The 60,948-nt window shown below is 42.2% G+C and overlaps 1 protein-coding gene across 3 annotated transcripts; it reads left to right on the top strand.

Annotated features, from left to right (window-relative positions):
* The first annotated feature begins 685 nt into the window (after positions 1-685).
* On the top strand, positions 686-22,727 carry LOC122905165 (TRPM8 channel-associated factor 2-like). 3 transcript variants are annotated; one of them, XM_044246783.1, is made up of 8 exons: positions 686-1,222; positions 3,431-4,064; positions 16,176-17,152; positions 17,445-17,542; positions 18,592-18,805; positions 19,121-19,360; positions 20,223-20,560; positions 22,199-22,727. In XM_044246783.1, exons 2-8 carry the CDS (start codon positions 3,442-3,444, stop codon positions 22,445-22,447), a joined length of 2,739 nt encoding a protein of 912 aa, XP_044102718.1. In that variant the 5' UTR covers positions 686-1,222; positions 3,431-3,441; the 3' UTR covers positions 22,448-22,727. The 3 variants fall into 3 exon arrangements, with proteins under 3 accessions (XP_044102718.1, XP_044102719.1, XP_044102717.1); XM_044246784.1 differs by having other exon boundaries at positions 3,428-3,747; positions 16,150-17,152; XM_044246782.1 differs by having other exon boundaries at positions 3,428-4,064.
* The last annotated feature ends 38,221 nt before the right edge of the window (positions 22,728-60,948 follow it).

The raw sequence follows: 60,948 nt of genomic DNA, 5'->3' as shown, positions 1-60,948 counted from the left end.
TTATTTACTAATTCAGCAGACATCTCCTGAACATTCTCCAGATGCTTATTCATTTATCCAACCACATGTTTACATCTTAAGCAACCAGAGCCTACTACATGACAGAAATGAAACTAGCCATGGTGGACACAGCGGGGACAGACGCTACACTCACAGCAAGAGAGCCTATGAGAGAAACCGACGTAATCGGTGCTCCAACAAGTAAATGTGGCGTCGCAACCTGGGGAAGAGTCAGAAACAGGGTATTTGGTGTCGTCGGGTGGAGGATTTGGAATAGTCTGGAGGTTCTGAAATTCTTTTCTAGGCGAGTGATGGCTGAGTCGCTTTCGAGAAGGAAATCTCACGCTGATAGGAAGCAGTGTTGCGTTGAATAAACGTAAAGGAAACCCTGGAGCAAGAATATCCGTGGCACTGATTTCTACTATACTGGCAGACCCAGTTCTCCAGCTTGAGGTCCCGGGACAGCTTCCACTCTCCGCCCACACGGGGAGCACGGGCAGGTGCTGACCACCAGGGGGCAGCCTTGCAACGCAGGAGCCGCGGTTGTCTGCGGCGGCACCCCAAGACCGGACTTGGGAGCGCCTGATTCCCAGCGACGATCGCTGGGCCCCGGGTTACGCTGCGGTTGGGCGTTGTTTTCCCCGAATGCGGTTTACTGGGGACTTGGCATTTGCTTTTCGCGTCAAGCGTGACAGCAACTTTGCAAACCTCCCTCTTGTATCCCGGAACTGTTGGAGGGCCACTTTCGGCCCTGAAACCTGCAGACCGAGAAACCCTGCCTCCTGCGAGGACCAGCCACGCACCCCGAAGGAGCCCCGCAAGCCGCCACACCGCCCCAACTGCATCCGGTCGGGAGGCACCTAGCGGAAGAGACTCCCGCGGGTAGCGCCCGCCTTCTGCTCCCGGCCGGCTCCGCCCGGAACCGCCCCAACCGCGCCGCTCCCCGCCCCGCCGGCCTCAAAACTTCCCGGCGTACTCCGCCACCCCGGACTGCCGCAGCCCCCTGTCTGCCGGGCTCTCCGACCTCTCGCTGCGCCCCGCCAGCTCCACCTCCAGACCCAGCGCTGCTTCCCGCCCTGCCCCGACGCGCCCCCTCCACCTGGAACCAGGACCGCCCCAACTGCGCGCCCCCAGCCCGTCCACCCAGCCTCCAGACCATCCACTGCGCCACTACAAAAGTCGACAGCGCCCGGAGCCAGCGCGGCACAACCGACTACTGACCGTGAGTTTGCCAGTCGCAGAGCTTTGCGGGTGGGGCGGGGACCGAGCACCTGGGCAGGCGGGCGCGCCCGGGGTGTCAGAAGCATGTCCAAGAACATGCCCTCCTTCCGCGTGTTTCTTTCTTCTCTGGTCCAGGGTTTCGTTTCCTTTAGCCAGCCCTGTGCTATTTGCTGTTTGTCTCAAAACACATTTCTTCGCCTCTTTGAACTTGTGAGTCAGGAATCTGATGGGTGTGAGCGTGTCTGCGCGCTCGCCCGCATCTACTTCTAGAGAGTTGCAGTCAGAGTCCGGGGAACTATTATTCATCTTCTGGTTTCGCTTTCAAAAGTAGTTACCATGATCCTGACCTCAAGCGTCCTGACCTCTTTCACTGCTTTTCCCCACGGCTGCACCAGAAAGCGGAGATCACCCACCTGCCCTCTGATGCTCATGTGGGTATTGGTTCTCTTTTGTGAGTTCCCTTTCCTGGGAGCATTACTGAGAAACAAGGGGCTGGATGAGAAAGGAAGTTAGGAAACGGGAAGGAGCTGTCCTTGTACAGGAAATACGGGGGATGCTCAGGGATGCCAAGCCTGCTAGAGGTTTGTGGAGACTGCAGCAGGAAAAACATCTGGAAAACGGCAGAGAGCCCAGCCCCTGGATGCAGAGTGAGGCACTCAGCTTTTACCTTATGGGGAGAGGATGACATTGGAGGGTTATTAAGAAGAGAAGTGGGTAAGGTGGCTTAAGGAAGAGTGTGGATGAGAGTCCATCCTGGCACTAAAGCCAGATCCGCTTAGTATAGATGTGATTACAGGCTGAAGGCACTGATGTCTGAGAGACCCCGGGGACAGACGATGCAAAGTGAGGTGGGCCGCTGGCTGCGTATGGAAACAGGAGAGAGGCAGGAAGGAACCAAAGGTAGAGGAGAGCTTTGGGGTCTCAGTTTAGTTTCTTCCCCCAAAGTGAGGCCTGCTACAGGGACTTGAGTTGGGTGGTGTGTTTGGGAAGTGGGCCCAGAATGCCAGAGTGAGGAGGTGGGGAGGGAGACCCAGGAAGGAGGGAAAGGCAGTGAAGCGTGCATGGCTGAGCCTTTTACCACTGCGGGCAGCTGAATCTCAGCTTCTCCTGTAAGGAACTCCAGAATGCACCTGAGGTCCACCACCATGGCGCGTGTCCCCAGCACCCCCCACTGCCCCCGGGTGTCAGCTCCTCACCACTTCAGAGCTGCCCCTGTGCACCTGCACCAGGGTGGAGGCATCTGAGCGCTCAGGAAATTCCTTCATGGCGACTGCTGAACTTAGAAGTCAGGTGACTGGAAGGGACAGGGGACCCAGGACATGGCCCTTGTCACTTGGGGAAGCTAGAAAGGTCAACATAGGGGCAGACCCATGTGTTTCTTCCACACTCAGTGTGTACTCACAAAACAGAGTGTTTTTCTATGCATTCTCTTAATCTTCACAAACAATCCTCCCAGGGGTGTACGATTCTCTTTTTATAAATGGGGAAACTGAGGCTTAAGTCATTTATCCAAGAGGAGCTGCTTTAAGGGAACAATAAGCTCAATTTTAGGCACACTGAATTTTGAAAGACCTCTGGAATACTACTCACATACAGGTTAGGGCAGACATGATAAACTGAGAGTTGTTTCAACTCCCCAAAATGCAGTTTCTGAAAGGTAGCCTGATCTTTTTGTCCACAGAGATACAGCATAATGTTAAATCAACTTCTGCACACCAGCTGTCACCTCATACCAGGCCCTGCAGAACCCAGCCCCGCCCTGAGCCGCTCACGTTCTGCTCTGCCCTGCCCGGTGCTCTCTGGCCACCCTGCCAGGTGCTTCTTTGGACTCGGTGTGTTCTCCTATAGCACTTCGATCTCGGCTGAAATGTTAGTTCCAGCTTCATAGTCACATCCTCATCTAGGCTTTTCCTGTCACACAATCTAAATTCTCCAGATGCTTGATAACACATCACTGGTTTACTTTCATAATAGTTATTCATTGCTGCATTTATCTGCTTCTCTACCTATTATTGTCCTTTCCCTTCTGAAATATCTGACTCATGACAGTGGGGCCCTCGTCTGCGGTGTTCCTTGCTGCACCCCAGTGGTTGGTGCACAGAAGGGAACCCAGAAAATGGTTTTTGTTTGCATGCATTTAGTTGCTGTGTTTCCACTCAGTCCTTCCTCAGGTCTGACCAAGCTGAGTCTTTGGTTTTCTCTGCAGCAGCTAGTTGAACCATGGCAACAACTCCAGCCTGTGCTTTTGAGGCTCTCATGGACGGAGTGACCAGCTGGAATGTCCCCAAGGGCCCCATTCCATGTGAACTGCTTCTTACTGGGGAGGCTGCCTTCCCAGTGATGGTGAATGACAAGGGCCAGGTCCTCATTGCTGCCTCCTCCTATGGCCAAGGCCGCCTGGTGGTGGTGTCCCATGAGGGCTACCTGCTGGATGCTGGCTTCGCTCCATTTCTTCGTAATGCGGTGGGCTGGCTCTGTCCCTCACCTGCGGCTCCCACTGGAGTGCACCCCTCTCTGCCATCACTAGTAAGTATCCTGCAAGCCTCTGGGGTTCCAGCACAAGTGCAGCCAGAAGTGGGGGCTCCCGTGGGAGTTTACTGCATTAGTGCCTACATTAATACGATGACTGCAGAGCTGATCCAGTTTGTGAAAAGTGGAGGCGGCTTGCTCATCGGGGGCCAAGCCTGGTATTGGGCCAGTCAGCATGGTCCTGACAGAGTACTGTCCCGGTTTCCTGGGAATGAGGTGACAAGTGTGGCCGGAGTATTCTTCACCGACATCTATGGGGACATAGACCGGTTCAAGGTCTCTAAGAAGATACCCAAGATCCCATTCCATGTGAGGTGAGTGTTATTTCCCAACAGGGAGTCCAATACATGTTAACAATAGATCCATCTCACTATTTGATGAGGTTTTTTTTCTTAAAGATTTTATTTATTTGAGAGGGAGCTCAAGCATGAGCCAGGGAGAGGGGAAAGGGAGAGGGAGAAGGATACTCCCCCCAAAGCAGGGAGCCCGACAAAGGGCTCCATCCCAGGACCCCGAGACCATGACCTGAGCTGAATGCAGACACTTGACCAACTCAGCCACCCAGGCACCTCCCTTTTTTTTTTTTTTTTTTTTTTTTTAAGTAGGCTCCATACCTAGCGTGGAGCCCAAGTAGGGCTTGAATTCACAACCCTGAGACCAAGACCTGAGCTGAGATCAAGAGTCAGATGCTCAGGGGCGCCTAAATGGCTCAGTGAGGGGGGTTAACTGGTGGGGTCCTTATGATGATATTAGTGACTTTATAAGAAGAGAGAGATTGGGAGAAAGAAGAGAAAGAGAGAACAGTCAGTTGAGTGTCCAATTCTTGGTTTCAGCTCGGGTTGTGATCACAGGGTTGTGGGATCAAGCCTGGCACTGGGCCCTGCACTCAGTATGGAATCTGCTTGGTTCTCTCAATCGTACACTCAACTAACTGAGCAACCCAGGTGCCCTTCAGGTTCCATCTCAATACACATACTTATCTACTCTGTATTGGAACCACCACAAGCCAAAAAACAGGATTCTTAAAATGCACTGAGGCCCAAAGAGGCTGGGTTCTGACTGCTACTCGGTCCTGCAGCCAAATAGAAAACCTTATCTCATTCACCTCTCTGTCTCCGGTGTCTAGTTCCTGGGTTGGTGAGAGTGCGTATGTGTGTCTCTCAAACAGATGAAAGAACATTGGTTTATCTGTGTGAGCACTACCCTGTGCCAGGCCCCATTCAGCGGGCCAAGTCCTACTATCTGCTCATTTATACTCCAGTGCAGGATTAGGCAATTGAGGAAACCAATAAATAGAAAATCTGGCAGGTGTTGATAAGAGCTACAAGGAAAGCACAGCAGGATAAGTGGACAGAATAACAGAGAAGGGGGTGGAGGGTATTTAGATCATCGGGGAAGGCTTATCGGTCGACCCAGTCAGGACTAGCTAGCTGGTGTTCCAGGGGGACTTAGTACATGGAACTGACTACGGGTGATTCAAGGGCTGAAAACCCTTAGAGAGACAGAAGGGTAACCAAAGGCTTAGCAATAGCGCCACCTGCAGAGGAAGATGGTAGTGTCACTGGAGCCCAGGAGCTGAGTCACCTGGTGGACACTGGTGCCTTGCTAGGACACTCCCTGGGACCTGGGTGGGGTCTCAGAGGAGACATAGTGATTGTCAGAAACACAGCCTGAAGGGCGAGACAGAGACCTGGACTCCTTCTCTCTGCCTGCCTGTCTTCAGGCTTCTACCCATAGGATGGGACACAATGTCTTATTTCTCTCACTGTGGTATTAGCAGTCATTAATCATCATTGTCTAGCCCTAGATCTGTTAATTCATTAGTGGTTATAAAATGGTAGGTTTAAAGTTCTAGCATTTTTTTCATTTAGTATTTAGAATACTTCTATAAAAATGAACTTCCCTGGGATGCCTGGGTGGCTCAGTTGACTAAGCACCTGCCTTTGCTCAGGTCATGATCCCAGAGGCCTGGGATCCAGTCTCACATCAGGCTTCTTGCTCAGCAGGGAGCTTACTTCTCCCTCCGCCTGCCACACCCCTGCTTCTGCTCTTTCTCTCTGACAAATAAATAAAATCTTTAAACAAAAAATGAACTTTCCTTCTTCCATTATTAGCTTGCCCTGTGGTACAGTCTGTGTAGGGAAGGCACAACTAAATCCAGGATTCTCCCTCTTCTCCCCTTTTTTTTTTTTTTTTTAAGATTTTATTTTATTTATTTGAGAGAGAGAGGCAGTGAGAGAGAGCATGAGCGAGGAGAAGGTCAGAGGGAGAAGCAGGCTCCCCATAGAGCTGGGAGCCTGATGTGGGACTCGATCCCGGGACTCCAGGATCACGCCCTGAGCCAGAGGCAGTCGTTTAACCAACTGCGCCACCCAGGCGTCCCTCTTCTCCCCTTTTTAACCAGTGTTTTCAAAACACTGGTTGGAGTGGATCCCTAGAAACTTCCAGAGGTCTCCACTGTGAAAGCATGGATTGAAACACTCACATAATAAATGTGTTTCATTTATTTTTATCAGTGCTAATGATGAAGTAGCTTTGTCAGTCATCTGATGTTTGGCCATTGTGAGCCAAGTCACAAAAAGGCTCCCGAACTTCTGAAATTTTTGACCCAACTGTAAGGGACTTCCTTGATTAGGTCTTGATTACACATTCCTGCCCTAGGCCCAAGACCAGCCATTTCTCCAAGGAGCCTGCCCTTCTTTGAGTGGGAAATGGTGTTTAGGAGCCAAAGTCTGCTGAGGTGCTCACTGCTCCTGGGTTGATCATTGCTTCCAGGGCTTTTGAGTGGGCAGAGCTAAGAAGTATTTTAAAGTAAGTATTTTAAAAACACATCAACAGTTCATACTGTTGCTTCAAATTCAACTTCTGGGCTACAAAGTTTTATTTTATTTCAACAATCATATATCTGTCTCCTATTTTCCCGTGATGAGAAAGCCTAGCTCTGACAGAAAGCACCTTACTAACTCATTGCCTTTATGCCACAACACACATGTAACAGTTGCAAAATAACAGTACTACCAGCACAGTTAAAGATTATTTCCAGTCCCTTTCATCCCTATGATATTTTTTATGAGGTATATAAAGTCAAATTACCATCCTTTAACGACATTTATATTAGCCCTTCTCTTTGTGGTAATACCACTGAGTGGATACACATGTAGATTCACTTGGGTACTTTACTGTTGCTTTCAGGAGTTGCTTTTGTGAATTAATATTATTTTATAATTATGTAACACAGCTGTGTGGATCTAAAGTAAAACCTTAAGAAGTCAATTTCTGTCCCTATTCCCTTTATATAATTTTCTTCTCTCCCTTTCTAAAAAAAATTATTTTTACTTCACTGTTGGTTTATATATGTACACACACACACACACACACACACACACTTGAAAAAGATAATAGTATGCTACACATACTTTCTACGTCTTACTTTTTTTACTTAACTTTACTTTCTGGGGATGCCTGGGTGGCTCAGTCAGTTGAGCATCCACCTTTGGCTCAGGCCATGATCCCAGGATTCTGGGATCCAGCCCCTTGTTGGGCTCCCTGCTCAGCGAGGAGTCTGCTTCTCCCTCTCCTTCTGCCCCTCCCCCAGCTCGTGCTCACTCTCTCTCTCACTCTGCTCTCTCCCCCTTTTAAAAAAAAAAAATCTTTAAAAAACAGATTATATTATGGTTTCATAATAGCTGACAGATATACACTACATATTTTATTACACTGAAATGTACAGGTGCAGCACAGTTTATCCAGTTACTTTTTTACTGACAGACATTCAAGTTTCTAATATCATTTATAATTTATATTATATAAATATATAATATTATATATTTATTATTTGTTATTATATAATATTATATATTATAATATCTAATAATATTAGAAATAATATTTCTAATAATATTTTTCCCAGTATTCTTACTATTACATCTATACTACAATAAATGCCTATGTGCATATGTCTTTGTATTTTTGCCATATCACTGGAAATGAAATTGGCAAGTCAAAGCAGAACTGTAAATGTAATTTCAGCTAAACATTACCAAATTCCCCAGAACTGGGCCCAGGAACCCAAGTCAAAGACCAATACAATGTGCAGGAAGTTTACAGGAAGGGACTCTCCAAATCAATGTCTCTGGGGGAAGGGAAGATGGAAGGGTCGGACAGAAGTTGGGCCATGAGGTGTATATTTAGTAGCAAATATTTTTAGTGATATTTTCACCGTTAAGTAAAACACTGGGAAAACTCTTAAGTGTCTAGTAAATGGAACATTGCTTAAATTACTATGGCATATCTTACTCTTCAGCTCCTTAAAGACTTATTACAATAAGGAATAAGAAAATACTCATCATAGACAAAATTAAGATACAAAACTATACTCAGCTGGTGCCAAATATAATAAAACATGTGTACATACATAAGTAGAAAAAAACACTAGAAGAAAATACAATAAAATATTAATAGTGATAGGTGATTATTTTATCTTTAAACATTTCTGTATTCTTCAAATTATCTATAATTATAACCCAAAGAAGACTTTTTTACATTACTTTTAGGCCTTTTTATAAAATCTTAAATTTTAAGATTTAAGAAATTTCCTCAAATTATACTGTCTTTCTTTGAACACACATCTTGTATTGTTTTATTAAATTGGCAACAAAATAGATAAAGAAGCAAATTCCCCTAACATATCAATTTTCCTTCCCTCTTTCTAGTACCTGTCCATTCTTTCATTCACCTAAAATGTATTCTGGGGCTCTGGGTGGCTCCAATTCTTGATTTCAACTCGGGTCATGAGATCAAACCCCATGACAGACTCTTTCGGGACAAGAAGCCTGCTTAAGATTCTCTCTCCTCCTCTCCTCTGTCTCTCCTTCCATGCACACACACTGTCTCTCTCTGTCTCTCAAAATACATAAAAATTGATAGGTAGGTAGGTAGATAGATAGAACGTACTATGTGCCTGTTAAATTCTAGACACTATTTTGGGCACAGGGCTTACGGTAGTGTTAACTATAGTTTCCACAGTTCATTATGGTAGTGTTTGGTCTCTACTTGAATGACCAACAGAACTGCTGGGAACATTCAGGTAATGGATGAAAATAACTCTTCCACATTATCGGAGTTCCTTATTTGCAAAACTATTACTGAAATAACAATATGACATTAAAGCACTTGAATATGTTTCTCATTATCTCCCCAACACAATCTTGACCTTTCTGTAACTTCCATCATCATACATCAATTTTGCTACTTGTGATTGTGTGCTGCTATTCTCTATTTGTTTAAAACCATTTCTCTATTTTTTTTTTAAGATTTATTTATTTATTTATTTGACAGAGATCACAAGTAGGCAGAGAGGCAGGCAGAGAGAGAGGAGGAAGCAGGCTCCCTGCTGAGCAGAGAGCCTGATTCGGGGCTCGATCCCAGGACCCTGAGACCTTGACCTGAGCCGAAGGCAGAGGCTTTAACCCACTGAGCCACCCAGGCGCCCCAACCATTTCTCTGTTTTTAACAATAATCCTTTTAATGGGAGTTTCTAGTCATAGTATATGTGCCATCGTTTGTTTAACTGTGTCCTTTTGTTGAGTACTTAGGTACTTTCTAATTTGGGTACTTCAAGGAGGAGCTGTAGCTGATACATCAGCCACACACATTCAAAAATTTAAAGATCATAAGTGTAACATTAGGTTTCTTCTGTTACATACTTTCAGGAGATTTGCAAATCCAGTTATTCAAAAAATAACATTGGCAATTTGATGGCAAAGTTATTTTTATTTTTTTTTAAGATTTTATTTATTTATTTGTCAGAGAGAGAGAGCACAAGCAGGCAGAAGCAGAGAGAGAGGCAGGCTCCCCACTGAGCAAGGAGCCCAATGTGGGACTCGATCCCAGGACCCTGGGATCATGACCTGAGCTGAAGGCAGCGGCTTAAACGACTGAGCCACCTGGGTGTCCCAGCAAAGTTATTTTTAAACCCTGGTTTTCATATTTCTCTTCCTACTCTGAGTCTTCCCTCAGCTCTCAAAAGCCAGTTTATTCTCCTTATTCAGTTTCAGCTCAAACCCCCTCCTCAAGAGGAGCCTTTCCCATGACCCTATTGAATCTAGGACTGACCTTCCAGTGTCACTCTTCCCCATTTATGGCCTAAACGTCAGTGATCACAATCCATACATCATATCCCACCTGTGCCCTTGTGAGTGCCTGCCCAGCAGCCAGAACATAAAGCTGCATGTATGCCTTGATCTTGCCTGTCCTGTTTGCTGCTTTATTCTCAGTGCCTGCTGTGTGAAACATAGTAGAGAGCAAGAGATTATTTGTATGCTATATAAATTAATGAATACGTAAGTGAGTACACATCCAAAACCATAAAAAAGGAAGGGTGGCCTAGTATACAGTGTTAACCCCACACTTAACTTCTTGTTAAGGAATGTTTTGCCGGGGGAGCTCAGCCAAAAAATGAGCTGAATCTGGTCAACCAGGTCAGCTCTGAAGTCTAAGAAGGCCTGATTACTTTAAGCCTAGTCCCTTGGCTCAGATTTGTTCCTCCATCACCTGGCAACCCCTTAGAGGTTTTTAAGGAACTTTCCTGCCAGCAAATCTTGTCAAATGCTCCTGGACTGACCCAGCAGGTTTGCTAACTTCAAATTCCTGCTGGAGACAGGAAATATTCTGTCGGCTAAGGGGAGGGGCATTCTCTAAAAGCCAACAGAAGATACTCTCCCTGTCCTGTCCCCAAGGGCAAGAGCTGACTGCACACCTATGCTTATAAAGCTGAGGAGGACACTGCACTTGCTTTGATATGCAAAGTCAGATCCAAAGGCACTCAGACGCAGAATACCAAGACACAGAAGAGTCTGGCAAAAACATCATTCCTAAAAAAACAAACAAACAAACAAAAAATCATTCCTAGAACAACACCTCAATATATTTACATGTGGCGTAACCTAAAAGGTGGAGAATATATTAGGAACTGCTTACAAAGAAGTAAGCATCTGCTGGCAGCTTATGCATCTCTTGAAGAGTTCGTGTTCATGTTCAGTCAAGTGATCCTCACCACAGTCCCAAAGAGTTTCCACGTTGTGTGAGGTAAGGCTGGACCCTGGAGTTGCCATCTCCGCCAATATGACCAATGAATGAAAAATGCTAAGCAAAGAGCCGAAGGTGGCAGTTGTGAAGCTGACAGGTACAGGGCAGGTATGCAGCATCGCCTGACCCCATCCCCACCCCCACCCCAGCGGCGAAAAAGAAGTGGAAACCACAAATCCTAGAACTATCAATGTCTTCTCATGTTCTAGAAGAATGAACACATTGGGTGAGATTACACAAAAGCAGCAAAGCTACTTCAGGGATTTGGTGGAAGCGAAAACGATGCTGGAGCTGCCATCGTCCCTCACGGTGGTGGCTGGAACTCTTGCGGTGTGCTCCACTCCTGGTGGGTGGAGTAGGTCTACCTCGGGTCCCCAAACAGTGGAGGGACTAGCCCCCAGCGAGCACAGCAGTGGGCCCAGGTGACCTTTGTCCTTCAGTTCGTGCTACAACCCTCAGGCCACAAGGAAGTGGAAAGCAGAAACATACCAACCTCCATGTTATCTGGGAAGATGGATGGATGTGGGGTGTGCGTACAAACACACGGGTCCTGGGTAAGTTAGAAAGCATAGGAAGTATCTGCTGATGCTAATCAGGGAAAAAAAAAATCCATACACCGACTCTATAAATAAACACTGCAATAAATTTAAAAGGGAAGCAGAAGAGAGACAGAAATTTAGTATGGAAAGACAACAGAATCAGTCATGTCTGAAGAAACATGTGACCCAGTGAACAGACGCAGATTCCTTGAATGTTCTGTTTAGACCTTTCTAAAAATAAATGTTAAGTAAGTGACAGAATGAGATGAAAAGGGAGGATTTCAGAGCAAAGAAAACGAATTAAGAACCAAACACCTCAAGAAAAATAAGCCAATTAGGCATCACGAAGAATAGAACAGATGAGGCCAAGGTATGGTGAAAGGGACAGTGACTCACTTTCCACTGAGCCTTCTTGTCCTTGCTGTCAGGACTGGGAGGGCTCTTTGAGCTGCGTTCACAAAGCCACTCCCTCTATTGCCTGCTTGTTCAGATGTGATCTATAATGAGGGAGCCAAAGGCAAGCTGAGGCCAAATCACAAGTTCATACCCACAAACCCCCTCCCCACTTCCAGGCGTGATCCATGTGACATTCTTCAGGCGCTCCTGCCCGCCCTAACACTAAGGAAAGGGGAAAACCAATGGTTAACTAGTAGGGATCTCAGTCCAACAGGACTGAGTCTCCCTCAGTTTACAAATGTCTTAGTGATTTTCAAGAAAAAAAGCATTCTTACCAATAACCCTACTTCCAGAAGGAAACTCCCAGTTGCCTTAATGTTAATGCTTCACTAGAGGAAAAAATAACCTTAACTTGACAATGGCAAGGCCTCCAGTATCTTGTAGGTCCTCTTGAGCTTATGAGATTTCTTTTGAAAACCTCCCTTTTCCCTTACCTTCTGCAACTCCAAGTATATTATCAATTGCTTCTCACAACCCCAGTGCAGCTTTGTACCCAAAGGTCCTGTCCCCATGCTTTAATAAAACCATCTTTTTGCTCCAAAGACATCTCAAGAATTCTTGAAAAGCCGTCAGCTTCTAACCCTAACGTCTTTCCTGCATCAATCTGTTGTCTTTCCTGAGCACCAGCACGTCTCACTTCCTTTCTTCCTCAATGCCACCTATGCTGTCAGCTCTGAGGAAACAGTTTCCTTTTTCATAAATGCTGTATTGTTTGCACCTTCACATCTGTATGTCTGTTCATTCATTCGTTTGTGTATTTATTTATTTATAGGTTTTATTTATTTATGTGAGAGAGAGGAAGGGGGTGGGCAGAAGGAAAGAACGCCAAGCAGACTCCCTGCTCAGCCTGGAGCCCAATGTGGGACTTGATCCTAGGACCCTGAGATAAAATCAATAGCCAGACACTCAACCTACTGAGCCACCCAGGCACCCCAACTTTCACATCTATTTAAAACCTCCTTTGTACAACCTATATGTGTTGCCTGACATATACCCAGTTGTGGGCTTAATCCAAAAACTAATTTGGATTAAAGGAGAGTGTCTGCTGTGTGGACAACAACGGCTTTAGAGGCAAACCACCCTGGATTTGCTTCCTGTTCCCACCAGGTATTAGCTAAGAACCATGGAGCAAGCTGCCCAACTTTTCTAAGCTTCATTTGTAATGCAAGAATAATATATTTCAGGTTTATCATGATTAAAAGAGATAATCCATATGTGTAAAAGCCTAGCATATATTAAGCCTCATAAAGTAATAGCTACTTTATTTTTCAGACTTCAGTATTGTAAATAGATCATATACAAGATTTTAAATTTTGGTAGATAGATACCTAAGATCATTAATATTGCCCTTATAACATTGTCAATCTGCTAAGAATTACCTGGTGTCTCATCTACTATGTTCTTACTATGCTTGCCCTTCCTTCCTTCATTTTTCTTTTGGGAAACACCCCATCTTTGCACAAAAATATTTCTAAAGGAATGCAAGCTTTCAGAGAAAACATACAGACCACAGATAAATATATAGAGAAGAATGGCAGGTTGTCTTCCCTCCTACACTGCTGTCCCCATTCTCACACCTCAGGACTGAGGGAGCTACCACTCTGAGAAGCTTGATAAAGATCATCTAATCTGCTCTTCGGTGCGTGTGTGTGAGCTGAAAACTGGTATTTTACTTAACGTATCCTGTTTGAGAAAGTCTGCTTTTTCTGTGCATTTATGCCACAAATTAGTGAAATATGGCATTTAGGCTTTCTCTTGTCCTCAGAGTCCAGGAGAATATTACCCATTATCCTTTGTTCTAATCAAGTGTGTTTTTCATTCTGCTCAATTCATCTCTATCCTCTTTTTTTTTTTTTTTAATGTAACTGACCCACTGGAAACTAGAGACCCATTACCTTCCCAAACACAATTATGAGTTCATCAAATTTTAATTTGCTTTTTAATGGTTTTTGCTTTCAGCACTTTGTTTTTAGGACCCTAAAAACTGATGAAAGTTTTATCTTTCCTCCTCTAATTCAGTTGCATCTCATATTAATACTGGTACTTCTGCTTTCTTTATGCTGTGTTTTTCAGATACAGTTTTGTTGATATGTAATTACCTCATTTTCAGTCCTTCTGTGTCAGTTTCAAGTCTGTCTTTATAAGCAGCCTATACCTAGATGATCTTAGCCTAATCCAGGTGCCTCTGCCTTTTTATATAGAAATTTAATCCATTCACATATAGTGATAAGTACAGTGTATCTCTTACTCTTGCCTTCTTTTTATTTTTATGTTCTCTTTGTTTCCTTCTTGACTAAGTTTTCTCTATTCCTTAAATTCCCCAACACATTTGAGATTATATATTTCATTTCTATTTTTCTAGCAGTTACCTTAACACTTTAAACTTAGTTTTTAATTCTTAATTACCTGAGAAATTACATTTGTACATTCTCCTTATTTGAAAAAAGAAAAAATGCCAGTGAGGCTAAAGTTCTTTTGACCATCACTTTCAATAACAGCTCTCTCTATCCCATAACCCCAAAGTTTACTGTGGTTTTACCCTGAGTTTTTTTTTTTTTAAAGATTTTATTTATTTATTTGACAGAGAGAGATTACAAGTGGGCAGAGAGGCAGGCAGAGAGAGAGAGGAGGAAGCAGGCTCCCTGCTGAGCAGAGAGCCCGATGCGGGACTCGATCCCAGGACCCTGAGATCATGACCTGAGCGGAAGGCAGCGGCTTAACCCACTGAGCCACCCAGGCGCCCTGAGTTTTTTGACATTTACACTAACATATATTAATTTTATTTTTGTCTTATATAAACCACATTGCCATTTCTGCTATTTTAAGATTTTTTTGCTCAGCAGAATGTTCTGAACACCTGTCCACATTAATTTATATGCATCTACCTGTTGTTTTTCACTGATAAACAGCAAGCCATGATATAATTGATGCCAATTTTTTATTTGCTCCTGTTTTATGCTGAAGGGAAATTAAGGAGAAACTGTACAAGAGGTACTTTTTTCAATAATGTTTTGCTACTTAAATAAACTATTTTTTAACAACATTTGATTTTTATTATGAGACAATAAAAAGTTTACAAAAGTTTACAAAAAAAAGTTTACAAAAAAATTTACAAAGCTAATTAAAATTGGGTATAATCCCACTAGACAAGATGGCCACTGAAGACATTTTGATAAATATTCTTTAGATTCTGCTCCTGTGTCTGGTTTTGTGTTTTCTGTTTGTTTTAGGTTTTGTTTTTGATGGTTCATTTCACAAAATTTGGCTTATTTAGGGCACAGTATCTTGGAATCTGATTTTTGAATTTTTCCATTAAGCATTTTCCAATATCATCTAATAGTTCATTAATTTACCATATAGTATGCCACTTATAGTTAACCTGTAACTTATTTAACCAGTCTCCCATTGTTTGACAGTTAAGGTATCTACAAATTGGTTTTTAAAAAAATCTTGATGGGTGTCTGGGTAGCTTAGTTGGTTAAGCATCTGCCTTTGGCCCAGGACATGATCCCAGGTCCTTGAATCAAGTTCCTCATCAGGCTCCCTGATCTGCATGGAGTCCACTTTTCCTTTCCTTCTACCCCTCCCCCCTGCTCTCTCTCTCATAATGAACATCTTTTTAGAAAATCCCGAAATACAACTTTTTCTGAATTACACTTAGGCCATTTCTCAATAAAAGTGGTAAATATTCTCATCAGATATAAGTGAGAATTTTAAAAGAGTGTGTGTTTCCATAAATCTTTAAGTGCAGTATTAAACAATCTACTTGTGTTTCTAGCTCAGAGCTAGCACTTTGATGTTTTCACAGCTTTTTTTTTGGGCAAAAAATTAGCTCTGAGAAATGTAAAAGTAGAACTCCTTTCTCTAGGAATGGACTATTTTTTCCTAACTTGTTTATATGTGTAATTACTTAAAAAGACATAAAAGTCAAGCCAGAATATCCACCACCCACTAGCATGGGAAGAATTCCTGGAAGGGTTGACTTGGAGAACATGGATTTTAAGATTTGCCTGTAAGGCCACTACCACACTCCTCAGTACCCCATCAAGTCTGTGACCACATCAGTTATAAGAAGCACCATTATGTTATGTGTCACAAAGTAATAACAAACACTGTCAATTAGACAAGGGTATGCCATCAGTTAGTTGTTAAAAGATTCAATAAAGTAGACTCAATAAAGTAAATGGCATCATATACTCCAACCCTGGCAGTTATTAGTGAGACGAGGAGATGGGTGTGAACAAGGTCATCTTTGCACCCCCACACAGATTTCCCCAACCAGTGAGCTTATTTCTGTGCTTCTCCGACTTGACTGTAGCCCCTCTGTCCCCTGTCACTTTGCAGATGTGGGGAGGATCTCAGGCAGGATCAGCAGCAGCTCCTGGAAGGGATCTCAGAATTGGACATCAAGACGGGGGGAGTTCCCTCCCAGCTGCTGGTTCACGGGGCTCTCGCCTTCCCGCTGGGGTTAGATGCCTCACTCGGCTGCTTCCTGGCAGCTGCCCGCTATGGCCAGGGCCGGGTGGTCCTGGCTGCCCATGAGGCCATCCTCTGTTATCCCAAGCTGGGGCCCTTTCTGCTCAATGCTGTGCGCTGGCTGGGCAGAGGCCAGACAGGTAAATTTGGGGTAAACACAAGTCTAAAAAACCTGTGTACCCTCCTGTCAAAATATGGCCTGGAGTGCAGTCTGCAGCCCCATGTGACGCAGGACTTGCGTGTCTACTGCTGCACGGCTTACAGTGACAAGGAGGCTAAGCAGCTGCAGGAGTTTGTGGCCGAGGGTGGGGGCTTGCTGATCGGGGGCCAGGCCTGGTGGTGGGCCAGCCAGAATCCAGGCCGCTCTGCTTTGGCTCATTTCCCCGGTAACATCATCCTCAACTGCTTTGGCCTCAGTATCCTAGCTCAGACTCTCCACGCAGGCTGTTTTCCTGTCCCTACCCCCAAGATGCAGAGCTACCATTTCCGCAAGGCACTGTCTGAATTCCAGGCTGCACTGAGCCATGGGGCTAGGAATTTGGAAAAGCAATGGCTGGCAAAGCTGGGAGCAGATGGTGCAGCCTTCCTACAGATCCCAGCACAGGGAGTCCCTGCTTACATATCCTTGCACCGATTCATAAAGAAGATGCTGCATCTGTCAGGCCTCCCAGCTGTAAGCCGGGAGCACCCTGTGGCTGGCGACTCCTTTGAGGCTGCAGTGCTCTGCCTGGCCACGGAGCTGGCCCGATCTGGGACTGACTGCTCCCAGCTGGTACAGGAACTTGGAACCTGCAGCTGCAGCTCAGGACACCCCATCACGGTGGAGATCGATGGGAACAACCCAGGTACAGAGTGGCCAGTGCATACAGAGCGTCAGAACCTGGGGGAAGGTGGGGTTCCGGGCTCACAGGACATTGCAGGTACTGAAGTACCGGTGGGCAGCTTCACTTCCTGTGGTGTACTTTGGGGAAGACAGCGTTGAGGTTCTGCTGAGGGTTTTGGAGGGACGCCTGCCCAAAGCATGGATGAGCAGAGGTCGGCAGGGCAGGGGCTGTGCCTCCTGGAGGGGCTCTGAGGCTCCAGGAGCAGCAGAGGCAGGTGAGTAAAGAACTCAGCCTTTCCTATGGCTTTTGTCAGGCCACTGTGATGCCTGGGTGAGCACGGGGCTCTACCTCCCACGTGGAGAGAGTGCAGAAGTCTCGCTGTCTGAAGCTGCAGCCTCTGCCGGCCTGAAGGTAAGGCCAGAACCCCCGCTGCAGAAACCCCAAGCCACACAGCGACTTCCTTTTCCTCAGCCCTTAGCAGTGCTAAGGCTGAGAAGGGAATATTCTGCCCATTTCAGATTTCATAGACAAAGCAGCACAATTTCAGTGAACCTAAAGGAGGGACTGAATGCCAGAGCTAATTTCAGGTACTCAAACCAAACCCGGATTTCCATGAGTCATGATGATACCTCCCCATGGTGATGTGAGGGGGGCAGGAGTACCTGTCACAACCTCAGGACAATCACTGGCTTGGCCAACAGCACATGACCTTTCTACCTTGTACGTCACTACCTTCACCCCTGAGGGGTGTGCTTCATTTGGTCACAAAGATAGGCTCTGGAGGCAAAATTAAAATTGTCCTCTCTTAGCTCTGAGGGTCACTTCCTATTACAGGGTACCTCCCGTGTCAGCCGCCTTTCTGGAGCTCACTTACATTAAACCTAAGAAAAGCAACCTCAGGAAACAGCCCTCAACCCATCTGACCAGAAAGGGGAATCTTCAGCAAAGGCAGAAGCAGTAATCAGTCTTCCCCACTCAGGCCAGATCCTGCCGCCTCTGGATGGGTGGTCTCTTATTGGTGCACAAGCAGTGACCAGGATCCCCTCTGGCTCATCCTGCCTTTGGAATCAGCACACTGGCATCGGCCGTGCCACAAGAGCCTGGATTCCACCCAGCACAGGGGCTTTGTGGGGCCCTAGTCAGAATCAGCCTCAGGGTTATCCTCCCTCATCTGTCTGGTGACAATCCATTGTGGAGCCATTTAAATCCCTGGAAGAATGGCTCCATACAACTTTTAGTCCTGATGACTATCAGAGTACTAAAATTTAATAGGTTTCCATGCATAGCTCATCGAAGAAGGTATTCTTCTAGTACCTGCCATTAACCCAGCACAACACAGCCACCAACCCTACGCACACAGCCCGCCCCCCTCACACAGCAGCCCACACACGAACCCCTGCCCCCACCCATACACCATAGGCACCGAGTTCCTCCTACACATGGTGGACTCTCCTCCCCAGGTACAGATTGGCTGCCACACAGATAACTTGACCAAAGCCAGCAAGCTGTCTCGAGCCCCTGTGGTGACTCATCAGTGCTGTTTGGACAGGAGCATACAATCTGTCTCCTGCCTCTGGGGTGGCCTTCTCTATGTCATCGTGCCAAAGAGCAGCAAACTGGGCCCTGTATCTGTCACCATCAAAAGGGTTGTGCCTGCCCCTTACTACAAGCTGGGTGAGTGAACTGAATGCTGAGGGAAGAGGATGCACTGGGGATGCCACCATAGTTACGGGCCGGTTGCGAAGGAAGGGTGGGGTAGGGACTGGCAGGCAGAAGGGGAAGAGCTGTTCAAGATGGAAGCAGAGGCAGGAACTGTGGAATACCATGTCCATGGAGACTTCGGGCAGAACTGAGGGGAGATCTGGAGGCCTGTCCTTCACCTCATAGCATGTAGATCCACATGTTAATAGTCATTATTTCAGTATCCTTCTCCTGGAGTTCAAAGTAAGTTGGGGAAAAGTGAGATAAGCCCATGATATTTATTCCCAGGTAAGACATCTCTGGAGGAGTGGAAAAAATGTATCCAGGAGAGGCAGGCTCCCTGGGGAGAGCTGGCAACAGACAATATCATCTTGACGGTGCCGACGGCAAACCTGCGAGACCTGGAGGACCCCGAGCCTGTACTCCACCTCTGGGATGAGATGATGCATGCTATAGCCCAGCTAGCAGCCCGGCCCTTCCCCTTCTGCCGCCCCGAGAGGATTGTTGCTGATGTGCAGATCTCAGCTGGTGGGTGCTCCTAGTCAGTGGACACCATTTATTCATTCTTTTCTCTTTTTTAATGCCCCATGCATGAAAGGCATAATCTTACCAGTAAAGGAAAAAGACGTAACAGACATAGACCTTGATGGGGGTGAAAAAGATGTTCCCATATGAAAAGGTGAATCATTTATATCTACAAGGTAAGATTTCACAGGATGGTAGAATGATATTTAAATAGTGCTACTAGGAGTTCATAGATAGCAATGAGCCATCTCTTCCTTGTTTCAAGGAGAAACAAATATTCCTTCAAATGGAAGTCAGAGTTGGCAATGGAAGGAAAGAGTAAGGAAAAAAGTTTTTGTTAAGTATTGACTGGTTTACATGAGAGAAAAATAAGGAAATGTGGTTCTAACACAGAGAATGTTCCTTTAGACTTCAGTTTTCTTCTCCTTAAAAGAAGATTATCTGTGCTAAAGAGCATAAATCTGTACAACAGTGGCTTACATGACAGAAGAAGAACTGACATTGCTCTAGCCTAAGGGATCTCAAATTCAGACACAGGACATAGTGTCACAGACTCACATGAGAGGAAACACACACAAAATGAAGCCCTGAATGTACTGACCATGGCTATGTAATGTGTATTCATCGTCTTCAGGGCCAGAGCAGGGAGGGCATAACCCTGACATGAAAGGCTAGGAAGTGGGCTGGGACCACTGAGTTTCTGACCAAGCAGAGCAAGCCAGCTACATTCCAGCCAGCAGGGAGACTCTGGCATGAATGGGGGCAGGATGCTGAGGAAAAGTTATTCAGCAGAGAGGCATGAAGGGAGATAGTTTGGGTGCTCCCCACTTTCACCATGCCTCATCTCTTCCTTCTGCATTTTCAGGCTGGATGCACTCAGGTTACCCCATCATGTGCCACCTGGAGTCAGTGCAAGAGCTCATCAATGAGGCCAGCATTAGGAGCACAGGTCTGTGGGGACCCATCCACGAGCTGGGTCACAACCAGCAGCAACAGGTGTGGGAGTTCCCACCACACACCACTGAGGCCACCTGCAACCTCTGGTCTGTCTATGTGCATGAAACGGTCCTGGACATCCCCAGGTCTAAGGCCCACCCCGCTCTGAGCCCTCCAGAACGAGAGAAGAGAATCAAAACACACCTGGGAAAGGGAGCCCCCCTGAATGACTGGAATGTGTGGACAGCTCTGGAAACATACCTACAGGTATGGAGCAGAAAGGCAGGGAGGTGGGGTACCTGGGTGGTTCAGTGGGTTAAGCCTCTGCCTTCGGCTCAGGACATGATCCCAGCGTCCTGGGATGGAGCCCCACATTGGGCTCTCTGCTCAGTGGCAAGCCTGCTTCCCCCCTCTCACTCTGCCTGCCTCTCTGCCTACTTGTGATCTCTATCAAATAAATAAATAAAGTCTGAAAAAAAAAAAAAAAAAAGGAAGGCAGGGAGGTGAGGGTTAGCAGAGATCTCCATTGTGTAGCATCCTGGACCCCCTTTGCTACCCCCTCCAGCCTGGGCACAGAAGACCTGGATAGTGGGACTTCTCTAAGTTTGAGGAAATAACAGCTGTCCTACTGGCCTCCTGTACTTTGTGATATTAACTAAGAGGAAATGAAAATTATCTAGAAAACAAGTGGGGAAAATACAGCCTACTAGTCTATGAGTCATGAACAGAAGTTCTGAGTTAGTCATTCCTTAGGCTGGAGCACAGTGCTTCCACTCATCAGTCTTGACCATGGTCGCCTAATAGTGTTTCAGAAGTGGGTGTTGTTTTGTTGGGCTGTTTCTCTTCACCTCAGTTCTGTGGATCAAGTGAATGTTGCATCCATCCCTTCATGAGAACAGTGGTATGTCTCTTGGGACAACTGCAATATAGGAGGCTTTTTAGGAGATGACTGTTGTCAAGGTTTTCTAGTTCAGTTACCCCATTTGAACTTGAAAATGTTTTTAGAATGAATACTTGAATAACCAACCTATCCAACCAAAGAACACTGAAGTCCAGAAGCAGCTGGGCTTCCTGTGAAATAGGCACAAAGCCCTGTTCCTCCAACAAACTGCTCTGAACGTTAACATAACTGATTTGTCAAACCTGTTCCCCAGATGTCATCTGTTCTTAGGATTTACACCCCAGAGTCAGAATTCTCCTCCACAAAAAAGCAAGTGGTCTGACACCCAGAATCTCTGCTCATTCTGTACCTCTATTATCATAGCTGACAAGGGCCTCCTGCTTGTGGCTTTCTGGTGGGCTATCCCTCCATGAACATGAGACTCTCCTTCTGAGCCCTTTGTAGTGTGCCTGCTTCTTCCTGGTTTTGCCCTAAGGGGAGTGCTTCACAGAGCAAAACAGTAGCCTTGAAAATCGTTGCATTTCTGAGGTGGCTATATAAAAACAGTGATTTTATTCTGTTTGAAATGTGCTGGATGTTCCCAGCCTTTAGGGTGCCAAAGACCAAACATGTGAGATATCAGGGTTTCCCATCTCAATCAGGCTCAGAACTATCTGATGCCTAGAAAAACACTTGGGACCTGGGAATATAATTTTTTAAGTTAGAGGTAATTATAATAACTTTCATTTGCTGAGAATTTATGTCTATTCAGATATTTGCTTCCCTGTGAAGTCCCCTAAAAAATTCAAGGCATGCAGGTTCTGTGGTCAAGAGATGGATGGAATGAGCCAATGGGATTATCTTGATGTGCAGGGGTAGAGTGGAGACACGGGGGCAAATCATGAAAGGGAAGCTCATGAATGATGAAGGGGAAAGACTCACTATGACTGAAATACACTGGAAGTGCGTGTTGAAGGTACTTCCACAAACTGGTTCCTCATCCTGTCCCTTCTTTCTCTTCTCAGCTCCAGGAGGCCTTTGGGTGGGAGCCATTCACCCAGCTCTTTGCGGAGTACCAGACGCTCTCCGGCATCCCCAAAGACAACACTGGCAAGATGAATCTGTGGGTGCAGAAGTTCTCGGAAAAGGTGCAGAAGAACCTGGCTCCATTCTTTGAGGCATGGGGGTGGCCTGTCCAGAAGGAAGTGGCAACCAGCCTGGCCCATCTGCCCAAGTGGCAGGAAAACCCCATGCTGGCATATATGCATCGTTAGGAGGAAGAGATGTGCAGCAAGGTGGTGGGGGGAGAGGCAGCTAAGTCATAAGACAAAATGACACCAACATTCTCCGGAAAATCCCTTGTTACTGTTCCCTGGTTTATACTTTTGCTCTCACTGACCTGTTTCAATATCCTAATCCTCCAGCAGAGGATCTTATATCTGTGCGTCTTAAGGTCCCGTGGGCTCTCGGCTCCTACTTTTGACCAACAGTGTTGTTGTTGTTTAAGATTTTATTTATTTAAGAGAGAGAGAGAGAGAGCACAGGAGAGCAAGCATGAACAGGGGGAAGGGCAGAGGGAGAGAGAGAAGCTGACACCCCAAGAGCAGGGAGTCAGATCATGACCTAAGCCAAATGTAGATGCTTAACTGACCAAGCCACCCAGGCGCCCCCTGACCAACAGTTCTAAAGACTATGGCTTTACATAATACTGTGATCTCACCCCTGCCAGCCCTAAATATGGCTGTTAATTGCTTATGCTTTGAGAACTTTTCTAATAGCAAGAGAGACAGGCTGGAATAGAGAGCCCTGAACTTGGCTTTGGTTCTATGGAAAATCTCTTAAAGTCTCTGTGGTTCTGTTCTCATCCATGACATGAGAAGGGGATAAAAGTCTGCTGCTGGATAACGGTAAATGTGTTCGTCCACTGCAATATGCATGCATACACACGCAAGGGTATTCTTTAGCTTTTGCCAGGGCCCGTGGTGGCCTGTCTGTGTGGACAGCCTGCAAACTGGATCCCATTTCAGAATTGGCCCCCTGGAGGTGGGCATGCACTCTCTGTGTAAGAGTTTTAATACATTATCAGTGTTCTTCCAAGCATGACCATTACTGAGATCCTAGCCTGTCTTATATCCCTTCTCCCACTCTGGAAGGATTCTTAGGTGAGACCTAACCCAAATAATTGTGTAAACTCAAGAGATGGTAAGAAGAATACCTGGGTGGCTCAGTTGGGTACGGGTCTAACTCTTGATTTCGGCTTAGGTTGTGATCTCAGGCTTCGGCTTAGGTTGTGATCAAGCCCCGCATCGGGCTCCACACTCAGCACAGAGCCTGCTTCTCTCCCTCACTCTGCTCCTCCCCCTGCTCACTCGCCCTTTCTCTCTCTCTCTCAAATAAATAAAATCTTAAAAAAGAGAGAGACGCTATAAACTCAGACTGATGTCACAAAGCCTCTTCATCTTCTCGGTTACTTCCATCTTCTAATACTTTTGTTTCAACCAAAAGTAGACGTCACAGTAGCAAAGCCTATCAAGTCCACCAGCCTGTTTGTTCTTTGCACAGAAGAGGTGACTGACCCCTCTGATCACCACAGAATCAAGGCAGTGTCTGGTGTTAACAGCAGCCGAGATGAGACTGCACGACAGGCCTCACTCGGGACCAGGATTATTCTGGGCACAGCAGACCAAATTAACTCACCATGCAGCCTCGCTGAGCATTCACATTATCCATTCCAACCCATCCCAACTCTTTGCCTAGATGGAGTTCTCATTAGGGCTCTGTCTCTGGGATTAACCATGGGGTGTGACCATTTTTCTCTAGCTTGCTTTTAAACCATATTTTTGTTCTGTTGACTATCATTCCATGAGCTGCATTCAGAGCAGAATAGCTCCTCAGAAGAAGTGACTTATGGAATGTCTTTCTGAATCCCTTCCTCCTCCTCCTGATTCTAGGATAATTTCCTTTTATTCCACTATTATCCTTTGCTGAGGGCTTTTCACATGAAAGGTGCTCAATAAACGTGTGAATGGAAAGAACAGTGATGACACGGAGCACACAATGACAGTCAGTCGGTCCCAGGCATTGTGTGGAGTGTTTTCTATGCATTATCCCATGGAATCCTCACAACAGACCTTGGCAGTAAGTACTATTATTATCCCACATCACAGTTGAGGAGACAGATGTTAAGGGAAAGTAAATAACTTCGGAAGTAACAAAGCAAGTAAGAGGAAGAGTCAGGGCTCGAGTGAAAACCCCAGCAATTAGAAAAATCCTCCATGAAGACTTAGAATTTAAACAAAAATTCACCTAGAAAATGGAAGCTCACCAAACTTCTGATTTATCTCATGTTAACTACGGAATTTTTATTAAATATCAAGTTCGACCTCCAAAGATACTGGTACCTGATTTTCTGGTTGTCTCAGCATATGATTAGCCTCCCTATAGGCAGAGGAAGGATTGGAGCCCAGGAAATTCAACTTCAGAACTGAGTTCTTCACCAGGATGTTAAGGAGGAGCGCATGGATGGCTAATACTGGGTTTAAGAGTTTGCCTTAGAGATAAGCCAAAAACCTGACTCCTCCCCACACTCTCTGTAATGGAAACTGGAGCCTTCACCTTCTTACAAGTGGTTCTGCTGCCTGTTTCTAAGTTCACAGTTACTTGTCACTGTGACAATCTCAGGCATTCAGAGTATATTTGCTCACAAGGATGTGAATGTAGCCACAGTAAATGCTGTTTGCCAAAAATTAATTAATTAATTAAAAAAATAAATGCTATTTACCAGGAACTGTTTTAAGTGTTTTTATTTACTTATTTATGCTCACAACAGTCCTACAGAATAAGTACTATTACTGTCTCCCCTCTGCAGAGAAGGAAGCACAGATACAGAGCTAAGTGGTGAAGCCAACCCTGTTCTCTGGGACTCCAGAGCCCATACTTTCTGCCAACCCGCTACACAGGCTTACCGAATCTGCTGCAACCTGAGCTCTACTTGCATGAATCTTACGTGTATATGGCTACTGACCACAAATGGCCAACCAGATTCAAACTGCTAAAAACCCAACATGGTATTTCACATCTCAGAATGAGGGGCAAGGAACCACAAATGCTCTTATAGGCTATTCGATCCAATACCCGAAATACCCACGTTCCTAGAAAACTGGATAAATTCCAAAGGAAAGACATCACCCTGGAGTAATTTAGGAAAGTAGTAATGGCTGCCTAGCAGGTTTTTTTTTTTTTAAGATTTTATTTATTTATTTGACAGACAGGGATCACAAGTAGTGGAGAGGCAAGCAGAGAGAGGGGGGAAAGCAGGCTCCCTGCCGAGCAGAGAATCCGATGCGGGGCTTGATCCCAGGACCCCAGGATCACAAGCTGAGCCAAAGGCAGAGGCCTTAACCCACTCAGCCACCCAGGCGTCTCCAGCCTAACAGTTTTAAAGGCAATAAGAAGGACTCTGTTATATCTCCCCTCAGCACTACAGAACCACGGCCTTATTAGAAGAATGGGCAATTAATTTCAAAACCACTGAAGCTTTAGTGGTTGGTCACACTGAATGCTCCATAAAGACTCTTACTTCCAGCAAATATTGTTAAAATGAAATAACAAGCCCCGCTAAAGAGAATTAAAGTAATTTCTATCTTGAACGGACCTTAGGCAGTGTAGTGTCTGTGGTCACCTATATCGCTCTTTGTCTCCTCCTTGTGGCTACACAGGAGCATTACAACTACTATCCTTGTACTGTTCCCATAGTGGCAAACTCTGTCCCTGCCCTACCTAGTTCTGGTTTTAAAGAGCTATCCAGGCTCCTCTTCCCATAAAGCAACTGACAGTCAATATGTTCTTCACCTTATAAAAAATATTCTATGAATTTTTTATAGCCAAGAAATAAAACTTTTAGAAGAGGACAAATACACCAATTTCCTGAAGGTGTAATTGGAACCTACTATCCAAATCTTTCTTTAAGGCCTTTAAGAGTTTATCTTTATTACCAAGGCAAATGTCTCACCAAAAGACCTCATGGCTCTTGATCTTTGAATAGAGATACACAAAGGGAGTCATGTTTTGCTTGTCCTATCCATGAAAAATCTCCCAAATCAACTCACTCCTACTCAAATAGAAACAAATTCTCTCTACTGTTTAACTCGGAATATTGTTAGAATGAATTTAGATTCCTGGCATACAACAGAGTCACTGCCTTTATCAATTACACATATGAAATTTTAATTAGTACCTCTTATCAAATCTATGACTTTCATAAAATAGATGATCATTAGAACAAGCCCAAGAACCTTCCCAAAAGATACCATTTTGGCCATAGAGGCATCTAGACCACAGAGAAATATCCTTCCAGAATGAACATTACCTTTGTCTCACTTAATCCCCCCCTTCTAAGAAAGAGGTTTAGAGATGAGTAGCCTTTTCAACTGATGGAGTTAACCCATTCGACATAGGGCAGGCTTCTTTAGCCTAATCATTTAGGACACATATGAAATAGCGACCACCCACTGGAGAAAAGAAATAATAAGATACTCGTCAGATCCCAGTATAGTCTGCCTTCCCACTTGGCTCAAACCATACAGAGAAGGAAACTTGGCCACTTAGTGTAAAAAAAAAAAAACGCACAAAAGAATATCAAGTGGTACAAACTACTTATCAAAAAATGAATAATGATACAATAGTCAGTCACAAGATAGTTAAGACTAACAAAAGTCTGCCCCAGAACAAAACAAAAAAAAACCTTTTTAAAAGGCATACTAGGAAATAAAACTCAATTTACCAGAGATTTCACCCATATCTGGGTCAAAATCACGTCACCAAACGGGGCCGCAATCAGGGAATTCTGACTCTACCCTGAAAACCAGAGTCTCAGGCCTCATGAATCTTTATTTCTTTTGAATCTCTGTTCTCAAGCATCCTGTCAAGGATTCTGACCCTGCTGTAGGACTAAATGAGGGCTCTTAAAGGCAGCAACTATGTTAGGCCTGAAGCTCTTGAAAGGCTCCAGGATAAAATACTTAGTGCACAGAGAACTCCTGAACCACTTCCAGTAACTTGGCTGGGGTAAAGCTCTGGGCCATGGGAAATGGTATACTGGATCCAAAGTAATACAGAGCAAATCAATCTGAAAACAACTGGCCAAATAACCAGATGAAGTAAAATTTTAGTATCATATACTGATGACAACTGTGTGTGTGTGTACAAGAGGGTTTTAAAGACTCTAAGCAGAATTGCGCAGTGGATACCTTAATTAGAGTTGGTGTCCCACGGGGAGCTCCAGCTACTCCTGTAACGGCAGGAAATTGGTTTATGAATGTGGACAGGTAGTTGCCCTTAAAGGACTAGAGCCAATGTGTCCCTCTAATTACATCTAAATCCTACATTCAGAAGGGAAAAAAAAAAAGAAAGAAAGAAAAGAAAAGAAAAACAGTGTCTGGGGAGATTCTACCCTATTTTTCTCTGAAAATACTTGAAGCAAGATTCCTTGGTACAGGCACTAACAAGTTGCAAGTAATAAGTGATTTAATTTAACGTGACTAGGATATTATGATTTTTCTGTCAAAAAGATTCCATCCTCCTGGACCCTTCCAGAGATAACGAGTCTGGGGTTGGAGTTGGGACACTGTCTTAAGGCTTTTAAAGATCAAGTTAAAAGGAAACATGGACATTGTCTGAATCCCTGCTAAACCAGACAGTTTGACAGAAGAAGCAACACGTTACAACTCAGAAACACGCAGAACTTTGAACTTTACTTGCCATAATCCATTTGTTATAATACAGACTTTAAAACTGAAAAAAAAAGTAGTTTTAGGAACACCATCATGTTATAATCTACATAGTTATAATGTGCGCTAATAACTGAAGTTGGGTCTTTTAGAGTCAGAAGATGCAACCCCACAACATTCTTGCTATTTTGGAATACGTCATGTTCACCAAAAAAAGTGCGTAAGAGATATGTACAATTACATATGTAATGACTGCCAAGTGAAGCTTCAGGCTTAGCACCAGGCTAAGAGAGTATCACCAGGAATTAAAGCCCCTCCCGTGTCCTTCTAAGAACAAAACACCTTCCTTGCCTCAAGGTGGAACACTAACCTGACATCTGTGATCCTCCCATGCTTTCCTTTATAGTTTTCCTCCCCTTTATGCACAACCTTCAAAAATATAGTTTATTGGCACCTGGGTGGCTCTGTTAGTAAGTGTCTAACTCTTGCTTTGGGCTCAGGTCATGAACTCATGGTCATGAGATCAAGCCTGCCTCGAGTCAGTGCTCAGCGTGGAGACTGCTTAAGATTCTCTCACTCAGGTACGTGGGTGGGTTATTCTGTTAAATATCTGCCTTCAGCTCAGGTCAGGATCCCAGGGTCCTGGGATAGAGCCCCTCATTGGGCTCCTTGCTCAATAGGAAACCTGCTTCTCCCTCTCTCATTCCCCCTGCTTGTGTTCCCCCTCACTGTCTTTCACTGTCAAATAAATAAAATCTTTAAAAAAAAAAAAAAGATTCTCTCTCCGTGTTCCCCCACCCTACTCCTCCAACCACCCCCATACACAAATGAGTGCACTCAAAAATATATATATATATATACTATACTTTAAACTGATTTTTGAACTTTATGTAAACATAAGATTATATTTTATGTAACTTTTATGGCTTCCCTCTTTTATTCCATATTATATTTGTGAAATCCATTTGCACTGATACCTATAGCTATAGTTTATTTTTATTTCTGCCTAATACTCTACTGTACAAATATAGTACACAAAACACAATCTGTTTTGCTCTTGATAGATATTTAATTGGTTTTATTTGTGTCTATATACTACTGTGACTATGTAGTGTAGACACTACTGTGTCTATGGGTCTCTACATATCTGAAAGGGTCTTTCTGGTATTCCGTAAGAATGGAACTGCCATGCCATAGGATATGCACAGGTTCAACTGTACTAGATGAAAACAAGTTACAAACAATGGCAAGTTCAAATTGTACTACTCTGAATATACGAGGAGTTTCCATTGCCCTAGATCCTGAGGACACTTATTAGCATTGCTCCCCCCCACTTTTTGCCAAAATGAGAGTACATAATAGCATATTAGAGTGGCTTTAATTTATGTTGTGCTGGTTATGCAGCTTCAAAAGATTAATTTGATATTTAGATTTTGTTTCTTCCTCTTGTGCATTTTTGTGTTGGATTTTCTACATGTCATGATATTCTGTTTATATAACTGGTCAGTTACGTATGTACCAATAGCTTCTCTCACTCTAGCTTGCCCTTTCTTCTTCTGATATCATCTGATAAACATTTACTTTTTCTGATAAACATTACAAGTCAAAGTTATTAATCACTTCCTTATGTTTAATGCTACTTTTATCTTCATTAAAAATTATTTTGTTTATCCAAACTCCATGAAGATACTTTTCTATATTAATTTACAGGAGTTTGGCAATTTTCAAGTTCAAATGTTTTTTCAATCACAAGAAATAGAAACACAACTTCACTGTCTAAAAATATGGATTCCCAGTTATCATAGCACGGTTCATTGAAGTCTACTCTTTTCTTCTCATCTGCACGGCCAAGTTCTGTATACTGTGGGTCTTTTGGAGGCTCTCTGTTTCTTCTATTGATTTATTTTTCTATCTCTGTGTTAATCCTATGACATTATTATATTTTTATATTTATTCATCCTTATTTTTCTTCTAGAACACTATTCATGGTTCTTTGTTGCTTCCCTTTCAACTTTAAAATCAGCTCACTGTGTTCTATCGAAACAAAGAAGCAAACAACTACTACTGCAATAAAACCCTGCTGTGATTTGATTCTAAGCAATTTTTAAAAAAAATATATATAGATCAATTTGTGGGGAATTGACATCTTTTAAGAAAGTAGTTTTTCAGTCTATGATCATGCTTTACCTCAGCATCTCCTTAGGTTTTCTAGATATGTTACTTCATTCTTGAATCCTTCATAATTTCTTTAATGATTTTATTCATTTCTTAGATGGAGAGAGAGGTAGTAAAAGAGGAAACACAACAGGAGGAGTGGGAGAGGGACAGGCCATCTCCCCACTGAGCAGGGAGCCCCACGTGGGGCCATTGGGGGCTCAATCCCCAAACTGGCATCATGACCTGAACCAGAAGGCAGATGCTTAACAACTGAGCCACCCAAGTGTCCCTTGAATCCTACATCATTTTTAATGTAAGTGGATTTTTCCATTATTCCAAATGAATAAAATATTCATCTCACAACTAGAATATTGATTCTATATAGGAATACAGTTAGTGTCCATATATTAACTCCAACAATATCACAAAATATTAATATTTGTGTTAACTCTGGCAATACTGCTAAACTCCATAGCTTTCAAACTGAGAATTTTCCAAATTCATACTCATATTACCTGATATCACCTGTTAGTACTAAACATTTTTAAAATACATTTCCAGTCCTTATAACACTTACTTATCTCTTTCTTTATTGTTTATATATTTTTACCTTAATGGTCTGTACTGGCTAGCACCTTTAATGTTGAATAAAAACGGTACCAGTGCACATCCTTCTCTTACTCTGATCTCAAAGGGAAATATTTGAATATTTCATCACATAATCGATGTCTAACAATAGGTTTTGTACATATCCATGATCAGCTTAGGAAACTTTGTTTTCCTTCCTTATTTTCTAAGAGATTTCTATTGAATGAACTTGGAGTTTAATAAAAAAACATTTGTTCAACTGATGCTACCTTTTCTTTTTTCATCTGTTAACCTATGTGGGTTCATAAATTGAATTTCTAATGTTTAACCAATACGGCATCCTGGTATCAACCTAACTAGTTATGTGCATTATGATAGGCTAAAGTTATTATTTATAAGTTTAATAGTGTTCTTAGGATTCTCACATCTCTAATCACACCTTTGACTGGGCTACAATTCTTTTTTTTAGTGTCCTTGACACATTTTCTTATCAAATTTACATCCACATCATAAAATAAGTTATTGAACTTTCCTACTTTGTTTTCCTTTGATAAGTTTCATAAGACTAAAATTATTTGTTCCTTGAATGTTTGAAAGAACTCACCAGACACTGTGTCTGGAATTTTCTTTCTAAGAAGTTTTCATAAAATTTCCTTGATGGTTACAGAATTATTAACTTCCTTCTCAATTCAGTTTTGAAAGTTATGCTTTCCAACAATTTATGTCTGTAACTTTCCCAATGTGTTGGCTTCAAGGTGTTTAGAACATCCTTGTGTGATTACTTATTCTACACATCCCCTCTCCTTTTCTTGTCCTTTTCATTCCTAGTGTTATTATTTGTCCTTCACTTACCTCTTTTGTCTTTTTTTTTTTAAAGATTTTATTTATTTATTTGACAGAGATCACAAGTAGACAGAGAGGGAGGCAGAGAGGGAGAGGGAAGCAAGCTCCCTGCTGAGCAGAGCCCAATGCGGGACTCCATCCCAGGACACTGAGATCATGACCTGAGCCAAAGGCAGCGGTTTAACCCACTGAGCCACCCAGGCACCCACCTCTTTTGTCTTTGATCAGTCTTACCAAAGACTCATCTTTTCAGACATTCAAGTTTGGTTATTTCCACTTTTTTTCTATTTAAATAATGTCTACTTCTAGTTTCATTATTTCCTTTCTTCTGCTTCTTGGGGGAGGCATATTTTGCTACCACTTTCTAAGTTCTTAACTTGATGTTTTGTTCAATTTATTTTCAGTCTTTCTTCTCTTTTATTAATATTGAAGGATGTGCATTCTTCAATGATCATTTTTCCACTCCATCTTTCCCAAGCAGAGTTCATTCTCTCTGCCCTGTCTCCCTCCATTACAGCAGCAAGACTTTGGCAAAAAGGACAAATGAAAATTCATTCAGATGCTGTCATAAACTAAAATAAAAACTAACCAAACCTTAAATTAGACAGATTTCTTTATAATCCATTTAAACTGATCCCCATCTGATACAAAATGCTGCACACTGTACTAACAGTTACAAGGAACATATAAATTTCCCAAACTCATCACTCAGCACCTGGCTTCCACTGAAACATTAGCTTTCAGCTCTATGGCTCTTCCCAAATCAGCAGCACTAATGAGGCCTCACAGCTGCCTGAGCCCTGCATCAGGACGCACTGCCTTGCCTCTCACCAGAAGCAACTTGCCCAACACAGAATGTCCACTTTGAACTCATATGGTCAGTAGTGGTCTTCCAAGTTCTTAACCCAGGATCAAAGAACAAAGATGAAAACTCAAATCTCCAAGAAGACTCTCTAATGGGGCTTGCCAAGAGCAGTTGCTGACCTCTGCTTTCCCTCATTTTGTTTTCCTCAGCCAGTCACCATTTCCTATCATTGTGGATCATGTTTCTCATTGAAATGACAGAAGTTTTACAGAGACCCTCACAGACCTCCCTGCTCAACAGAGGGAAATACTATCATGCAGAGCATGATGGTGACATGCAGAGAACACTTGAGGACACCGGGAAGGTCTCAGCCTAAATCACTTCAGTCTCACTTACAGACCCAAATCCAACAAGAACCACCTGAGTGTCACTCAAATGTTCAGGGACATTGTCTACCCAAGCACCACTTTCCCAAAAAGGAAGCAGGAAGGATATTCCAAAAGATAATCGCACCTTCTTTCCTATGTATAGCATCTCCAGACCATCCATCACCCTTCTACACAGATGACTCCTCTCCGTCATACTAGACCTCAGCTATAGTCACAAGATGACCAGGTGGACTTCTCTGGCTGTTTCTGAAATGTGAATGTCCCAGGCCTGGAGGAGGGAGGTTCTTGAACTTCCTTCCCTGTGTGTTGGAACTGGGATTGTGTGCCTAGAGCTTATGGTAACACTGAGAGGATGTAGCTATCGGGTGCTTGTACTGATCAAGAACATAATTGTGTGTGTTTGAATTGGAGCCTCCGGTATCTGGAGCGCATCAGAGAAGATTCCTTGCTGCTGATCTGTTTTCTGTTTCTGATTCCTTGTACTCTGATTCTTTTTCTTTGGTGTACTTTTCAGAGTCAAGTGGAGATTAGAGTATCAAACTCTAAGGAACTTGGAAGGAGACCAGTTAGGTTGCAAATAAACTTGGGCAGGGAGATAAAGTCAAATGCATCTCTGATTGATCTGGGATTGTTCAAGATGTTTTAAGTCTCCTGGACTAGGAAGGGACTCTCCTGGACTACAAAGAATATTAGACATCACATCATCTCTTCTTTCCTCTTCTTTCCACAATTCCTCTTGTTTTCTTCACATTGGATGCATTCAGGATATCCCATCATGTGCCAGGAATGGTCGGTGCCCATGTTCCCTGATGAGAGGATCATAATGTCCGAAGGCATTTGGGTTCCCTTTCACATGCTGGACCACAACCAGCAGTGATTGGATGGGATATCTGTTCCCCCACCACTGACGCCATGTGCAACTTCTCCCCAGTCTATATTCATGAGACGGTCCTGGATATCCCCGGCTCAGACTAATTGTACCCTGAGATCTAAGTGGGGAGCCAAGGATGAAAAGCCACATGGACAAGGGAGACCCCTGCATGATGGAACATGTAGATAGCTCTAGAAACATATCTTCAGGTGTTGAGTAAAAATCGGGGCATGGGAACCTTCAAACCACCCCCCCCCAAGGAATATAACATCTCTGTGACCTCAGAAGCCCTACTACTCCTGCGTCACCCACACTAGCCATCAGCACACAACCTCCCTTTGACAAGGGAGTCTGGGATGCATGGTGGTGTCTCTCTGTGGTCCAGGTTTTAAATGTTTTTAATAATATCTGTCCTGCTCCTCTCCTCTACCTACAAACTCTGTGGAAATAAATATAAGTGGGTGGAGTTACTGAAAATATACGATAATATATCACAGCTCTGACCAGACAAATTTCAGGTAGAGTCTCAGCTTTGCCAAATACAAGATCAGTGGTTTCTCCTGAGTTATCTTTATAGCTCAGAAGATGATGACTTCACCTCACTATCACAATGCATTACAAAGGCGAATTTTGGAAAGAGGAACCTTGTAGCAAGTTTCTCAAATGGTATCTTTCCTCAAATCCCAAGTTCTGGTTTCACTATAAAATAAATAATATCGGGGCACCTGGGTGGCTCAGTGGGTTAAGCCGCTGCCTTCGGCTCAGGTCATGATCTCAGGGTCCTGGGATCGAGTCCCGCATCGGGCTCTCTGCTCGGCAGGGAGCCTGCTTCCCTCTCTCTCTCTGCCTGCCTCTCCATCTACTTGTGATTTCTCTCTGTCAAATAAATAAATAAAATCTTTAAAAAAAAATAAAATAAATAATATGTACACAGTGTTTTAGAGCATTCTGAAACTGTCCCTTCCATTTTTCAATGCAATCCTTGCCGGCTGTAGAAAATACAATCCTCATTTTACAGCTGCAGGAACTGAAGGTTAAGAGCATAAGCAGTTTGCCATCAACCTTTTAACTAACCAGAAAGAGACAGTGTTCTGACTCTTGATCCCATGCTTTTTGTCTTACAGGAAACTGTCTCTGGATTTTCACTGCCTTCATAATTCGAAAGAGTCTGGGATTACTTCAGACGGCCATGTAGCTTTGGACTTACACCATTTCCCCTGGCAGTAAGGAATCTGAGCATCAGCAGGAAAGAGTCCCAGTCCCAGCCAGAAGATTGACAGGCAAGTGCAATTCAAAGTCCCTGGGGGCAGACTTCCTTCAGTGCTCTCTGTCTAGACTTCCATCACTCTGGGCTGAGACTCCTGTGCACGGCCAGGTCACCATCAGTCTGACTCCCCACCTTCCACTCCTTCTACCATGGTCAAAATTCAAGTCTCCATGTCCTTCATCTGAACTATTCCAGTAGCCTCATCCCTGGGCTCCTACCTCTAGGCATGATACCAGCTGACATGTCTTCCAAACTGTTGCCAAATAAACCACACACTTCAGTTAAAAGGCCCTCAGGGACTCCCTGTTGCCTTCAGGTAGCATGTCAGATGCTTCATTTTCTGGCTCCCATCTTCCTCCCTCGAGTTCCAGCTCCCACCCTCTCATTCTCCAGCAATTCCAATTTGTTTCTACTCTTCAGAACACATCACCATGGTTCACATTTCTGTATGGTTATAGATATTGCTCCTTCTCCCTGAAATAGTTTTGCCTTCTTTATACACCAGGAAATCTCCCATTCATCTTTCAAGCTGAGCTCATTTGTCACCTTCTCCAAGAAGCTTTCCCTGAATGTGTTCCTTTGAGATATTATTTACTTGCTCCCCATGTTACTTTTGTGTCCTAATGACACCACGTTATCAGTTACTTGTTTAAGCAGGGGTCTCTCTTATGAGGCAGTATAACAGAGACTTCTCCTTTTCCATTCCTGGGTCCCTTCTCCTTTTCCACCTCCATGACGTGGAGTCCTGTAGGTGTTCAATGAAGGCTTGGTTATAATTAGTATGAGATATCTCCTAACGACACAGATTGATCACAGCTGAGCAATAATGAAGAATGACAGTGGTGCCAGTTGAGACACTCCACTTTCACCTGTCATAGGATTTTGATTCTCCAGGGTCCCTAAGGATATTGCTCCAGGGTCTAGGACCAATAGTCCACCTAAACTCACTTACTTTTTTGTTTCCTAAACAAGCAAGTTTGCTTCCTCCTTTTGCTTCCTCCATTTTGAGTTGCATTCATCACCTCCTAAAAGTCCTCCTAAAAGTCCAGCTGAAGTATTTGTTCTTTCCTCCAATTTGCTGATAGAGCAGTGTGACTCTTGTCTTTTCTCACCAACGATTTGCTCTGGTGTCACATCTCTTTCCTCTACTCACAATGGATGTACGCCACCACAACTTCAGTCTATACAGTGAAAACACAAGCCAGATTTTTGCTGATAGTAAAGAGAGACAATGAGGACCACGGGCTCCACCTCTAGAATTCCATGATTCTGAAACGAGACACTCTTGATTTTAAAGGTAGCCTTGGATAGAAAGAATCTTCAAACAGGTAAATATTTTTTTTCCTGCTTTGTAAACACAGGAGTCTGGTCAGTAAGGCTAGCCAATGGTTCTGTCTCCTCTTACAGGCCTTAATTTAAAAACCACTTCTTAGAGCAAAGTCTACACCCAGCTATGTCCTGACTATAGACACTCATACCTACGGTCATACCCCTGATTTCTTTCTTACTTCTCAACACATTCGCAGCAATGTTCATTTGAGTTCTCTCCCCTAACTGGCTTGTACATTTCATGAAGGTGGGGCTGATGTCTGTACTTCTCAGAGCTTTACCCCCAACTCATACCACAGGGCCTTGCACACCGAAAGGTATTTGTTGACTAGATGAAGCTAAATAAGACTGAGTTTCCCAATTCCCAACTCCACTTAATATCCTATACAGGCCTATGATATTTAATGAAATTCAAAGACATTCTTCCATTCTTCTAGAAGGGGAGCTGCAATATGACTTTAGCTTTTCTCCTATTTTTTTTCTACCTCATTCCTTGCTACATAGATGTTGGTCATATTGGCTATCAGATCAGATGAGAAGTTAACTTTCCACTGATTTCCTCCTCCACCCCTTCTATATATTCAAGATTCAGTACCAATAAGAATGATTTCAGCAAAAATTTTGTGGGGGACAATGATGGAAACTTTTTTTTAAAAGATTTTATTTATTCGACATAGAGAGATCACAAGTAGGCAGAGAAGGAGAGAGAGAGAGGCAAGGAGGAGGAAGCAGGCCCCCAGCCTAGCAGAGAGCCCGATGAGGGACTCGATCCCAGGACCCTGAGATCATGACCTGAGCTGAAGGCAGAGGCTTAACCCACTGAGCCACTCAGGCAGCCCCAATGATGGAAACTTTTAAGGGAAATCATCAGCTTTTTTAAAAAAATAATTTGTTTATTTTACAAAGAGAGAGAGTGCACTCCTGCCCAAGAGCAGGGGGAGGGGCAGTGGGAGAGAAAGAATCCCAAACAGACTCTGAGCCCACCCCAGAGACACACGCGAGGCTCAATCTCATAATCCGAAGATCACAACTTGAACAGAAACCAAGTGTCAGATGTTTAACCAACTGAGTCACCCAGGCACCCCAAAATAATCAGCTCTTAATTAAATTCCTTAGATCTTGACGTTTTTATACTGTTTTTCATTCTTCCCAAACCTGTTTCTTCTCACCTGAACTACAACCAACTTTAATTTTGGACAGGCTCATTTTTTTTTTTTTTCTGAATTGTCACTTTCACTGGTCCTGCTGTACGTCTTTACATTGTGGATCAAAGGCACTCCTCTAAATGAGGATGATTCCCAAATCTCTTTAAGGCATAAACCAAAAAGCTCCAGTCCTTCCCTGTCTGTCCTCAAGATGGCACACTAAGCACAGGCTCCAACCTCTCCAAAAAAACGTGGCTCTAAATTACTAGAAAAATAAAAATAAATAAATAAATAAATAAATAAATTACTAGAAAGACAAGATCTTTTCTAAAACTCCAACACATTATTGGAAAGCCAGAGGCTGGATCCCCACTAAAAGACCCAGGAAGATGGTATCACATGGTAAAAAATAACCAAGAACCTGCCTAGAGCAAAGTGCTTTTACAGAGTAGGAGTAGCCATAGGAATTCTCCAAGTCTAGAAGAAATAGATTGGGAGAACCGATAAATCTCAAGAACGCAGAATGATACAATTCTATACAACTAATGTGTTCACTGACTTCAAAGATTATAAGAGAAAAATATCATGACCTTGAGACAATATATCTTGAAAAACTGAAGACCTGCTCAGGATTAAACATTTGCAGCACAGTAGAGTAGTAAGAAACTTTCTATAACAAACAGTGTATCTACTAGAAACCTCTGGCAAAACATTAACAATAGTGAAAAGTCAGAAGAATTCACATTAAATTCAAGAACATGAGAAGAATGTTCACTCTTGGTACTCCCATCAGCATACGCCTGGAGGTCCTTACTAATGTATGAAGATAAGAAAAATACACAAACTGGAAAGGAAGAAACAAAACAGTCATTATTTTCAGAAAATACAACCTTTTATATTTTGGGGGTGAGCCTAAAAGACTTGCCTGAGGACTCAGATGTGGCAGGGACAGGGAAGAGAGATCAAGCATGATACCTAGGCTCCTGGCTTGAGCCCTCAGTGTTTTTCATATCTTTAACTGTTATAGTGGGAAATGGGAGTATGGGATTAAGAGAAGTATCAACTAGGCAGTCTGACAGAACAGAAGAGGTCAGGTCTGAAATAGAAGTTTAGAACTCATCAGACTATGGATGGTATTCAAACACTTAGACCACACTGAACTCCTTAAGAAAAACATTGAGAATGCTACCAGCCAACATTTTGAGACAAGCGAATGAGACTGGCAAGGACTAGCCTGGTAAGATAAGAGAAAGACCCAAACTTCTTCTAGTATCACAGACCTACAAGAAATTTAAAAAAAAATTTTTTTTTAAGCAGAGAAGAGGGAGACATCCACAGTCATGGGGTGTTGACTGCTCATGAAAAAGTTGTGTAAAAGGAGGGTGGAGAGGTGACTTTGGGATCAGTCCTGGTGGAGATGATCTTCTCAAGGGAGGTGGTGGCTGAGTCAGAAACCCAAAAGCGGTAGCTTGAAGGAGTGGGAAGTGAAGAATTTGACCCCCTATATTCAAAATGCTCTTGATAAATTTTTCTTGGTAAGGAAACAAAGAAAGAGGTGACAACTGGAGGGATAAAAGATTAAGCGAAGAATTCTTTTGTTTTGTTTGATTTCTCAGGCTGGGTCACACAGATGATGTTGTACTGGTTTCAGGTGTACACCATAGAGATTCAGCTTCTCTATGCCATATGCGGCGCTCCCACAAGCGCAGGCGCCAGCGGTCACCACACAACACAGTATCACCGACTGCATTGCTTATGCTGTGCTTTATTCCAGCGACTTATGCACTTCATACCTGGGAGCCTGGACCCCCCCATTCCCCTTCACCCATTTCACCCATCACCCCTTTGCGCATCCCCTAACCCCTCTACCTCCAGCAAGCAGCAGTTTGTTCTCTGTATTTGTAGGTTTGAGCCTGATTTTTGTTTTCTTTATTCATTTGTTTGGATTTCTGGATTCTATATGTGCGTAAAAGCATGTGGTATATGGCTTCCCAGTCTCATTTATTTATTTAGCATAAAACCCCCCAGGTCCATCCATGCTGTTGCAAATGGCAAGATCTTATCCTTTTTATGGCCGAGTAATATTTCACTATATATAATAACAATAAACATAGGGCTGCATATATCTATCCAATTTAGTATTTCTGTTTTCTTTGGGTAAATACCCAGTAGTAAAATCACTATATCATATGATATTTCCATTTTTTTAGTTTTAGGAAAGTCCCATTCTGTTTTCTACATGGCTACCCGCAATTTTTGTTTCGTTCCCACCAAGAGCACACAGGTGTTCCCTTTTTTCCACATCCTTGCCAACACTTGTTATTTATCTTTTTTTTAAATTTTAGCCATTGTGACAAGTGCAAGGTGACATCTTGCTGTGCTTTTGACTTGCATTTCCCTGATTATTAGTGATATGGAGCATCTTTTCATGTGTCTAAAGAGTTTTTTTTTTAAGACAATGAAATACTTGAGAATATTTGTATGAAGATATGACTAATCCAGTACGGAGGGAGAAATGCTGTCTTTAAAATTATGTGTTTCAAAGGGGTGGGGAAATAAATGCCTTTGGTTTTATATGAAATTATAAAGTAGTTTTCAAATAAAGGGAAAGAGATTAGACAGAACATGACCCATGGCACAGCCAAACTGATTTTCATCTTGACTGGACTTAAAATTTCTTACATGCTTGCTGCTTGAGAGACCAATGTATAAAAGATATTTTTTCTTTCAAAGACATATAATTAGCTCAGATGATCTTCATGACAATAAAATATCTGGGGACTTCCCCCTAATAGTAACACCTTACTTCTCAATGTATCCTTGGGTATCTAGGATGAAGCCATATTGACAACAGACTTACTAATTACTTCTACAGATGAAGAAGTGGAAGCCTGACCAGATTCATACAGATTGACTATTTATTCTCAACTCATTCAGTGCTGTTTAATTTTAAACAGACATGGGATGTTTAGTTGTTTGGGGGTTTCATTTTGTTCTGATTGATCAGCATTTGGATCCTGGTTCTGTCTGGAGTCCCCCTCAAACTGTCTATGTCAGAGTGGAGGGTAAGGTCCTCTTTCATAGTACACTAGGTAAAAATGCCAAATACATATCTCTCTTCCTCTCCAGCCTGAAACTAGAGCAGTCAGTCACGTCCACTGGGACATTGAATACCAAGTGGATGCACCAGGGGAGGATAAAAGTATGGAATTAATTCTGTTGGTAGCATCTGGTGGCTAGTGGTCACAGCAGCTGCACCTTAACCAAACTTCCTGAGGTAGAAATTGTGCTGCAGTTCTGATCATCTAGCTCCTGGCTCTCCATACGCACCATTAATTATGACAGCTGCCCAGATTACTTCCTCTGAATCCCCTTCCTCCAGGAATCAGCCAAGGTTTCCTTTCCATTACCTTACAACAAAGATCCCTGAGTGCTACACTAGATACACTCCCAACTGTAGCATCCTCTAGACAGCCTGGCAGCCTCTTCCTCCAAGAATTCATCCAGTTCTTGAAATCTCTGCAAGCCCAAATGTACTCACAGTTTCGCCTGTGCATTAGGTCTCATTTGGCTCACAAGGTCCTAAATCTTGGCCGCCTAAGGTTGTCTTGGAGTCACAAGAAAAAGACTAAGTGTGTCAGTGTAAGAATACTTATAATCTGAGCATACATCTCAAGAAAATAGAATTCATTTTTGTTTTACCTTAGTGTGCCATTTTCCTCAATGGATAACCAGTGCAATGCACATTGGTTTTCAGTGAGTAATTGTCAAATAAGTAAATCCAGGAAAAAAATCATAAACAGTACAGAAGCATGAAGAGAAAGCTCGAAAGCTTTCTCTTCCTTTCTCTATAACCTTGAGGTCCTCTCTCTGGCGTCACTTTCCTTATTTGTAAAATGAGGAGACAAAGTAGCTGAGTATCTTTTAGACCAGGAACTCTTTGATTTGGGAATAAATATACTTAAGATTGGGTTCTAGGACTCAAGAGTTCCATTGTGCAAGTTTTTTGTTTTGTTTCTTTTTAATCTTTCTTTAGTGAGAAAAAATGGGGTCTTATTTATTTTTTCTCAGCACTCAGCAGAATAAATGTAAGTTTTATTAATTAGGAAAATGGTAAATGCCAGTGTGTTCATGGTTGCTCACAGAGGTGTGAGTTCCCACAGGAAGGTGCCGAGAACGTGCCGGGAGCTGTACATCTATTGAAATGTTACCTCCCTGGGGACCAGCACATCCATATTCCCACAGCACTTCCTAAGGCTAACCTGTCCTTCTCAGGGTTAAACTCACTGCCACAAATTGCCCAGCTGGGTTTTAATTAAAGCTCTGCTCCCACTTTCCCTAGAGTTTTTCTATCATATATCTTTCTCTCCCCTCCTTCTCCTTAGTTACGTCTTTCCTTTCCCTTAACTCCATCCACATAGGCCCAGGATGAAGACAGCAAACAATAATGAGGCCCCAAGAACTGGTTCAAAGCCTGCTGTAAAACTTTTTAAATTAAACCCTCGAGATTCTAAGAGTCAGAATTAGAATGCACGATTTGAAGTGAACTAACACAAAGCTGGCATAATCCTGTGCTCATGGGTCTGCTGGGCTCTGGGTGCTGAAGCCTGGCAAAGAACTATTTTCCACCACTGGCCATCCTGCCCCGAAAATGGGCAAAGTTTTCCTGGAACCTTTTAGGAAGGGTCCCAAATTCTCCTCTTGTTGAACAGTTAGCATGTGCTTAATTTTCCATTACTGACATCAGTTGCTTTGATGTCTAGAGAAATAAGTCTTAGCATCTGTGAATATGCCTCAAAAGATTCCTAGAATTGGAATTAGAGAGTGGAAGGGCAGAAATACATTAAGGACTCAATATAGAGGCCAAATTCCTTTCTTCTTACTCATTCATAGAAGCAAATATTGATTGAACATTTGTATTTCTCAGGCACTCCTCTGGGTGCTGGAGTACAGCTGTGAACAAGAGAGACAAGTCTCTGGTCTTATGGAGTGTCTGCTCTAGTAGTTAAGGAAGACAATAAAGAAGTAAGAAAAAAACACATGATATAATTATAAATGGTAGCAAGTGCCATAAAAATACAGTAGATGGAATGATGGAATGATGGAGGGTGAGGGTTGGGTTCTTCCCTTCTTTTATACCCTCATACAAGTATCAGAAGATTTGGTCAGTTTTATCTCCTAGACAAACAATTCAAGCTCTCTCACTACCTTCTTGCTACCTCCCTAATGCCAGTCGTCACCACCTTTTGCCTGGACTTTCTCAATACCTTCTTTTGCCTCATTTTACCCCTCTATGTTTTATTCTCCCCACAGCAACCTGATTGAGTCTTTCACAATGTAAGTCAGATCTTATAACTCAGCTGCAAAAGTACTTCAAATAACTTCCCCTTTCTCAGAGTAAAATCCAGTCATTGTCATGGCCTGTAAAGCAAGACCCAGCCTTGCTGGACACTGCTACCTCCACTACTGTTTCCACCACTGCTGTCCTTTCATGTGTTCTTTTTCAGTTCCAGGCATGATCCGGCCCCAGGGCATTTGCAATTGCTCTTTCCACTGTTTGGAATGCTCTGTCCGCAGCTATTTCTTATTTCTTCGGTTATTGGGTCAAATATTTCCTTTAGGAAAAAATAATCATTGGCCATCCCAATCACATGGCTTCCCCATGTCTGTCTTCTTTGTCTTATTTTTATGTTTATGATCACACTTATCATCACTTGACAAACTTATTAGTGTATTTCCTTTATTCACTATTTTTACTCACTAAAATGGCAATTTCATAGGTAAAGGACTTAGTGTTTTATTCACTGCCGCCTCCACAGTGCCTAAGTTGATACCTGGGTTCCATATTTGTTGAATGAATGAACAAACCACCACATTCAAAGTCTGTTCCTGGCAGGAGACTTTAGGGTTATGCCATAGGACTAGATAATGTGCCTTTTCTTGTTTTTCATTTTTTATCACTGACATAGATCAAGAAATAACAGAGGGTTTCACAAAATGGTATAAAAAAATGACCTGTTATCAGAAGTATCTGCAGCAATGTTTAACTGCACATCACTAACTATTAGTAAGCAATAAATACAGTTTAGCAGGTTGTGAACAGCTTTTTAACAATGAGAATACATCCAGCTGGAACAGAATGGAATTGAATTGGGGGGAAAAACTAAACATATCACATTTAATACAGGCAAGTGTTATTTTGTGAAAGTTTAAGTATATGCATGTGGGCTTTCATGCACATAATGAGGTGCAATGTAAAATGTATTTATGATAAGTCATAACTTTTTTAAAATTTAAAACATAACAACCTAGAGTGTTGACTTCTGGAGACTGATCCAGAATTCCCAGGATTTAGTAAAAACAACAGCAGGAAAATAATAAAATAGAAAAATAAAAAGGAAAATGGAAAATAAAAATGCAAAAGATAAAGAATCAATAAAATACAGAGCTAGTGCTTCTGAAAATATCAAAAAATTAATATCTGACCAGCTATACAGGCCATGATAAGAAGAGAAGGCATAAATTACCAATTTTAGTAATGAAGGAGGAGACATCATTACAGAGCCTAAAGATATTTATAATCATAAAGATTAAACAGACATGGTCTTTGAAAGAAATACTAGCAAATCTCACTGAAGAAGAAACAGACTTCTAAAATAATCTTATATTCTTTTGTAAAAAGTTGAATTTGTGGTTAAAAACCTCCAGGCTCAGGTGGCTGCACTGGCAAGTTTTCTGAAACATCTCAGAATAATAATACCGATTCTATACAATTTTTTCCAGAAAATAAAAAAGGAGGGAATGCTACCTAGATCATTTTATGAGACCAGCATTACCTTACATTAAAAACAAAGACATTAAATAAAACTACAGACCAACTATCCCTCATGAGCAGAGATATAAAAATCTTTGATAAGATAGTAGCAATTGCAATCCATCAATATGTAAAAATGGTAAGACATTATGACTAAGTAAGGTTCATCTTGGCATGCAAGGGTGGTTAAACATTCAAAAGCTGACTTCAGAATAATTCACCACATTAGTAGACAAAAGAAGAAAAAAAACATATGCTTATCCCCAAAGATGCAGAAAATCATTTAACAAAATCCAGCATCTATTCATAACAAAAATTCTCAAGAAGTTACTAATGGAAGAGTACTGCCTCAACCTGAGGAACAGCAACTACAGAATGGCTTGCTAACATCACAGTTAATGGTGAAAAGAATGTTTTACCTCTAAGATCAGGAACATGGATGGCTAGGAGGCCACTCTCACCACTCTTACATGACATCACACTGGAAGTTCTATTCATTGCAGCAAGACAAGACAGAAAAAAAGACATAATGAAATACTGATTGGAATGAAAGAAATAAAAATGTTTCTCTTCACAGATGACATGATTGCATATTTAGAAATTTCTAATCTGTAAGAATTGTATTAGAACTAAAAAGTAAGTTCAACAATGGGTTGAAGGCCAATATAAGTTCAGGTTCCAAAATGAATTGTATTTCTGTATGTATTATTTATGTTACTAATGGAAATTGAAAAATTTCAAGCAGTAGCATTATAATAGCACCAAAAATACAAAATATTTTGGTGTGTCTTAGTACCAAAACTTACAAAAATTTACAAAACACAAAAAGTGTTTATAATCTGTGAACTGAAAACTCTAAAACACCGATGAAAGAAGTCAAAGGCCTCAAACAATTTAAGATATGTCTCTTTCATGAGTTGAAAGTCTCAGTGTTGCTACGATGTCAACTCTCTCTCATCTGTTGTATACATTCAGTGTAATCTTAATATCATCGCAGGAATTTTTGTAGAAATTGAGAAGCTAATTCCCAACTCTCTAAGGAAAAATCAAAGGAACTGCAAGAGGTGAAACAATTTTGAAAACTACAAACTTGGGGGACTTAAATGACCTCATTCCAAAAATTACCATAAAGCTACTTTAATGAAGAGAGTATGGTATTGGTGCAAGGACAGACACATAAATCAATGTAAAAAAGTGGAGTTCAGGTATAGACTTATTCATAAATATCAACAGATTTTTCACAAATATGTAAATGGAATTCAATGGAGAAAGAATAATCTTCTCATATGACACTGAGATTTGTGCTTGTTTGTTACTCAGCAATAGCTGACTAGAACACAAATTTGTGCAGAAATGTAGGCTACTGCCGTAACAGACCAATCACTTGAAATATGCAATACTGGCTTTGGGCTTCAAAGGACTATTAGTGGAAGCTGGAAAAAACTTCTGGCATCATTATATAGAGGCAAAACTTTTAGCATAAGTGTTGCCTGTGATAACTTGCAAAGCAGAAACTGTTGCTAATGAAATTATCGCATTTCGCAAAGAGGTTTTGAAAAGGAGTGTTGAAAGATGAGCTGACTGCTACTAACTACATTGTTAAGGTACTGCCTGAAAGAGCTGAACTGAGGAAAGAACTAATCAGTTTGTAAGAATTTAGAGGGAACTTAGCGAGTTGTGAATGTGCAGGATTGAATAATGAAGCAATTTCCCACCATATCAAAGATATGACAACTAATACACAGTCTCAAACCAAACACCAAATCAAGAGTGAAATTGAGTGAAGTGTATCAGGGGTAACAGAATTGACTGGAAGCTTATAGAATCAGATTTGAAATCAACAGGATTGAAGGTAGTTTCAGGAGTCTAGAAGGCAAGTAATCAGGAATTGTTTAATAGATGAAGGGATCTCATTAGGATAGAATGAATGAATGCCAATTATCTTCAGACTCGTTTTACATCTTCGGAAGATTTGATCCTGAGGCAGAAAAATCAACCTAGCTCAGCATATCTCATATGCCCACCCCTTGAGTAGAAGAGTGCAGGACCCATGGCAAGTTTCATCTGACTAAGGAAGAGTTAAATACTAACATCAAATCTGGCCATTATCAGGAAGTAAAACATGTGAAAGAAGAAAAAAAGCCCGATTTTCCATACTTAGTAAGTTCACATGCCTTGCAGAAGATGGTAAAGAAGTGTCTCTCTGAGAAACAAACTGAGGGCTTTAGAGGAGAGGAGGGTGAGGGGATGAGGGAGCCTGGTGGTGGGTATTAAGGAGGGCATGTATTGCATGGAGCACTGGGTATTGTACATAAACAATGAATCTTGGAACACTGCATTAAAAACTAATAATGTATCTTATGGTGACTAAAATAACACAATTTTAAAAAGGAATATTCCATTTAGCACATGAGTTCATTTCTGCTCCCTCTCAAACCTTTCTAAAATGACAAGTAAGGGACTTAAAAGGTATAACTCATCAAGAATTAAGAAAGGAGGGATGGTGGTGACAGTAACAAAATTTTAGACTTTGCAGAACAAAGGATGGGTAACCATCTTAGCAGACTGAGGAAATAGAAACCTGAGCTGGAAATATGTAGTCCTGAAGCCTAGATTTATACTGCAGAATATTAGGACATCTCAAATTAGGAAGAGTTGGGGTTTGAGGGTTGGTTTAAAAGTCTGCACAGAAGGAGTTAGGTCCCTATTAGTCAATGAGCTACTCCTACTCTACCCAAGGAATAGGAGGAGATAGGAGATGTTGAACTGGCAGTGCTCTATGCTCAAGGATACCATACATATCCCAGAACAGGGGTGGTATGCTGAAAACAGCCACTGGGTGAGGTTTCTTTCCCATCTCACCCTCAGATCACCTTCCCTATTGGATTTCCAGAACACTGGCAGGCAGATATGTATATACCCTACTGGCTAGAGATTAGGGAATTCCTTTCTGAGTACACTGACGAGTCAGCAGAACAGACTTACAGATCCCAGCATTTAGAGGTCTCCCATTAAAGAAACAGAGGCCTCACTCAATTGCTGACTCCCACCAATGAACAAGATTTGTCTGTACATATTGTGATTCCAGACAGCTTTTATTGACCTCATGAACAAAAAGTTAGGAAGCACCTGTCATTTATAAAACCTCCATTAAGGTGCCTGGGTGGCTTAGTAGGTTAAGCGTCTGCCTTCAACTAGGGTGATGATCCCAGCGTCCTGAGATGGAGTGCCGCATCGGGCTCCCTGCTTGGTAGGGAGTCTGCTTCTCCCTTTACACTCCCCCCACTGCTCATGATCTCTTTCTCATGCTCGTACTCTCTCTCTCAAATCAACAGATAAAACCTTAAGAAAAAAAATACTTCTACTATTAGAGAAAATATATGCACAAAAAGAAATCTCAGGAGAAAAAAGATATTACCTCAAAAAAAGACATTACAAATATACCTAAAAGATATTACAAAATATATATTTCCTCAAAAAAAATTAGAAAAGGTATGCATCCTTCAAATAAGAACAAATAGAACATTATAGCACAGACTAAAAAAAAAAAGGAAAACCAGAGAATACAATGTTCTCTAAAATCAGCAATTTGACAGTAGAAATTAAAAATTCAATGAAAGAATTGGAAGATAGTCAAGAAAATCTCCCACGAGCAAAGCAAAAAGAGAGGGAAAACTAGAAAAAAAAAAAAAAACAAAAACACTCTAAAAAAGAGAGAGAGAGAACAAGAGAGCAGTCCAGAAGGCTCAGTACCTGAAAGAGTTCCAAAAAGAAAGAACAAAGAAAATGGAGGGAACAACATTATCTAAAACCTAACAAATAAATATTTCCTTGAATGAAGACCATGAGTTTTCAGATTGAATGGACCCACCAAAGTGCTCATGATCCATTTTAGAAAGAGCCTACACCATGCCACAGTGTCATGATTCGGGTTACTCTGGAAAAAGATAAGGCACCAAATGTTCTCAGAAAGAAAAATATAAATAGGTTATATGAAAAAAAAACTGACCAAAAAAATAAGATTGTACTTCTCCAAAGCAACACTGGTGGCCAGTACCATGGAATGAACTTCCAAAATTCTAAGAAACAAGGTTTTTCAGCACAAAATTTTATACCCACCCAAAATAGTAATCCATTGTTTGGGCAGATAAAGACATTAACAGACATTAAAGGCTTCAGCAACATTTTAAAGTAAGTTTCCAGGGAAATACTTGCCAGCCAATAAAAGAATAAAGGAGGGAGAGAAAACCCAGCACCCAGGCAACAGGGATCCAACAGAAAATGCAAGTAATGTTCAGTATGGTGCTAAAGAAAGATGCCAGGAAGACAGCAGTGCAGTGAGCAAAGACCAAGTAGTCCATGCTGGAGCAGAAGCTTTGAGCTCCAAGACAGTTGTCTCCATAACATGTGATGAATTGACAGTTTGCAGATATGCCCAAATGCATTCCACGATTCACACTATTGGCTCCATGTTCCAGGCAGAGGTAGTGATAGATACAAAGAAAGCTAAGAAAACAAAAGATGATGTAATTATTGACTCTGGGGGAAACAAAAGTTTTACAAGAAAGGAAATATAGTAATTGGTGATAATAGTATAATCATGGCTCATCCATGAATAATATTAATATAATTACAATAATGTATACAGCAAATATCATCCAAACCAAAATCATGATGTAACTATTATACAGAGAAAAGTTGTACTTGTGCTTGTCTCTAATGTGTTTGTTTGGGGAGGAGTATAAGAAAGCCAAATTCCCACCTTCCCCATGGAAAGCTGAGAAATAATATGTGAAACTGAAAAAAAAAATCAACCAACAATAGATTGAGATTGTTTTTTAATTACACTGCCAGAATAAATAATTAAAAGACTTAACACTGAGAAGTCAGAGGTAGGCAGGTGTAAGGTAGGAGACTGATAACTTTATTCAGTCTTACATAATTATTTTCCAACTTATCAAAACAAAACTTCAACTCTTAAAGAAGAGTATTTTCCTGCCAGGAGCTTGAGGATGAAGTGAAATGTGTAGTAAAATTCGTGGCACAGACTTAGAAGGAATCATGCAGCCAATAGCCAGTAGAGTCTGACTTGGCCGTCATGTTCAGGGAAGCCACCAGAGCCAGGCCCTCTCCAGCTCCTGCTGGGGAATAAGACTGCCTCCTGAGAAGCCTTCAGGGAGCACAAGGGGCAGCAAAACCCTCCAGATGAGACTACAGACAGCGGGAAGATACTGTCCTGCAGCCAGTAGCTCTAAAACAAAAATTTCTCTCAGCAACTGGGAGTCAGTGCATTTTATATATACATATATTTTTAATTTAATTTTATTTTTTCAGTGTTTAAAGACTCATTGTTTATGCACCACAGTGCATTTTATATATACATATTATTTTTAATTTAATTTCATTTTTTCAGTGTTTCAAGACTCATTGTTTATGCACCACACCCAGTGCTCCATGCAATACATGCCCTCCATAATACCCACCACCAGGCTCACCCATCCCCCCAATCCAAAACCCTGTTTGTTTCTCAGAGTCCACAGTCTCTCATGCTTTGTCTCCCCCTCTGATTTCCCCCAATTCACTTTTCCTTTCCTTCTCCTAATGTCCTCCATGTTATTCCTTATGCTCCCCAAGTAAGTGAAACCATATGATAATTGACTCTCTCTGCTTGACTTATTTCACTCAGCATAATCTCCTCTAGTCCTGTCCATGTTGATACAAAGTTGGGCATTCATCCTTTCTGATGGAGTCATAGTATTCCATTGTATATATGGATCATATCTTCTTTGTCCATTCATCTGTTGAAAGGCATCTTGGCTCTTTCCAGAGTTTGGTGATTGTTTTTATATATTTTTAAAGATTTTATTTACTTATCAGAGACAGAAAGAGAGGAAAAACAGAAGGCAGAGAGAGAAGCTGAACACACATGAGCAGGCATTCAACATGGGTCTCAATCCCAGTACCCCAGGATCACAACCTGAGCCAAAAGCACATGCTTAACCACCTGAACCACCTAGGCATCCCAAGAGTGGATTTTAGATTCAAACCTACATAAAGGCCTTCTAAATTTAAGAGGCATGCCCCCTGAGTAAGCACAGAGGGTCAGTCCTCAAGGGAAAGAATGTGGACCAGAGATTGCTGTCGCCCTACAGTAAATGTGTTAAGATGAGTAATAAAATAATACAAATACATGGTATTTACTGAGGCCTTATTGTGCTGTACCATACTGACCACTGCACAGAACCATCCCTTTGTGCCCTCACTACAACTCTATTCTCTGGCACAGAGAGAACGCCGGCTGTGAACTCACCATGTCACACACATCATGTTAAATTCCATTCAATCCTCAATATAGCTCTCTGGTCGATGTGTGGTTGCTCTTTTGCCCATTTATAGATAGGGAAACCGAGAAACAGAAAAGTTCATCAATTCCCCAATGGCGCACAGCTAAAAAGGTCCACACCAGGAGTAGCAAACTGAGATGACATCAGGTCACATGAGTTCAGTTAGATAGTTATCAAACCATTCTGAACACCTACAAATCCAACAGGAGATCAAAGAGAAGAAGAGCAGGAATTCTAGAAACAGAAAATCGACCACTTTCTGAAAAGTAGGACTTGCAGAGAAATGAATCCAAAGCAACAGGAAGATAGACAGCCGGGGTTGCGGGGGGGGGGCGTTCCCGGCAAGCAGCGGAGCAACGGAGCACAAAATCAGAACTTTTAAAAGTCTGTTCCTGGGCACCTGGGTGGCTCAGTGGGTTAAGCCGCTGCCTTCGGCTCAGGTTATGATCTCAGGGTGCTGGGATGGAGTTATGCATCAGGCTCTCTGCTCAGCAGGGGGCCTGCATCCCTTCCTCTCTCTCTGCCTGCCTCTCTGCCTACTTGTGATCTCTTTCTGTCAAATAAATAAATAAAATCTTTATAAATAAAATAAAAATAAAATAAAATAAAAGTCTGCTCCACTGAGGGACATCACTCCAGAGGCTAAGCGGTGGTCATAGGGAGTAGGGAGGGAAAAAAATGAAACTAGATGGGATCAGGAGGGAGACAAACCATAAGAGACTCTTAATCTCACAAAACAAACTAAGGGTTGCAGGGGAGTGGGAGGTAGGGAGAGGGTGGCTGGGTTATGGGCACTGGGAGGGTATGTGCTATGGTGAATGCTGTGAAGTGTATAACCCTGGCGATTCACAGACCTGTACCCTTGGGGCTAATAATACATTATATGTTAATAAAAAATTAAAAACAAAGCCCACACCAAGATTCAAAGAATATGAATCCCAAGTCTGAAGAGGGAATGATGTGTGTGTGTGCTGGCCTATAGCAATGCTGGCCTACAGCAATACCAACCCCCTGGGGCTGAGAGCCCTACTGAGCCAAGAGCTCAGAGCCACTTAGGAACTGAGTCAGCCCTCAAATCCAGCCTTCACTGAGCCCAAGGCCCACCTGGCTTCGCTATGGCATGCTGCCTTCAAAATACAGAATCCAACAGAATAATGGAAGCAAGCCAGTTTCTGCTCTAAGATTAACACTCACAGTGATCACAAACACACTGACCAGAAGTATAAAACATATAGAGAGTTTGGACATATGAAGTATGGAGGTCAACAGTAAGAATCCTCAAAGCCCAAGAATGTGTAGTGGACAGAGTCACCTGCTCTTAAGCGGAACGGGATGCCGACCTTTTGCCTGCCCCCTTCCCTTCTAACACTAACAGGTGTGGCTCACAGGGAAAGAGTTGAGACTCTGACATCAGTCACTCTGCAGCCAAATCCTGGCTCTGCTTCTTACAGTCTGTGCAAACAGGGGCAAGTCACTTCATTCCTCCAGGCTTCAGCTTCTTTATCTGCAAAATGCTAATGACAGTAATGTTGTTTGAGAATTAGGTGATTCAATCAGTGGAAGAGCTTAGGATAGTACCCAGGACACAGTGAAGTGTCCAAGTGTTGAGTATCATTGCTTCTTTACCTGAGGACCTCGACAAGTATGCTCTGCTCCCAACTCAGGCTAATTCTTGCTGTGGGTTGGTTGGGACTGTCAGGCTTGCTTTTGGTTCTGCTCTGCTCTTGGCATTCCACACTTGAGCTGGTGTCCTTATCCTCCGCCCAGGCCTGCTGAATTGCATTCCTTACCTCATACAGAGTACCCTGTGGCCTGCCCCTCCTGCCCCACATTTCCAGTGACTAGATCTCTACTAATTGCCTTCAGAGTTCCTTGCTGCAAAATACTTGCCCACCTTCATGCTACCTGACTTCCTCCATCCTAGCTCAATTCCCCAGATCCTGGTTTTTGTGTCGACATGAACTATAGTGGTCTTTACTACTATGCACTTACTCTGAGACTGATCTCTGGATCTAAGATTTATAGTTCAGGTTCTTCTCTTCATAGAACTATCAGTCATAGTAGCAACTAAAGTTGATATATCCCATTACAGATTATGCACAAATACTCTCTAACTCAACCTCCACAAACAATAATCCTCGGAGATAGGCACTTTTATTGCATATCTATATAATCAGGCAAGGTATATAATGTATATATACATTATATATACATACATTGTATATATACATATATACCTATATGTATATAATCAAGCAAGTCCAAAGTTGCAAAGAATTAGTGGCAGAGGAGATTTAACTAGAAACCTATATCCTTTCTACTGTACTATACCGCTCATAAAGTCTGCAGACTCAAGACCCAGTTATAAAAATTTCCAAGCCTCATTCAGAGACTTGATGTTTTATGTCCAAATCACAGCAATCAGCTTAGTGAATTTAGAAATAAATGACAATATTGATGAGTCAGCTGCTAAAATCACGGTCAATAAAATAAAATAAATTCTAAGCCTTCAGTCTGGCCCAGCCTGGCCTTCTTTTTTTTTTAAGATTTTATTCATTTATATGACAGATAAAGATCACAAGTAAGCAGAGAGGCAGGCGGGGGGGTGGGGAGAAGCACGCTCCCCACTTAGCAGAGAGCCTGATGTGGGGCTCAATCCCAGGACCCCAGGACCAAGACCCAAGCCAAAGGCAGAGGCCTCAAACCACTCAGCCACCCAGTCACCCCTGGGCCAGTCCTCTTGCTCCTGGTTTTACACCTGCATCAGTAGCTGCTATGCATAATCATCTGGCCGCGTGCAGCCCGGTATGTTCACTTCTGACTTCAGCATACTCTGCAGCTCATGAGAGCTCCTTATGTTCATGGTTCCATTTCTGTCAATGGTCTCAAATTTTCCCTACTCGTGAAGCCTCAGAATCCCATTTGGCCCACCCCTCACCCTAACCTGTCCCACTCAATTATCTACTGAAACTGAACATTCACTCTGCATGTCGCTCCTGCATGCAAACTCTCCCTTCCTCTCGGACACCCACTGCCTGGACCCAGACCCTCAAAACTTCCCATCAACTACCATTCTAGTCTTCTCCTTGCTTTCAGGTTCTTCTTTTTCGTTCCATCTTAAACCCAAAACAGATGATGTAACTGAGGTTATGTCACTTTTTCTCCTGCAGAAAAACTTTTTGTGGCTCCTCATATCCTTCAAGATAAGATCAATTCCTTCTATGTGCTGAGAAAAGCCAGTGTTCTATGGATATTAATAGGTCCTTCATTAGAAACAGAAAAGAAAGAAATGCTATCTAGTATCCTCTCTGGCCCATTTACATGCACACTAGCTAAGAGCTCAAATATATGCCCAAGAGATCTGAAACTTTTTTCTTAAAACTAAGCCCATTTTCAGGGAGGCTGGCTGGCTCAGTAAGTAAAGCATGTGGCTCTTGATCTCTGGGTTATAAATTCAAGCCCCATGTTGGGTGTAATGATTATTTAAAAATAAAAACCTAACATTCTCAAGATGCGTCTGATCACAGAACACTTTTTTCAATGAAAACTTAGGAACATTTGATTGACAATGTTCCACAAAACACAGTTTAGGACATTCACCACCTCACCTCCACATCCCTTTCTGGACTTCCACCACTACACTATATAAATCCTTTTTGGCCTTGATATTGGCTCCTGACCAAGGCAGACCAAGTTCTACCTTTGAGTTCAACAATATCCTTCTCTGACCACCCAAAAAGCCCATGGAAGTCTCCAGACTCAGCTCACTGCATTGGGAATCATATGTCATAGATTTTTCACATAGTCCTGGTTTTAGGAAATTTTTCCTTCTTAATAAAGATGATTCAAATAAGCATGAAAAGTGATTTTATTTTATTTTGAGGGATTCTTTTATTTTTTTTTAAGATTATTTATTTATTTATTTGACAGAGAGAGATCACAAGTAGGCAGAGAGGCAGGCAGAGAAAGAGGACAGGAAGCAGGCCCCCCGCTGAGCAGAGAGCCTGAAGCGGGACCCGATCCCAGGACCCTGAGATCATGACCCGAGCCAAAGGCAGCGGCTTAACCCACTGAGCCACCCAGGCGCCCTATTTTGAGGGATTCTTATTGTAAATAAATTCACATGTTGGGGAAAAATCCTTTATGAAATCACATATCCTGACTTCTGGTTTATATAGTTGGTTTGCTATAATTGTTGAACAGACCTATTTTTTTGTTCTGTTTATTAGATACATTGTCTGCAGTTCTATATTGTTAATTATGTTTTATAGCCCTTCATACCTCTCCTATCAGGTTGGTCCATTTATCTCCAGTATTCATTTATCTTCCAGAGGTCAATGTTAATCACTTAGGTCGATTATGATGATTCTAAGGTTGCTATCAGACTAGCTAGCCCAGAGACTTCAAATGGCAAAGATCTTATTACCTGAAATACAGATTTCACCTTTAAGACCAAGACTACCTAAAAAAGGAATACTCTGCATTCATTTAAGGAGTAAGGCCTAATCATTAGTGGGGCATCTTAAAGACACAAAGATTAAAGGAAACAAGAGGCAGTCCTCATTATATCCATTATATCCATTTGCAGAACCCAATGGTCCTTTTTAAGACTCACCTGGTACTCAAATATTGTAACCAAAGAGCTACATAAATAATTGTACAAAAGTAGAAAATGTACCAGTGTGTCCAGGTGCTTAGATATAAAACAAGTGAATGCACTAAATTATTTGTGGGTGAAATAATAGACTCTTTGGGATTTCCTTTAAAACACTTCAACAAAAACAAATATCCCAAGAACATGGGGCAAAACCAGATTAAACAACATTGGCAAAATGTTGGTAACTGTTGAATTGGATAACTGATACATGAGGGCTTGTTACACTACTCTGCCTGTTTTTATGTGTATATGAATATCTGTATAGTAGAAAGGTATAAAATGTGTAGACGACTGATATTTATTAAAGAGGAAAGAAAGGGGCACCTGGGTGGCTCAGTGGGTTAAAGCCTCTGCCTTCAGCTCAGGTCATGATCCCAGGGGTCCTGGGATCAAGCCCCAAGTCAGGCTCTGCTCAGCAGGAAGCCTGCTTCCCTTCCTCTCTCTCTCTGCCTGTCTCTCTGCCTACTTGTGATCGATCTCTCTCTCTGTCAAAAAAAATAAAAAAGAGGAAAGATGATGATCCAAGTGCCTTGCTTATCAGGTCTCTACCTCCAGCGGGTTCTACTCATTCCACTGCCAATAATTAGACCAACCAAATAAATGGGAGTCAAGTCTCCTCCCTGTCCTTTTTTTTCCTGCTGTTCATCTGTTCTTCTGTCCACCAGCCTACCTACTTCCCCATCAGCTCACTCATCTGCTACCTGGGCACACATTCTGCCCTTCCTTTATCCATCGGTTTTTGTAAACCCTCATTATAGTTCACCTGTAACTGAAGACACATCAGCTATCAACTGATGTCAGGAATATGAATCCTCTGCCTTTCTCTGTCTTTTTGTGTCCTCTTGATTTCTCTGGAACAATGTGAATACTGATCTTACTGCTGCCCCAACCCTGACCTTCTGTCCACACTCTGATTCCAGGACCCCCTCAGATGGTGCCCTCACATAATGCTCACCACGTGGCTTTGGAGAGGCAGGGGAATGTTCACAGAAAGGAGTAACAGAATCAATAATATGTCCTATCATAAAGTTTCAAGGAGGGGCGCCTGGGTGGCTCAGTGGGTTAAAGCCTCTGCCTTCGGCTCAGGTCATGATCCCAGAGTCCTGGGATCGAGCCCCACATTGGGCTCTCTGCTCAGCAGGGAGCAAGAACCTGCTTCCTCCTCTCTCTCTCTGCCTGTCTCTCTGCCTACCTGTGAACTCTGTCTGTCAAATAAATAAATAAACAAGATCTTTAAAAATAAAAACAAAATTTCGAGGATACAGTACTCAAAGGGGAAAAATGCACTAGAAAAATCTATGAAGAAAAAGTAGTTAGAAGAGGGTTTTAATAACTAGGAAATCATTATCAACTGAGTAGTTCAGAAACGAAGGAAGTGATTTCTAGGAGTGCAGAATTCAGGCAAGAGGGCATGGAATAGACTAAAAACCTTACCTAAGAATGTATACAAAGATGTGAAGGAAAAAAATGTATAGAATCTTCAACAGGAAAAAAGTCCAAACCTACGGGTTTTCAAGACAAGTCAGGCAGACCTATGCATGTTTGAAAGAGAAAGGAGCCAGTGGGAAGAGAAAGGATGACGAATGAGGATGTCAGAAACCAGAAAAACACGGTCTTGGGAGTGATCAAGAGGAATAAGGATGAAAATACATATTGAGAATTTGGCCTTGTAGAGGAAGATACACCTCTTTTCTGAGATGAGAAGGGTAAGTAGAGAGCTCAAATTTTAAGGAGATTGACTTTGAAAAAGCTAAAAAAATTTCTTGAATGGTTTCAATGTTCTCAGCAAAAGAATTATTAAATGAGAAAATACTTGACACAAGGCCTAAAGCATCATAATTGTTTTATGTTCGGGGGTCCTAGGAAACTCAGTAGTCGTACAATGGTGGCAGTAAGAGCAGCAAACACTGAGGGTTTACCACATCCAGGAACTCTTCCAAGCTATGCAGTAGTGGTGGAAATGTAAAGAACAGGGGAAGCAATAAGCAACAAGGAATATCTTTTTTTTTTTTAATTTTTTAATTTGACAGAGAGAGATCACAAGTAGACAGAGAGGCAGGCAGAGAGAGAGGTAGAGGGAAGCAGGCTCCCCGCTGAGCAAAGAGCCCGACGCGGGACCCGATCCCAGGACCCTGAGACCACGACCCGAGCCGAAGGCAGCGGCTTAACCCACTGAGCCACCCAGGCACCCAAGGAATATCTTTTTTAAGAATAAAATAAGTAGAAGTAAGCTTGAGAAAAACAGAAGGCTGGTTGGCAGAGAGAGTATGGAGATTTCCTCTGCAAATGAGCAAGCTATTATGAGGCATCTACAGGAACTCGAAGTTTAGCCAGGCACTGGTATTGGAAAAGGCTGGTAGGTGTCTGATCAGAAAGGAAGCTACAGGAATGGATGGACTTGAAATAAGTAGGCAGTCCTACTACACAAGCAAAGGTACAATCAGTTAAAAGGTTTAGTCAATGTAATCTTTTAGAAGGGTTGGTGATGCTTGAAGCATCTCCGTGCTACTCATTAAGCAAAGGGGAAATAGTCAAGGATGAGAATTATGGTTAGTAAATTAGTATGAACAAGAAAGTCAGCAACAAGGCTCTATAGAATTGCCTCATTTAAAGAACTAACTATGTGATTGCAAAGAGGTTGAAAATATGGCCCTCGTCCTCACATTGCTAAGTCTTCATTATGAGAAATCATCAAAGATGCTAAAAAGCAATCTTGGAAATTTAACAGTAGTGACAAGCATTTCTGATGTGAACTACTGATACCACAGACCTTACATGAGAAGACAGGATAATAAGGGAAGCATCAATCATTATTTCATGCTAGTTAGCTACAACCAATTATATTCTTTCCTATTCCCACCACTTTTAGGAGAGAAAGAAAAGAACTAAGTCTCAGAGGGAGGGGCAAAAAACTAACGTGACCATAATCACTTTGTGCTTGATGTGTTTCCATCTGGGCGAGGTTGGCAGTGTGGCCTCAAAGTCACATTTGGGAAATATGCTGCTTCATGTTCTAAAGTTTAACAATACTTCCAAAGTGGTCACAAGTATTTATTGCTCAACTTCAGAAAACAAGAGGAAAGAAGTTGAATGGGTTATGTTTTCCAACAAATTGCAATTAGCTACTGTGAAAGACACTTGTTTCAGAGTGGCATGATAAGGAACATGGAATCAGGCAAGGTAAACATGTGAGCCCAGCTTTGTTTCTCTCCATTGGCTTTTCATGGAGTTGCACCTGATCTAATTAATGACTTTTATTTAAATCCCTTGAGAAATTGAGGCCTGGGTGGCTCAGCTGGTTAAGTGTCAGCCTTTGGCACAGGTCATGGTCTTAGGGTCCTAGCATCAAGCCCTGCGTCAGGGTCCCTGTTCAGGGGGAGTCTGCCTCTCCATCTCCATCTGCCCCTACTCACCCCCACTCACTGCACACTCTCTCTCTCTCAAATAAATGTTTACAACGACTTAAAAAAAATCCCTTGAGAAATAAGACAATTTTGCCTTCATTTCTTGGCAAAAAATATAATTTGATCCTGAACTTCTAGTGTGAAGGCAAGATTAAAATGTAGGTCAAAGATTCACATCACAGCAGTGAGGACGGAGAAAGAGTAAAGAGAGATTGCGTGGTTGTTTAAATGTTCTTATCTGTGACAAAAATGATGCTGAGAATCTCTTCAATGACTATCATCCATTCTAATTCCTGCTTTCAAACAGCCTAATTACATCCTCTATTTTTCTTGGTTTTTAAAATTAATTAGTGATATTTCCTTATAGAACTATAACTTTTTGGTACTTGAGATGCAAGTATCACTTCCTGGACTATTATTTCTACCTATATTTTATTTTCTTAACCAAAATATTTACTTTCAATGTAGTCAAATCCACCAATTTTTCTCTTAAAGGACTGTGTATTGGGGGCACCTGGTGGCTCAGTGGGTTAAAGCCTCTGCCTTCGGCTCAGGCCAAGATCCCAGGGTCCTGGGATAGAGCCCTGCATTGGACTCTCTGCTCAGTGGGGAGCCTGCTTCCTCCTCTTTCTCTGCCTGCCTCTCTGCCTACTTGTGATCTGTCAAATAAATAATTAAAAATCTTTTTAAAAAATTGCGTATTTTACATCTTTTTGGTATATCTGGAGCATCTACTTAATTTTTCTTCACATGATAAACCTATGTCTCTGAAACATTTATTTTAAAATTAAAGCATTTTCTACTGATTTATGATGTATCGCCATTATTTATTGACTTCACCTAAAAAATACATGGTTTTGGACTGTGAGTCTGTACTGTATGTCTATTTATTGTTATAGAAATGCTGATTATAGCTTTGCAGCATATTTTAATATCAGGAGAGTTACTCATCCATTCTCCTCTCCATCTTTGTTCAAAATTTAAATTTTTTTAAGTGGGGAGGGGCAGAGGAAGGAAAGGATCCCAAGCAGGCTCACTACTCAGCGTGGAGCCCAAGGCAGAGCTCAATCTCACTACCCTGAGATCATGATCTGAGCTGAATCTAACAGTCAGCTGCTCAACTGAATGAGCCAACCAGGTGCCCTTCTTTCTCATTCGTATACATCATTTATACATGATTTGATGGTGTGTGAATTTTTTAATTTAAATTCAATTTAATTAACATACAGTGTATTATTAGTTGCACAAGTAGAATTTAGGGATTAATCAATTGCATATAATACCCAGTGTTCATTACATCAACTGCCCTCCTTAATGCCCATCACCCAGTTACCCCATGCCCCCACCCACTACCCCTCCAGCAACCTCAGCTTGTTTCCTATAGTTAAGAGTCTCTTATGATTTGTCTCCCTCTCTGTTTTTGTCTTATTTTATTTTTCTTCCATTCCCCTATGTTCATCTGTTTTGTTTCTTAAATTCCACATGAGTGAAATCACATGGTACTTGTCTTTCTCTGACTGACTTATTTTGGTTAGCATAATACCCTCTAGTTCCATCCACATCATTGCAAATGACAAGATTTCATTCTTTTGGGTGGCTGAGTAGTAAAGATTCCATTTATATATACCACTTCTTCTTCACCTATTCATCTGTTGATGGACATCTGGGCTTTTTCCAGAGTTTGGCTTTTTCCAGACATTGTTGCTATAAACATTGAGGTGCATGTGCCCCTCTGGATTACCATATTTGTATCTTTGGACTATATACCCAGTAGTACAATATCTGGGTTGTAGGATAGCTCTATTTTTAACTTTTTGAGGAATCTCCATACTGTCTTCCGGAGTGGCCACCAGTTTGCATTCCCACCAACAGTGTAAAAGGGTTCCCCTTTCTCCATATCCTCTCCAACATCTGTCATTTGCTGAGCTGTTAATTTTAGCCATTCTGACATGTGTGAAGTGGTATCTCATTGTGGCTTTGATTTTGTATTTCCCTGATGCCAAGTGATATCGAGCATTTTCTCATTGGTCTGCCGGCCACTTGTATGTCTTCTTTGTACAAATGTCTGTTCAGGTCTTCTGCCTGTTTCTTGACTTGATATTTTGGTTTTTGGGTGTTGAGTTTGATAAATTCTTTATAGATTTTGGATACTAGCCCTATATCTGATCAGACATTTGCAATATCTTCTCCTATTCTCCTTCTATTCTGTTGCCTTTTAGTTTTGTTGACTGTCTCTTTTGCTGTGCAAAAGCTTTTTATCTCATGAAGTCCCAATAGATCATTTTTGCTTTTGTTTTTCTTGTTTCTGGAAATGTATCTAGCAAGAAGCTGCTGTAGCCGAGGTCAAAGAGGTTACTGTATGTGTTCTTCTCTAGGAATTTGAAGGATTCCTGTCTCACATTTAGGTCTCTTATCCATTTTGCATTTATTTTTT

The sequence above is a fragment of the Neovison vison genome, chromosome 4, assembly GCF_020171115.1.
Source record: "Neovison vison isolate M4711 chromosome 4, ASM_NN_V1, whole genome shotgun sequence".
Classification (NCBI taxonomy): Eukaryota; Metazoa; Chordata; class Mammalia; order Carnivora; family Mustelidae; genus Neogale; species Neogale vison.
The sequence above is the reverse complement of the archived record's forward strand: the minus strand, read 5'-3'. Positions and strand labels throughout refer to the sequence as shown.

What these genes read in the sequence shown, in the direction of transcription:
- LOC122905165 (XM_044246783.1), top strand. Translation starts at nt 3,442, where the DNA reads ATGGCAACAACTCCAGCCTGTGCTTTTGAGGCTCTCATGGACGGAGTG. An exon ending in CAGCCTCTGCCGGCCTGAAG is followed by an intron (nt 17,543 to 18,591) that starts GTAAGGCCAGAA and finishes TCTCCTCCCCAG; the next exon opens with GTACAGATTGGCTGCCACAC. An exon ending in TGATGTGCAGATCTCAGCTG is followed by an intron (nt 19,361 to 20,222) that starts GTGGGTGCTCCT and finishes CTGCATTTTCAG; the next exon opens with GCTGGATGCACTCAGGTTAC.